The sequence below is a fragment of the Salmo salar genome, chromosome ssa06, assembly GCF_905237065.1.
Source record: "Salmo salar chromosome ssa06, Ssal_v3.1, whole genome shotgun sequence".
Lineage (NCBI taxonomy): Eukaryota > Metazoa > Chordata > Actinopteri > Salmoniformes > Salmonidae > Salmo > Salmo salar.
Window position 1 is genome coordinate 17,032,969 of NC_059447.1, and position 72,089 is coordinate 17,105,057.

The window sequence follows — 72,089 nt, forward strand, 5'->3', positions numbered from 1 at the left end:
TTGACACCCCTGCTGTAAAGGTAATAACTAAATAAAGAATACTTTAAAGGGCCTTAGCTAAGAGCAACAGCACGTGATGGTTAATATCTAACTCTACTTTACAGTGGAAGAGATTAGAATAGCCCTCCACCTCCAGCACCCGGTCCAACACCACTTTATTCTAGGCAGTCATTTTACCTCTGCACATTTCATGGTGTAGCAAACTGACGAAGGTGACATAACAGAATGATGACAGGACATGTCTTGGTGGAGCACACTGAGGTAGGTGACATAACAGAATGATGACAGGACACGTCTTTGTGGAGCACACTGAGGTAGGTGACATAACAGAATGATGACAGGACATGTCTTTGTGGAGCACACTGAGGTAGGTAACATAACAGAATGATGACAGGACACGTCTTTGTGGAGCACACTGAGGTAGGTGACATAACAGAATGATGACAGGACATGTCTTGGTGCAGCACACTGAGGTAGGTAACATAACAGAATGATGACAGGACATGTCATAGTGCAGTACACTGAGGTAGGTGACATAACAGAATGATGACAGGACATGTCTTGGTGCAGCACACTGAGGTAGGTGACATAACAGAATGATGACAGGACATGTCTTGGTGCAGCACACTGAGGTAGGTGACATAACAGAATGATGACAGGACATGTGATAGTGCAGTACACTGAGGTAGGTGACATAACAGAATGATGACAGGACATGTCTTGGTGGAGCACACTGAGGTAGGTGACATAACAGAATGATGACAGGACATGTCATAGTGCAGTACACTGAGGTAGGTGACATAACAGAATGATGACAGGACATGTCAGCAGTCACTCTGGACGTGTGCTGCCGTCTCACTCTCTCTATTCCATCTGTATTATCCTTCCTGAAAAAGCTAAACCAATTCCATATCTTCCCCGGGCCCCTTTCTGTTCCAAAAGTGGTTGAGTGGGGATGAGTTTAACTCCACCATACAGTAGCCTTGAGCATCAGTGAGTAAGTATGAGTGGAAATAATGATAATACTGTTTGATGAAGTCCCATCTGGAGAAGAAGGTACGTAAAAGTATAAAAGGAATCCATGAATGAATGCTGTGGATGACTAAGGCTAGCGTGTTATTGTGGCCACACATGATTACACTGTACAAAGATGGTTAATGGGATCTGGTTAATGGGATCTGGTTAATGAGATATGGTTAATGGGATCTGGTTAATTGGATCTGGTTAATGTGATCGGATTAATGTGATCTGGTTAATGTGATCTGGTTAATGTGATCTGGTTAATGTGATCTGATTAACGTGATCTGATTAACGTGATCTGATTAATGTGATCTGGTTAATGTGATCTGGTTAATGTGATATGGTTAATGGTGTATGGCTAATGTGATCTGGTTAATGAGATCTGGTTAATCTAATCTGGTTACGGTGATCTGATTAATGTGATGTGGTTAATGTGATCTGGTTAATGGGATCTGATTAATGTGATCTGAGCAGCACTTCTCTCCTTTGTCCTGTCTTTTCATCTTCGTGGTTCCTACTCTCACAGATATAAAGAATCAGGAGAGTTATTGTTATTCACTGTCATTATGGGGATTTATGTCACTAGTCTTCAACAAGCCTCCTAAAACTAAATGAGGCCCGTAGAGACGTGTGCATGCATGTGAGCATGTGAGAGATTGTTTGTGAGTCTGTGTATGAAAAGGACAAGGCCTCTCAAGGCTAATGAGTGCGATTTGACTGTTAAACTCATGGGTGCACTTGCAATGGATGCCAGTCCTGACTTGAATGGGAACTGCCATCTAAGGTTTATATTTCTATGGTTGGTTCTGGCTGTCGGTTTGCCTTTTGCAGATTTCAAAATACAATCGTGGAAAAAATTTACATTTTGGAAAAGAAAATACGAATCTGTCTGTAGAACCAATGGAAGAAAAAAATGGAATCTCACCATCTCCCAATTTGTAGCTAACAGCAGCACAGTTATTCAAAGTAGCTCATCTTGAGATATGCTATTGCCACGACATAGATTCATCATCATCATTAAGTGAGTCAGAGTTCCACTGGAAATGTTATTTAGTAGCCTACAGTACTGTGGCCAATGATATACTATATACAGTATATACAGTACCACTAGCGGTTCTGGGGGGGGGGGGGGGACAGAGGGGGCCAGTGCCCTTGTGACAACAATTTTGGGGGACACCCTTGTGGCCCCCCTAAATGTGGAGTATGAAATAATTTTTACATAACACATTTTTGCTATCGTTCTTTTTTTACATCCGTTATTAGACAGTGGCAACGCGGAACATGGTCTTTTGCCTGCTAATGCCTGCAATGCAGTGAAGAAAACAATATGACAACAATAACGTCTAATGTAACTGGCCCCTCTAACAGTACAACTGGCCCCAGTTTGGCCCCCCCAGTTGAAATGGTCTAGAACCGCCAAAGTTTGGACACACCTACTCATTCCAGGGTTTTTCTTTATTTTTAGTATTTTCTACATTGTAGAATAATAGTGAAGACATCACACATTTGAAATAACACATATGGAATCGTGTAGTAACCCAAAAAGTGTCAAACAAATCGAAATATGTGACCCGATTCAGGAAACTAGGCGTATGTTGCAAGTCACGACTTCACAGGAGAGCCGTTTGAACGTTAAAAAAAATTGGGATCAAAATGCATTTTTTGGCAGAAATGCCTTCTCGAACATGTGAACTTTCATGTGCCTTAATAACAAACTTGTATGCCATCTGTAAATACTAATACAATTGTTAAATTACGAGCCTTGTAGGTTAAGCCACAGAAAAAGGAAGCAACCTTCCCATTAGCCATGATTGGCTTAGATGATGATTAGGCTGGTCATGCCGAGACAGGAGTTCAGATTGGTTTGCCATATAGAAGGCTTCTGTCTATGTGAGCTTGTCAATCTGAATTGGTAATCCTGTCGAACGTGGCTTTAAAAAAAAATGATTGTGTAGTGAAGCTGCATAAGTGTTGCTTATGTTTTGAAATCAGTGGAATTAGAGTGTGATAGCGAACGAGATGGAGAAAACACCTGTCTCCGGATTACATCTTCAAACTAAGGGCAACCGTGGTATGGCATTCCTGACAGGGAGACGTGTCCATTATGCATGATGATGTATACAGGTAAGGTAGTCTAGCTTTAGCTAGCTACATTTTCAGATATTACACGTTTCTTTTGACAGAACGTGGTTTCATTTTAAGCTAAAGTGTACTGTTAGCTAGCTAGCTAACATTAGCTGGCTGGCTCCCTAGCTGATGTTATTATTCATTTCCCAGAGCCTTTTGCTTTTCTAGTTAGAGCCTAATGTTAGCTAGCTAACATTGAACCTGGTTGGTTAACTCCTAGCACTATGGAATTGTTGGCACTTTGTTAATTGTTGTTTAACTAGCTAACATTAGCTGGCTGGTGCATTAGCTAATGTTACGTGATGTGTGTGAACTTACACTTTGTTTACCTAGCTAGGTTAATTGTTTACCTAGCTAGCTAGCTATATGTCTGAAGCTAAAGTGCACTGGTAGCTAGCTAGCTAATGGCTGGCTACCTAGCTGACATTATTATTCGTTTCCCAGAGCCATTTGCTTTTCTAGTTAGAGCTTATGTTAGCTAGCTAACATTGAACCTGGTTGGTTAGCTCCCAGCACTGTGGCATTGTTGGCACTGTTCATTGTTGTAGAACTAGCTAACATTAGTTGGCTGGTGTCAGTAAACGTCTGCAGAAAAGCGTAACGAAATTGTTGTCAGCGGGCTGTTTTCATGTTATCCAGAGGTAAACAAATCATAGGCCAGAGAGTCAAGTGGTGCACTCTGAGAGCGAAACGAGATGGGTGGGGCTAAAGCTTAAGAGGGTGTGAACGATGCTGAATGCGTGTAGACAAAGATGGGCTCTTCACTAGATACCAAAATATTCAAAGGTCATTTTCTCAAAAGTGAGTTTACAAGTTGATCAACTTTCAAAGCAGAATTACTTTCCCATTGTTCCTCAAATGCAGTGTATGATATACCATTTTGTAGCTCTGAGTCTCTACTTTTATCCAATGTAAAAAACACGATTTAAAATGTTGTTACATAAGACCGAATCCAGGTGGTGAGCCACATATATTTATAGAAAATATGTAAACTAGCCACCCTTTGACTTGATGACAGCTTTGCACACTCTGGCATTCTCTCAACCAGCTTCATTAAGGTACGTATCTGGAATGCATTTCAATTAACAGGTGTGCCTTGTTAAAAGTTAATTTGTGGAATTTCTTTCCTTCTTAATGCGTTTGAGCAAATCAGTTGTGTTGTGACAAGGTAGGGGTGGTATACAGAAGATAGCCCTATTTGGTAAAATACCAAGTCCATATTATGGCAAGAACAGCTCAAGTAAGCAAAGAAAAATGACAGTCCATCATTACTTTAATACATGATGAGTCCAAATGTGAGATTTTTGGTTCCAAAAGCCGTGTCTTTGTGAGACGCAGAGTAGGTGAACGGACAATCTCCGCATGTGTAGTTACCACCGTGAAGCATGGAGGAGGAGGTGTGATGGTGTGGAAGTGCTTTGCTTGTGATACTGTCTGTTATTTAGAATTCAAGGCACTCTTAACCAGCATGGCTACCACAGCATTCTGCAGCGATACGCCATCCCATCTGGTTTGCGCTTTGTGGGACTATCATTTGTTTTTCAACAGGACCCAATCCGCCTTCAGGCTGTTTAAGGGCTATTTGACCAAGAAGGAGAATGATGGAGTGCTTTATCAGATGACCTGGCCTCCACAATCCCCCAATCACCATTGAGATGGTTTGGGATGATTGGACCTCAGATTGAAGTAACAACAGCAAACAAGTGCTCAGCATACAGGGCGGCAGCGTAACCTAGTGGTTCGAGCATTGGACTAGTAACCGAAAGTGTTGCAAGTTCGAATCCCCCAGCTGACAAGTTACAAATCTGTTGTTCTGCCCCTGAACAAGGCAGTTAACCCACTGTTCCTAGGCTGTTAACTTGCCTAGTTAAATATGTGGGAACTCCTTTAAGACTGTTAGAAAAGCATTCCAGGTGAAGCTGGTTGAGAGAATGCCAAGAGTTTTCAAGGCAAAGGGTGGCTGCTTTGAAGAATCTAAAATATATTTTGATTTGCTGTCACGTCCTGACCAGTATAAGGGGTTATTTGTTATTGTAGTTTGGTCAGGACGTGGCAGGGGGTGTTTGTTTTATGTGGTTCGGGGTTTGTTGGGATATGTATTTATGTAAGAGGGGTGTTTGTTTTATGTGTTCTGGGGTTTTGGGGTATTGTTCTATGTTTTGTATTTCTATGGGTTTTCTATGTTGTGTATTTCTTTGTTGGCCTGGTATGGCTCTCAATCAGGAACAGCTGTACATCGTTGTTGCTGATTGGGAGTCATACATAGGTAGCCCTGTTTTCACCTGTCTTTTTTGGGAAGTTGTTTTTGCACTGCTAGGGTTAGCCTGCAAAACTGTTTAGCTGTCGTTCGTTTTGTTATTTTTGTTAAGTGTTCAAATTTATTAAAATAAAACGCTAAAATGAGCACTCAACCCGCTGCACCTTGGTCTACTTCATACGACGGCGTTACATTTGCTTATCATTTTTTGGTTACTACATGATTCTATATGTGTTATTTCATAGTTTTGATGTATTCACTATTATTCTACAACTTATAAAATAGTAAAAATAAAGAAAAACCCTTGAATGAGCAGGTGTGTCCAAACTTTTGACTGGTACTGTATATTTTCTCCTAATATTGTACAATCTGTGTGTCACTTCATTGAACTGGGCTATTGTTTGTTTGAATTTAAGACTAGATTGAATTTAAGACTAGATTGAATTTAAGACTAGACTCAGTTTGTCAGTCAGAGTAGCCACTCATTTCGGTAATTTGTGCGGTATTAAAAAATATTCAGCTTATGTGTTCTGTCATGTAAATGATGTAGAATTTTTACAGGAAGTAAATTTACTATGCATCAAATTGCATCTTGGTACACCTGTCACGACTTCCCCCGAAGTTGGTCCCTCTCCTTGTTCGGGCGGCGTTCGGCGGTCGACATCACCGACCTTCTAGCCATCGCCAATCCACTTTTCATTTTTCATTGGTTTTGTCTTGTCTTCCATCACACCTGGTTCCAATTCCATCAATTACATGTTGTGTATTTAACCCTCTGTTCCCCCCATGTCCTTGTCCGTAATTGTTTGTTGTAGTGCTAGTGCACGGTATGCTGGTTATTACCGGGTTTTGTTTGACCCATTTCATGTATTGTTCTGTTGACGGTGGTTTTGTGTTTATTAAAACGACACCGTTGTAAATCAGTTTTCGCTCTCCTGCGCCTGACTTCTCTGGCGCCAGTACGCACCTCATTACAACACTGATTTGTTTTAAAGGGGGTGGGCTACAAAAACAACAAAGCCCCAGTGCCTATGATTTCTTAATCCGGCCCTGCTAATGACACTGATAGTTAGGAAGTTGACCTTACAACTATTTTCTCAGAACTGACACCACTGAGGAGGTTGACCTGATTATTAATTCCTCAGATTATGACACCACTAAGGAGGTTGACCCAATTTTTCATTCCTCATAACATGAATCCACTGAGGAGGTTGACCTGATTACTCATTCCTCAGAACATGACACCACTAAGGGTTCCCATGGTGATTGATGGCATATCCTGTTGTATGCTGAAAGGTGTGTGACTGTAATGTCCAGACACCTGACAAAAATACATCTGCAGGGATATATCAATAGCATTGTCCTCATAATTGGTATCTATGCATGTTTTGTAGCAATGTTAGGGTTGATTTTGCATTTATTCCACATGGGTCTGACGTGAAGAGCTGGTGTGGCCGCTGCCTGGCACACTTTCCATTGCTATGCTACTCCGGCCCCGACATTGTGTCTCACTCCCTCTCTCTCTCACACACACACACAGACACGCACACACACACACACACCCCGTATCGTGCTGGCTCACCAAGGTGATTGTATAAGCCCTAAAGTGGTGACCAATGACTGCTTTATTGAGCTGGCACTTACGTTGCCATGTGCAATTCACTGGTCTCCGGCTGTGGAGAGAGGGAGTGAGGGAAGAGGAGGTGACTTGTTAGAAGAGTAGAGTCCAGTAAGGGAGACTAATTAAGGTGTGTTTGTCCCCTTGCACACGAAAGCACACACACACACACACACACACACACACACACACACACACACACACACACACACACACACACACACACACACACACACACACACACACACAGGTGCACACATACATGGGCCAACACACACATACTTGCACACACCAGCTACTCATCTCCCTCAGTGTTTCAGGTCTAATGAGCTCAGTGAATCACCAGGCTGCTGGATCTCTTCCTCATGTTCTTCAGTGTGTCAGGTCTAATGAGCTCAGTGAATCACCAGGGTCCTAGATCACACAGCAGCAGGCCAGCCTCTGACAGAGCTGGACCTCACTGGAAACCAGAGCTGGTCTATTCTCCCTTATTTCGTTCTGTGCATCGGCCCTATGGGCAGGACTGGACATCAGCAGGTCAGATTATGTGGAAGAGAGAGACAGGGCTCTCAGGAAAGATGCAATGACCTGTTATAGCTCCCTCTCATTTTGCATGGAAAGTGGATTACTTCACAATCTGTAAAATGTGAACACAACTGGACACACCTTCTCATTTTCAAAGCATGTGTTCGACACAATAGGGTTACTAGCAAGCTTAGTCATTGGTAGCTAGCTAGTTAAGATGGCTAACACAAATCACTAGCTAGCTAGCTGTAGCATGAGTGGAGAGCTGAAGTCATCTGGAGAACCATGTTCCACCTGTCACTTGCCAGTCACTGTCTATTTCTGCTTCATGTTGCAAATTACTGATGACCGACTGGACGTAGCTAGCAACTCCTTGTGCATTAGCTAGACCATCAACGTTTGTTAGCAAACTCTTTGTGTATTAGCTAGACCACTAGGTAGCTAGATACAGTAGCAAATAACATTAGCCATGAGCTGGCTGCTAATCACTTAGCTTGCTAGTGTCACACCCTGGCCGAGAGGGGCTGTGACTGAATTAACATAGATAGGACTACACCACCCTAGGTTTTCACAAAGAGCATAGGTGTGACGTTCGTCATAGAGAGGAGACCAAGGTGCAGCGTGGTAAGTGCTCATGATTAATATTTATTATAACTCAGAACACTAAATCAAAACAACAAACAAAGGAAAACGAACGTCATGTTCTGCAGGCTTTACTGAGCTGTACAAAAACAAGATCCCACAACTGAAAGTGGGAAAAAGGGCTGCCTAAGTATGATTCCCAATCAGAGACAACGATAGACAGCTGCCTCTGATTAGGAACCATACTCGGCTAAACACAAAGAAATAGAAAACATAGAATGCCCACCCCATGTCACACCCTGACCTAACCAAACAGAGAAAAACGGCTCTCTCAGGTCAGGGCGTGACAATAGGGAGCTGTGAATAATACTCCTGACATAGGCTACACAGGTTCTCTTAGTTTCGGGTTGAGTGGAAGAACATGGATGGTGAAAGGCAGGTCACAGTTCAGTTTATTTTATTTATCCCATTTATTTCAGTTTCTATAAACCAAGTTATCATTTAGCCATTTGCTTTATCTCAAAAGGAGTGCGCATATAACAAAACAATTAGCACAATCAAACAACAATTAAATCGAACAAAGACAGCATTCAGTGTAGGTGGAGGGAAAGCATACTAACTTTAATTATAAGGGGCGGCAGGTAGCCTAGTGGTTAGAGCGTTGGGCCAGTAACCAAAAGATCGAATCCCCGAGCTGACAAGGTAAAAATCTGTCATGCTACCCCTGAACAAGGCAGTTAACCCCTTGTTCCTAGGCCGTCTTTGTTCATAACTGACTTGCCTAGTTGAATAAATAAAAAAATAAAAAATAATAAACTGGGTGGTTCGAGCCCTGAATGCTGATTGGCTGACAGCCGGGATATATCAGACCATATACCACAGGTATGACAAAACAGTTATTTTTACTGCTCTAATTACTTTGGTATCCAGTTTCTAATATCATTAAGGCAGCTCGGGGGTTTGTGGTATATGGCCAATATACCACGACTAAGGGCTGTATACCCCACCCTCTCGGGCTTTATTGCTTAACTATAACTCAGGCCATCATTTAATCAAAGTCCTTCTCTTAGCAAAACCAAGGCTTCTAAGGGAGCTCTGCTACAGCAGAATCCAATCAAAAATCTCTGATTCCATCGCTATAAGCCAGAACAGAGACAAATCCTCATGACAACACATCTGCACTTCCCTCAATTACCCCTCAGGTACACTGTCACTTTCAAAGAGAATGCCACTAAACTCTTAAATGCCTGTTCCTCTGATTAACGTCAATGGGTTGTTTAAAGCCTTTTTATCTGAACAAGTATTACCTAAATAGGCATTCACATTTCCTACTCATATTCTTTCTGTTCATATCTTTCAGCTGTAATTATTACTTATCTTCAACTAATGACATGTTTCCTGTTGTAATCTGTCCTCTTTTTGTTAGACCTCTTGTTCCTTTCCTACAGACCACCGCGAACTGGATGGAGCCTGCTGGCAGAGACCTTTAAGGGATCAAACAGCTGAAGGGCAATTGGTGTCATAGGACAGATACCACCTTCCCCTTTAACTAACAGTAACACCTCAGCTCATTAGATGGCTTTCATTCTATTTTTACTTCATTTTCTGCCAGCATGGTTTTTTCATAGAGAACCAACATGTAGGGCCTCCACCAATAACTGTACAATGTACTTCTGTAGAGCCTAAACCTTTATTTTAGGAATGTTCAGGTTCAATATGTTTGTCTGTTACTCAATAAAGTGACATATTATACATACAGTAAGTATCATATCGTAATATAAACTGTGGAGACAAGCAGTTGCAGATACACTTCCTATAGAATCTGGATATGTATGACATCACTTCCTTTCTGTTCCTTGTCGTGTGACCCCAGGTGGGCGAGGACAGCTCCAACAGAAAGTTCCTGGTGTAGACATGCTAGATATAGACATTAGAAAATGAACAGGATAATTAGTTGGTCTTAGAACATAAAGATCATTTTCACCAGAAAAATAAGGAAATGCGTTGTCAGTTGTCTTTGTCAGTTGTCTTTGAATTCAAATTATGCTGTCCTTATGTCAATCTGACATATTGTTTATCCGGTGAATAAAAATCAGAAGATTTTGTTTTGGTGGCCCCATGCCTCATGCTTGTGACAGCAGGAGGCTTTGAGTTGTTTACAACAGTTTCATCTGCCAGATAGCTTTTTGAGGGATTATTTTTTTTTTAAATGTACAGAAACCAAATAGGTTGCCATTTTCAAGATTTATAATAAGCCCAAGGATTGGAAGGTGAAGTTAAATGAAACACTCTGTTGCCTGGCAACAGTAGCTTAGTGCTGGTCCTGCCTTACATAAGAGCAAAAAGTATGATGGGGAATTACAGATGAAGAGCTTTAATAGCTTTCCATTATTTTATCAGTCCCTTTGGCTGTAAGTGCTGAGGTGTCGAGGGTAGGACAGATGATGAATCAAACAGTGCTATGTCTGTTACTGACATCTCTTCAGCTTGGTAAAGCACATCATTTGCTGGAAAATGTTCTATGAACAAGTTGGGTACAACACTTTTGTCACATTAGAAAACATAACTGTATAACTGGTTATAACATGATTACAGCTATTAGGGTATAAGACTATTGATAAAGTTCTATTTAACAAAGAGAAAAAAATTACAAATGTTCTACTTTTCTTATGTCTTCTTTTCAATATTGCACCCACAGTAGTCAGAGACCAAACCAAAAACACCAATGGACTGTGTGGAAGTAAGGTGTGTGTGTGTGTGTGTGTGTGTGTGTGTGTGTGTGTGTGTGTGTGTGTGTGTGTGTGTGTGTGTGTGTGTGTGTGTGTGTGTGTGTGTGTGTGGTTGTGTGTGTGTGTGTTTGAGAGGATGCAACCAGGGTGGTCTACTACGAATCTAGCTACATCTATTCAGGATTTCAGTTACTGTAGCTTCATATTCCAGGTCAGGCTTCATCCATGTTACAAAGGTGGATATAGATTGAGTCTGCTCGAGCCGGGCCTGAAACTGCACGTTCATGTGGCATGTGACTAGTCGAACTCCAAACTCTTCATTGAGACAATGCTGAAACATCCATCCGTGGGTGAGTCAGTGCACATTACATTTTTTGCCAAAAAATAAATAAATAAATTTACTGTGAAATGACGTTTCAAATGCACACTGTCATTACTAAATGTCAGGTGTTATATGTATTTGAATATGACAATTTTTAACACACATGAACATTTTATTAAAACATTTAATCAGTAGTCTTCCTTAAAAATATGATCTGGAGAACAACACACTCTTAGCAAGAGGGTGGGAATTGTGATGACCCTCTCACTCTGTCTGCCGTATTCTCTCTCTTTGCTCTTGTTTCCTTATTAGGATGCCGGTGGGCGGAGTTGGGAGGGTCGTCAGCTACATGGGAAACACCTGGGCCCGGCTGTGTCCCTGGATAAATAGACCTCTTCCACAGTCATTGAGGAGACTCTCTCCATGCAGACACACTATGGTATATTTGTATATAGGTTACTTTAGTTAATAAATATATATTTTGTTATTCCTTGTCTCCACGTTGTCTCCCTTTTGTTACGAGCTTTGAGCCGGTTCGTGACAAATGGGAGCTCATCCGGGATTTTGAGCGTATTGTGTTTGGGAGAGAACGTGGAGTTAATGTTAAATTCTGTACGTGCTCTGTTTGTGTATTTTGTTTGTTTGAGTTTGATAGGCCCAGTATTGGTTGCCTTTGTTTGTTTGGTTTGTGTACTGCGTTGGAGAGAGTACATTGTTCTAGTCGCTGGTGGGACATCGGTCTGAGGAGGTGAGTACAATCGGCTGTGTACCTCGGTGGGAGATTTGGGTAGGGTAGTGAAACTTACTACCCAGAGCTATAGCCTTTCTTTTTCCCCTGTTAGGTTTAGTGACGTGTTTCATTTTGGAATATGTTGGACATGGTTAATGTTTGTTATTTTTGTGTGGTGTCTGTGGACTGAGCAGTTGTCTCGGGGGCACATCCGTGGCTTGGTGGAATCTGCCAGCGTGCTGGGGGGTTACTTCCTTGCCAGTGGGCTACAGTGCATAATTACCCACCACGAATCCGCACGAAGACTAGGGTTGAGTTATTGTAGGTTTTGGGGAAGCTCCATATCTCATCTCTTTTCTGTGGTGCCCAGTGTGATTGTAATTTCTCTTGTTGTGGTCTGGTGTGCTCAGCAGAGGGGTTGAGCGAGATTATGTTTTAGTATTTACTTCTGACTATGAGTCGTTGGGAAGTGACTATGAGTCGTTGGGAGATGTTGTTAAAATTAGGAAGGACCCTGAGATGTTCTTTTCGTTGGAGCTTGTAGTTGACGGTCTCTTGTGTGCCCTGTTCCTGAATGTTTACGTGACTGACCATTGTTTAGTATTGTCAGGTTCTATCTCTCCTGTCTGTTCCCTCCTGGTCTCGTTTTCTTCTTTCCTCTTAAACATTGCTTCCTGTGCGCAAATGTTGCTGAGGTCTGGGGAGGAGGTTGGCTGGGGCAAGTGGAAGTGTGAACATGTAACCACTCATCAATTTGGGACGCAGAGGCTGTGTCAATTTGGGATGCAGAGGCTGTGTCAATTTGGGATGCAGAGGCTGTGTCAATTTGGGATGCAGAGGCTGTGTCAATTTGGGACGTAGAGGCTGTGTCAATTTGGGACGTAGAGGCTGTGTCAATTTGGGACGCAGAGGCTGTGTCAATTTGGGACGCAGAGGCTGGTACGTTGTTCCGGGGTCCTTGTTGGTCCCCGGTTTTATGGGGGGTGTGACGGCCCTCCCACTCTGTCTGCCGTATTCTCTCTCTTTGCTCTTGTTTCCTTATTAGGATGCTGGTGGGCGGAGTTGGGAGGGTCGTCAGCTACATGGGAAACACCTGGGCCCGCGTGTGTCCCAGGATAAAGGCACATCTTCCACATTCATTGAGGAGACTCTCTCCAGGCAGACACACTATGGTTTATTTCATAGGTTCACAACTCGCAGCTCAAACACTTAATTCAGGATAAGCGACGTTATCCAAGAGTTAGTCTGGTTAATTCTGAAGGATTGGTTGCCATAGAAATGTCCCTGACTAAAAGATGAGCTACTTTCGTGTCACCGGTTATCCCGAGTTGAACTCTGAGTTGACCAAAGTTAGCTTGCTAACTTCCTGATGTACATTCGTTGTACACCCCTCAGCACACACTGAAACAAAGACTTTGGGATTGGCAGCTAAGTATGGCAGTCATAAAGAGCTAGAAATTAGACACACACACACACGCATACAATCACAAAGCCAACGAACACACTGTACTTGCTGACTTTATGTAGGTAGAAATGAGATTTAATGATGGGTACTTTCAGTCTCAGGTTAATGGACAGACAGCAGAATACGACACAGAGAAAGAAGTCAAAGGTTACTGTCTAGAAAAGGGTATATTCAGAGAGGAGAAGTACACGTGCCTGATCAGAAAGAACATTGCTGATGTTTCTCACAAACAGACAGACAGAAATACACTCACACACACAATTGAATGATATCTGCACAACATCAGATACTTGGGCAGCAACCCTAGTCAACACTAGTCATAAGAGTGATGTCATAATGTCAGCTGTTCAGACAGACTGACCACAGCAGCAGGAGTAGTGGGACTCCTGTATCTGCCCATCCCTCTGACCAATCAGAGAGGATACAAAGGACATGGTTCACAGGGGTCCTCTCCCTTCCACCCACCATCTCTGTACCGCCATCTGCCCACTGCTGCACCATCGCAGGGGCCTGACTGGTACCAGTTCCCTGGTCCTCTCTAACCTCCACTAGCAGACAGAAATTGGTGCGGCCCCAAACAGATGATACGATAGGAGTTAAGTTATTCTCTGTGACTCAGACTGGGACGACATAGAGGCCATTGGCCGCACGATCTGGCCACACTGAGAACATGTGAGAACTCCTACACATTTCAGACATGTGAGGGTTGGTTGACCCATTAAAAAAAACACATTGAGGCAATTGAGATATCAAGAGTAGAAAAAAACTGCTGAGATTAGATGATGTTGGCCTCCCTAATCAGCCCGACCCTAAAGGACAACTATCTAAGGCATGTATAGGGAAGGGCACAACAACAGGAACAATAGGGATCCCTAATCTAAGTGCAAATGAACGATCAATAAAGTTCCCAGCTGCGCCTGAATCTACTAGCGCCTTATGCTGGGAATGAGGGGAAAACTCAGGAAATTCTATACATACACATGTGCGCAACAGGGAGCTCTGGTGTGAGTCGGGTGCCTACTCACCTGGGATGATCCACCAGTGCCCTGCCTGCTGCCTCAACTCCCTGGGGAACCTCCCCAGCACCGACCAGCAGTGTGCCCGCTGCGGCCACATGTGGTGCAGGAAACGGCCCCCCCTCCGGTCACCCTCAGAGCAGCACCTCCGAGCTCCATAGGTGTAGGGTCGGAGGTGCTGGGGGATGGAATGGACGGGCCCCGATCCGGACGTCCGCGAGTGGCCAACAGGTTATCCAGGATGGATAAATCCACCAGCTGGTCAAGGGTAAGGGTGGTGTCCCTGCATGCCTGCTCCCGACGAACGTCCTCATGTAGACTGCACCGGTAATGGTCGATCAGGGCCCCTTCATTCCATCCCGCGCTGGCTGCCAGGGTCCTGAAGTCCAATGCAAAGTCCTGTGCGCTCCTCATCCCCTGTCAAAGATGGAACAAGCGTTCCCCCGCCGCTCTCCCCTCAGGTGGATGATCGAAGACCACCCGGAAGCGGTGGGTGAAATCCTCATAGTGGAACAACGCTGCGCCTTCTCTCCCCCATACGGCGTTGGCCCACTCAAGTGCTCTCCCCGACAAACGCGAGATGAGGGCGTACCAGCTCTCGTGTCCCGAGGGAGCCGGGTGGACGGTCACCAGGTAGAACTCCAACTGGAGCAGGAACCCCTGGCACCCGGCAGCCGTCCCATCATATGCCCTCGGGAGCGAGAGCCGAATCCGGAGGGGTGGACAGTGGTGTGGGTTGGGGTGAAGTGGATGGGGGTGTGGGAAAACCCCCTCTCTCCCATCACTCCATGGTGTGCAGCACACGATCCATGGCTGTGTCAAGATTTTGGAGCATCGTCGCGTGCTGCTGGACGCGCTCCTCCACCGGTAACGGAGGACTGGGTGCACCTGCTGACTCCATATTTTAGGTGCGTGATTCTGTCAACTGTTAATGGGTAGGACGGAGTCAGGCGGGTAGGACGGAGTAGGACGGAGCGGGTAGGACGGAGTCAGGCGCAGCGGGTAGGACGGAGTCAGGCGCAGGACACAGAACTGAGTAAAAAAACGTACTTTACTCAAAATAACCACAAAAATAATTCCACACAGGGAAAATACTCCAGCTCACAGAAATAGCGAACACTTAACAACGAACAAACACGCACAAAACCATGTGGGAACCAGAGGGTTAAATAGGGAATAAATAATAACGTAATGGAAACCAGGTGTGTACAATAAAGGCAAAACAAATGGACAATGAAACGTAGATCGGTGGCGGCTAGAAAACCGGTGATGTTGACCGCCGAACGTCACCCGAACAAGGAGAGGCACCAACTTCGGTGGAAATCATGACACACAATTCACCCAACTTATTGTGGGAAGCTTGTGGAAAGCTACCTGAAATGTTTGACCGAAGTTAAACAATTTAAATGCAACGCTACCAAATACTAATTGAAACTTCTGACCCACTGGGAATGTGATAAAAGAAATAAAAGCTGAAATATATCATTCTCTCTACTATTATTCTGACATTTCACATTCTTAAAATAAAGTGGTGATCCTAACTGACCTAAGACAGGGAATTTTTATTATGATTAAATGTCAGGAATTGTTAAGAACTGAGTTTAAATATATTTGGCTAAGGTGTATGTAAACTTCTGACTTCAACTGTGCATTGTAAACTTTCATTTATAGGCTACGTTGTAGCAACCTCATGATGGGTGTTTGAGCCTATTGATGTTACACTGAGCTGGGTGAATGGAAAATGAATGACAGTCATCGAATATGCTGTAATATGCTCATATAATAAAAATGATAATCCTCCCTCATCTATAATGGCACCGACCGCTGCCGACACACACACACACACACACACACACACACACACACACACACACACACACACACACACACACACACACACACACACACCTCTCTCTCAGTTCAGACTGATTCTGAGAAGGAAAGCCGCTGTCATTAACCCTACATTTTGTGTACAAAAAAGCACACACAACTACACACATACACCCCCCCCCCCCCACTGGCACAAACACACAAAAGTAAGTTCAGTAATGAGAGTTCTGTCTGTCTCTATGTCTCTCTCTGTGTTTCTCTCTCTCTCTCTCTGCCACTCTCTGTCTATCTCTCTGTGTCTATCTCTCTCTGTGTCTATCTCTATATGTGTCTATCTCTCAGAGGTGGGACCAAGTCATTGTTTTACAAGACACAAGTATGTCTCAAGTCTTAGCACTCAAGTCCCAAGTCAAGTCCCAAGTCAAGACAGGCAAGCCCGAGTCAAGTCTCAAGTCAAGACCGACAAGTATCAAGTCAAGTCTCAAGTCCTAAACATTGAGTTTCGAGTACTAAACAAGTCATAATGCGCACTTCACCAAACGTAATACCATTTCATATTTTTAACAAGAGTATAGTTAGTATAATACATTTACGCAAATCATGAATGCTTTTAATAATATCTATATATTTATTACTTTCCAAATAAACGTTACATTTCCATGGAAATACATGGGTAGCCATGTATTTTTTAAATTTGGGCTTGGGAAGGGTATCAAGTCAGGTCGAGTCGAAAGCCTCAAGTCCAAGTTAAGTCACGAGTTATTGGTGTTAAAGTCAAAGTCGAGTGGCAAGTCATCATATTTGTGACTCAAGTCTGACTCGAGTCCAAGTCATGTGACTCAAGTCCACACCTATGCTATCTCTCTTTCTCTCTCTCTGTCTCTGTCTATGTCTCTGTCACTCTGTCTCTCTCAATTCAATTAAATACAATTAAAAGGGCTTTATTGGCATGGGAAACATATTGCCTTGTCTCTCTGATTGTTCACAGTTTTGTGGAAGTTGCCAGTGGCGTTGATGTTTAGGCCGAGGTATGTCAGTTTTTTGTGTGCTCTAATGCAACAGTGTGTCATGACGTGGCCCTCTTTGGGTATAGCAAGTAGCTTCACCCTCTCTCCCTCCAACACCCAGGTTCTGTTATCTCAGGTCGTAAATTCCTGGAGGAGACTCTCCCTCCTGGCCATGCAGAAAGAGACACATAGAGAGAACAAATAAACGTCTTCTACATCACAGAACTTGAGAACTGAACAATATCCATGTTTTGGAGAATGTGTAAACGGTCGGAGGAGAAGCCAGCTACGTCCCGGTCCGTTTTGTTTCATGTTTGTGACCTCATGAAAGACAATACAGCCACATTACCATAACTCTGTTTATACAGGATCCTCCGTTATGAGGTTTGTGTCTAATTATTGTATAAAATGAATGAGTGTAGATGAAACTATTTGTTTAATTGTGTAATGTGATTTTAAACTGTTAATGTGAGCGAATTGTATTCCCTTTAAAGTTTAACTAAGTCATGGTTGTTGAATTCCTAACCATACCACGTGGAGCATTGGCTACACAGCTGGAAATGGTTAAACTCTGAGACTATTGATCCCGACAGAATAAGAGCAAATTTTCGATACTAATTACTTGTCTGCAGCAAGAAATTATGTCGATCTGGAATGCGAAGACCGACAACCGCCGAAACATATATTCTATAAGAACATTTCTGAATGGTACTCTGAAGTATCCATTCTAACCACAAAAGACTCCAGGGAAGCAGAGAGACGCTTGGATGAACTTTCCAACAGAAAGACGGACGATTCCAACAGAGATCACAACAACACACTGAGCATAAATATATATTGATTGTAATTATTCTCGAATGAGTGAGCGTTCATGTGCAAAGAATTAGCATTTCAATTAATATAATTATCAACTGTGTAGTGACTCTTTTGTCTTTCGCACCCTTCTCAGTCCACACCCACTTCCCTTTGTCCACCAAGCCGTCATATCGGCTTAGCCCACTAGGGAACCTCTCTTATCATTTCCTTGTAACCATATCTACGGTGTTGTTTGTTTATGCATTTCTGTGATTATTTAGTTAGTTAGCAAATAAATGATTAAGACAATTGATGTATGGATGATTCATAGTAAAGGCTGGGTTCATGCAGATAACCAACAATTTACGACGTTTGGAATGAGACTAATGTGAGGTAAAGAATAATTCATTAATTAGAAGACTAATTGATCAGATATTAAAATATCTGAAGAGTTATATTAGGAAAATTATAACTTTGTAATCTGAAGATTTTCCTTGGTGCCCAGACTTCCTAGTTAAATACATTTACATGATTAGTTTAATCAAGTAATAATAATTACAGAGAATTGATTTGATAAAATAACAGTCTTCACTTTAATGATGCCAAAGATTGAACCATACCTTTATTTAACCAGGTAGGCTAGTTGAGAACAAGTTCTCATTTACAACTGCGACCTGGCCAAGATAAAGCAAAGCAGTGCGACACAAACAACAACACAGAGTTACACGTGGAATAAACAAGCGTACAGTCAATAACACAATAGAAAAAAGAAAGTCTATATACAGTGTTTGCAAATGGCGTGAGGAGGTAGGCAACAAATAGGCCATAGTAGCTAAATAATTACAATTTAGCAGATTAACACTGGAGTGATAAATGAGCAGATGATGATGTGCAAGTGGAGATACTGGTGTGCAAAAGAGCAGCAAAGTAAATAAAAACAATATGGGGATGAGGTAGGTAGATTGGGTGGGCTATTTACAGATGGACTAAGTACAGCTGCAGCGATCGTTTAGCTGCTCAGATAGCTGATGTCTAAAGTTTGTGAGGGAAATATATGTCTCCAGCTTCAGCAATATTTGCAATTCGTTCCAGTCACTGGCAGCAGAGAACTGGAAGGAAAGGCGGCCAAAGGAGGTGTTGGCTTTGGGGAGTACCAGTGAGATATACATGCTGGAGCGCGTGCTATGGGTGGGTGTTGTTATCGTGACCAGTGAGCTGAGATAAGGCGGAGCTTTACCTAGCATAAACTTATAGATGACCTGGAGTCAGTGGGTCTGGCGACGAATATGTAGCGAGGGCCAGCCGACTACAGCATACAGGTTGCAGTGGTGGGTGCTATAAGGGATTTGGTAACAAAACGGACGGCACTGTGATAGACTGCATCCAGTTTACTGAGTAGAGTATTGGAAGCTAAGTCGAGGATCAGTAGGATAGTCAGTTTTACTAGGGTAAGTTTGGCGGCATGAGTGAAGGAGGCTTTGTTGCGAAATAGAAAGCCGATTCTAGATTTGATTTTGGATAGGAGATATTTAATATGAGTCTGGAAGGAGAGTTTACAGTCTAGCCAGACACCTAGGTATTTGTAGTTGTCCTAGGTATTTGTAATTGTCCACCTAGGTATTTGTAGCCAGACACCTAGGTATTTGTAGCTTGTAGGACTGCTGGAGTTTCAAGCATATCCCAGTTTAGGTCCCCTATCAGAACGAACTCTGAAGATAGATGGGGGGCAATCAATTCACATATGGTGTCCAGGGCACAGCTGGGAGCTGAGGGGGGGTCTATAACCATACTCTATGTGTGTGAGATGTGAAGTCATTACTCTTACCATTCTAAACAGCTTCCACATCACAAACATCACAAAGAAGGTGGGTATGAAACTCCACAATAACATAACCAAGTTGATATACATTAATTAATATACAGAGAAAATTCATTATCATGACAATACCATCTATTTGAACCAGCATCATTGTGGATGGTAGATATGTATATTTAGGATCCTTTTCAGAATTAAGATAAGTGCAGGAAACTTTATTTTGACCCAAAAATCTTTAATTGATGTTAATAATGGGAGACTTGTGTGAAAGTACTGCCCATATAACAGTCTCTCGATCTCTCTCTCTCTCTCTCTCTCTCTCTCTCTCTCTCTCTCTCTCTCTCTCAATGTGAAACTGAATAAGCTGATCTAACAAACTGTTCCAGGCAGGTTTCCTGAGGTAAGGGACAGAGAAGGCCCATGGTTCTTCACTAGCCTCCAGCAGCCTGTATTATACAGGAAGGGATGCCCTATGATAGATCCTGTTCATCAATAACCATGTTGGGCAAAATGAGGATAGAGGGATTGGAAAACCCTGCCTAGAAAACAGACACACACACACAGGTGACTGTGTGTGTGTGTCTGTACAGCAGTGTGTGTTCACAGTACGTATAGGCTTCTACCTTTCTAATCTGCACCTGTTCCTCTTAGCCGGGTGGGTTCCAGACACTACTGCACAGAGGGCAGCTAGGACCTATTATGTTAAATTAGCCTGGTGCGTTGGGAAGGTCACAGGCAGACTCTGTTGACCCAGACGTCATTTAGCAGGGCTAGCAGGACACACAGTGTGCAGCACCAGTTGGTAATGGCTGTTCCAGGTCCTTGTGTTCCAGGTCAGCAGGCAGACGAGAGAGATTAAGGCCCTGACCTTGTGTTCCTGTGTTCTGCTATTGGCTGAGCGGAGTGTGAGGTTCCAAGGTCCCAGATACAGAGAATAGCCGACTCCATGCCAACAGGGAGAAAGCTGGAGAGGACATATCATCATCACAGTGCAGGAACACACAACACTCGTCACTTCCTGTTGTACGCGGAACGAGGAAGAGCAGCCTGCTGCAAGCAGCTGTGTTGTTGCCAAGCATTCGACCTGGTGTTAGAACTGTGAGCTTCGGCTGAAACGGATGTTAGCATTGCCAGAAATGCTACAAAAAGGAAGCACATCATTGGTTCTCAATGGACAGACATTTTCAACTGAGAGTATTCAGTCTGAAAGGTAACTTTATGGGAGCTGTAGTCTCTATCTTATCTGACACCTAGATATTGAGCTAGGTCTGACAACTCTAATGCTAATGACCCTGTTAAAAACTTCCCCTCTTCATCATACACCTCTACCTCATCCACTCTCTCTACCTCATCCCCCTTCCTCATGCCCCCCTTTAATTCTCCCTCTTGCTACCTCTCCCCCTCGCTACCTTATCACCCCTCTCTATCTCATCCCCCCGCTACCTCATCCCCCCTCTACCTCCTCCCCCTCTTCCTAATCCCCTTTCCTAATCCCCCTCTTCCTAATCCCCATATACCTCACTCCCACTCTCTACCTCATCCCCCCCTTCCTCATGCCCCCCCTCTAGCTCTCTCCCTCGCTACCTCTCCCTCTCTCTACATCACCCCCGTCTCTACCTCATCACCCCCCTGTCTACCTCATCCCCCCTCTACATCACCCCCCCACCTCACCCCCTCTTCCTAATCCCCCCTCTACCTCTCCCCCTCGCTACCTCTCCCCCTCACTACCCCTCCCCCTCTCTACCTCATCCCCCCCTCTACCTCATCCCCTCTTCCTAATCCCCCCTCTTCCTCATCCCCCCTACCTCGTCCCCCCTACCTCGTCCCCTCTACCTCACCTCCCCTCGCTTCCTCATCCCCCCTCTCTACCTCATACCCCCCTTTTCCTCATCCCCCTCTACCTCATCCCCCTACCTAGTCCCCCCCACTTCATCTACCCCTTTTCCTCACCCCCCCTCTCTACCTCATCCCCCCCTCTACCTCATTCCCCCTCTGCTCTCTCTTTGGGTTTGTTTCAATTGGCTTGGCAGTGGGCTTGCTGGAGGCTTCTCTCTCTCTCTCTCTCTCTCTCTCTCTCTCTCTCTCTCTCTCTCTCTGCCTGTCTATCTCTTTTACCCTTGTCTCTACTATCAGACTGTTGGCTGTAGATGACAAACAGCAGACAGACAGATCTGTCACCACTGACGCTTGGCAGCCTTCTTATCTTCCGTATCTAGAGTATCACCTTGACTTCCCCACACTATCACACTCACCAGTCACATCCATTATGTAACTACTGCATACACATACACCAAAGGCCCTGCTTTGATGGATGAGTCCCACTATTTTTAGCATAGCTAATCAGGCAGTTGTAGGGATGTGGCCTTCACGATAGCTCTGTATTCCATTAATGTTGTTGCTGTTGTTGTTGTTGTTTTTGGTGTTGATTGGGGCGGGGTTCATTGTTGAAATGTCAGCCCAAAAATCCCTCACATTTACTCACACTCACTAGTATAACATTGCCTTCCGTCTTTACCACCGATACAAGATTTTACTGCTAACCTACAAAGCATTACATGGACTTGCTCCTACCTATCTCTCCGATTTGGTCCTGCCGTACATACCTACACGTACGCTACGGTCACAAAACGCAGGCCTCCTTATTGTCTAAGCAAACAACTGGAGGCAGGGCTTTCTCCTACAGAGCTCCATTTTTATGGAATGGTCTGCCTATCCATGTGAGAGACGAAAGCTCGGTCTCAACCTTTAAGTCTTTATTGAAGACTCATCTCTTCAGTAGGTTCTATGATTAAGTGTAGTCTGGCCCAGGGGTGCGAAGGTGAAATGCAAGGCACTGGAGTGACGAACCGCCCTTGCTGTCTCTGCCTGGCCGGCTCCCCTCTCTCCACTGGGATTCTCTGGCTCTGACCCGATTATGGGGGCTGAGTCAGTGGCTTACTAGTGCTCTCCCATGCTGTCCCTAGGAAGGGTGCATCACATCGTGCCAGGCTTTTTTTGCTGTACTCGACTTGAGTGGGTTGAGTCACTGACGTGATCTTGCTGTCCAGTTTTGCACCCCCTCGTGCTCGTGCGGTGTGCTAGCCTTGTCTCAGGGTAGTAAATTGGTGGTCTGTTGATATCCCTCTAGTGGTGTGGGGACTGTGCTTTGGCAAAGTGGGTGGGTGTATATCCTGCCTGTTTGACCCTTTCTGAGGGGTAACGTCAGACAGGGCCACAGTGTTCCTCAATTCCCGTCTCAGCCTCCAGTTTCTATGTGCCGGGGGGCTAGGGTCAGTCTGTTCTATCTGGTGAAATTCTTCTGACTTATCTGGTATCAAGTTTCAACAGTTGTGCCTGCGGCTAAGGAACCCTGACCTGTTCACTGAACGTGCTACCTTGCCCCAGACCTGCTGTTTTATGACCCTCTCTCCCCCTCTCCCTTTATCCCTCTCTCTCTCTCCCTCCTCTTTCTTTCCCTCTCTACCGCACCTGCTGTCTCAACCTCTGAAGACTCGGCTATGAAAACAACTGACTGTTGCACCCTCTACAACCACTGTTATTATTATTTGACCCTGCTGGTCATCAATGAACTTTTGTACATCTTGCCCTATTAGCCATGTACTCGTATAATCTCCACCCGGCACAGCCAGAAGAGGACTGGCCAGCCCTCAGAGTCTGGTTCATCTCTATGATTTCTTCCTAGGTTCCTGCCTTTCTAGAGAGTTTTTCATAGCCACCGTGCTTCTACATCTGCATAGCTTGCTGTTTGGGGTTTTCGGCTGGGTTTCTGTAAAACAAAATTCAAAAGGCACTCGTACATCTGAGCTATCTTTTTTGCAGGCGCATGGTAACTGTTGGATAAGACTGGGTTTCTGTAAAAGCACTTTGTGACATCTGCTGATGTAAAAAGGCCTTTAGAAATTGATTTGATTGATACTAACAATCACCAGTCTCCCTGGCCTCTTCGAGTGAATTTACAGTCTGTTATCATAGAGTCAACAGACATAAATACAACCATGATCACCAGTCTACCTGTCCTCTTCTAGTGTATTTACAGTCTGTTATCATAGGGTCAACAGACATAAATACCACCATGATCAACAGTCTACCTGTCCTCTTCTAGTGTATTTACAGTCTGTTATCATAGGGTCAACAGACATAAATACCACCATGATCACCAGTCTCCCTGTCCTCTTCTAGTGTATTTACAGTCTGTTATCATAGGGTCAACAAACAAATACTTACTACAGACAGACACTAATAACCTGTCTACAGTGGGGGAAAAAAGTATTTGATCCCCTGCTGATTTTGTACGTTTGCCCACTGACAAAGAAATGATCAGTCTATAATTTTAATGGTAGGTTTATTTGAACAGTGAGAGACAGAATAACAACAAAATAATCCAGAAAAAAGCATGTCAGAAATGTTATAAATAGATTTCCATTTTAATGAGGGAAATAAGTATTTGACCCCTCTGCAAAACATGACTTAGTACTTGGTGGCAAAACCCTTGTTGGCAATCACAGAGGTCAGACGTTTCTTGTAGTTGGCCACGAGGTTTGCACACATCTCAGGAGGGATTTTGTCCCACTCCTCTTTGCAGATCTTCTCCAAGTCATTAAGGTTTCGAGGCTGACGTTTGGCAACTCGAACCTTCAGCTCCCTCCACAGATTTTCTATGGGATTAAGGTCTGGAGACTGGCTAGGCCACTCCAGGACCTTAATGTGCTTCTTCTTGAGCCACTCCTTTGTTGCCTTGGCCATGTGTTTTGGGTCATTGTCATGCTGCAATACCCATCCACGACCCATTTTCAATGCCCTGGCTGAGGGAAGGAGGTTCTCACCCAAGATTTGACGGTACATGGCCCCGTCCATCGTTCCTTTGATGCGGTGAAGTTGTCCTGTCCCCTTAATAGAAAAACACCCCCAAAGCATAATGTTTCCACCTCCATGTTTGACGGTGGGGATGGTGTTCTTGGGGTCATAGGCAGCATTCCTCGTCCTCCAAACACGGCGAGTTGAGTTGATGCCAAAGAGCTCCATTTTGGTCTCATCTGACCACAACACTTTCACCCAGTTGTCCTCTGAATCATTCAGATGTTCATTGACAAACTTCAGACGGGCATATATATGTGCTTTCTTGAGCAGGGGGACCTTGCGGGTGCTGCAGGATTTCAGTCCTTCACGGCGTAGTGTGTTACCAATTGTTTTCTTGGTGACTATAGTCCTAGTTGCCTTGAGATCATTGTCAAGATCCTCCCGTGTAGTTCTGGGCTGATTCCTCACCGTTCTCATGATCATTGCAACTCCACGAGGTGAAATCTTGCATGGAGCCCCAGGCCGAGGGAGATTGCCAGTTCTTTTGTGTTTCTTCCATTTGTGAATAATCGCACCAACTGTTGTCACCTTCTCACCAAGCTGCTTGGCGATGGTCTTTTAGCCCATTCCAGCCTTGTGTAGGTCTACAATCTTGTCCATGACATCCTTGGAGAGCTCTTTGGTCTTGGCCATGGTGGAGAGTTTGGAATCTGATTGATTGATTGATTGCTTCTGTGGACAGGTGTCTTTTATTCAGGTGACAAACTGAGATTAGGAGCACTCCCTTTAAGAGTGTGCTCCTAATCTCAGCTCGTTACCTGTATAAAAGACACCTGGGAGCCAGAAATCTTTCTGAATGAGAGGGGGTCAAATACTTATTGCACGAACCGGCTCAAAGCTCGTAGCATAAGGGAGATAATGTGGAGACAAGGAATAACAAAATATATATTTATTAACTAAAGTAACCTATATACAAATAAATCATAGTGTCTGCATGGAGAGAGTCCCCTCAATGAATGTGGCAGAGATCTATTTATCCTGGGACACACCCGGGCCCAGGTGTTTCCCATGTAGCTGACGACCCTCCCAACTCCGCCCACCGGCATCCTAATAAGGAAACAAGAGCAAAGACAGAGAATACAGCAGACAGAGTGGGAGGGTCGTCACACCCCCCATAAAACCGGGGACCAACAAGGACCCCGGAACAACGTACCAGCCTCTGCGTCCCAAATTGGCACAGCCTCTGCGTCCCAAATTGACACAGCCCCTGCATCCCAAATTGACACAGCCGCTGCGTCCCAAATTGATGAGGGGTACATGTTCACCTTCCACTTGCCCCAGCCAACCTCCTCCCCAGACCTCAGCAACCTTTGCGCAGAGGAAGCAACGTTAAGAGGAAAGAAGAAAACGAGACCAGGAGGGAACAGACAGGAGAGAGAACATGACAAAACCAAACAATGGTCAGTCACGTAAACATTCAGGAACAGGGCACACAAGAGACCGTCAACTACAAGCTCCAACGAAAAGAACATCTCAGGGTCCTTCCTAATTTTTACAACATCTCCAATTGACAGTCACTTCTCAACGGTTCGTTGTCACTTCTCAACGGTTCGTAGTCACTTCTCAACGGTTCGTAGTCACTTCTCAACGGTTCGTAGTCACTTCTCAACGGTTCGTTGTCACTTCTCAACGGTTCGTAGTCACTTCTCAACAATTCATAGTCACTTCTCAACGATTCATAGTCACTTCTCAACGATTCATAGTCACTTCTCAACAATTCATAGTCACTTCTCAATGATTCATAGTCACTAACGTAACAGAATTTCAATCATAATGTTCCACGATCAACAGCTGTTCTTCAGTACATAATTCTTACAGTTCATCTGGAAAGCGTACGAGCTCATCTACATTAGACGCCATAGTCAGAAGTAAATACTAAAACATAATCTCGCTCAACCCCTCTGCTGAGCACACCAGACCACAACAAGAGAAATGACAATCACACTGGGCACCACAGAAAAGAGATGAGATATGGAGCTTCCCCAAAACCTACAATAACTCAACCCTAGTCTTCGTGCGGATTCGTGGTGGGTAATTATGCACTGTAGCCCGCTGGCAAGGAAATAAACCCCCCAGCACGCTGGCAGATTCCACCAAGCCACGGACAACTGCTCAGTCCACAGACACCACACAAAAATAACAAACATTAACCATGCCCAACGTATTCCAAAAATAAACATGTCGCTAAGCCTATCAGGGGAAAAAGAAAGGCTATAGCTCTGGGTAGTAAGTTTCACTACCCTACCCAAATCTCCCACCGAGGTACACAGCTGATTGTACTCACCTCCTCAGACCGATGTCCCACCAGCGAGTAGAACAAGAGTTTCCAGGCTGGGCAGGGGCCTGGAAACTAACCAATGTACTCTCTCCAACGCAGTACACAAACCAAACAAAGGCAACCAATACTGGGCCTATCAAACTCAAACAAACTAACAAAATATGCAAACAGAGCACCTACAGAATTTAACATTAACTCCACGTTCTCTCCCAAACACAATACGTTCAAATATCCCAGATGAGCTCCCATTTGTCACGAACCGGCTCAAAGCTCGTAACAAAAGGGAGACAACGTGGAGACAAGGAATAACAAAATATACTGCTCAAAAAAATAAAGGGAACACTTAAACAACACATTCTAGATCTGAATGAAAGAAATAATCTTATTAAATACTTTTTTCTTTACATAGTTGAATGTGCTGACAACAAAATCACACAAAAATAATCAATGGAAATGCAATTTATCAACCCATGGAGGTCTGGATTTGGAGTCACACTCAAAATTAAAGTGGAAAACCACACTACAGGCTGATCCAACTTTGATGTAATGTCCTTAAAACAAGTCAAAATGAGGCTCAGTAGTGTGTGTGGCCTCCACGTGCCTGTATGACCTCCCTACAACGCCTGGGCATGCTCCTGATGAGGTGGCGGATGGTCTCCTGAGGGATCTCCTCCCAGACCTGGACTAAAGCATCCGCCAACTTCCGGACAGTCTGTGGTGCAACGTGGCGTTGGTGGATGGAGCGAGACATGATGTCCCAGATGTGCTCAATTGGATTCAGGTCTGGGGAACGGGCGGGCCAGTCCATAGCATCAATGCCTTCCTCTTGCAGGAACTGCTGACCACACTCCAGCCACATGAGGTCTAGCATTGTCTTGCATTAGGAGGAACCCAGGGCCAACCGCACCAGCATATGGTCTCACAAGGGGTCTGAGGATATCATCTCGGTACCTAATGGCAGTCAGGCTACCTCTGGTGAGAACATGGAGGGCTGTGCGGCCCCCCAAAGAAATGCCACCCCACACCATGACTGACCCACCGCCAAACCGGTCATGCTGGAGGATGTTGCAGGCAGCAGAACGTTCTCCACGGTGTCTCCAGACTCTTTCACGTCTGTCACGTGCTCAGTGTGAACCTGCTTTCATCTGTGAAGAGCACAGGGCGCCAGTGGCGAATTTGCCAATCTTGGTGTTCTCTGGCAAATGCCAAACGTCCTGCACGGTGTTGGGCTGTAAGCACAACCCCCACCTGTGGACGTCGGGCCCTCATACCACCCTCATGGCGTCTGTTTCTGACCGTTTGAGCAGACACATGCACATTTGTGGCCTGCTGGAGGTCATTTTGCAGGGCTCTGGCAGTGCTTCTCCTGCTCCTCCTTGCACAAAGGCGGAGGTAGCGGTCCTGCTGCTGGGTTGTTGCCCTCCTACGGCCTCCTCCACGTCTCCTGATGTACTGGCCTGTCTCCTGGTAGCGCCTCCATGCTCTGGACACTATGCTGACAGACACAGCAAACCTTCTTGCCACAGCTCGCATTGATGTGCCATCCTGGATGAGCTGCACTACCTGAGCCACTTGTGTGGGTTGTAGACTCCGTCTCATGCTATCACTAGAGTGAAAGCACCACCAGCATTCAAAAGTGACCAAAACATCAGCCAGGAAGCATAGGAACTGAGAAGTGGTCTGTGGTCCCCACCTGCAGAACCACTCCTTTATTGGGGGTGTCTTGCTAATTGCCTATAATTTCCACCTGTTGTCTATTCCATTTGCACAACAGCATGTGAAATTTATTGTCAATCAGTGTTGCTTCCTAAGTGGACAGTTTGATTTCACAGAAGTGTGATTGACTTGGAGTTACATTGTGTTGTTTAAGTGTTCCCTTTATTTTTTTGTGCAGTGTATATATTTATTACCTAAAGTAACCTATATACAAATAAACCATAGTGTCTGCATGGAGAGAGTCCCCTCAATGAATGTGGCAGAGATCTATTTATCCTGGGACACACCCGGGCCCAGGTGTTTCCCATGTAGCTAACTACCCTCCCAACTCCGCCCACCGGCATCCTAATAAGGAAACAAGAGCAAAGAGAGAGAATACGGCAGACAGAGTGGGAGGGTCGTCACATTATTTCCCTCATGCGTTTTTCTGGATTTTTTGTTGTTGTTATTCTGTCTCTCACTGTTCAAATAAACCTACCATTAAAATTATAGACTGATCATTTCTTTGTCAGCGGGCAAACGTACAAAATCAGCAGGGGATCAAAGACTTTTTTCCCTCACTGTACCTTTCCTTCAATCTCCGTACATAATCATTCAATCTCCAACATGAATACTTCCTCTTTCTAACCCTCTACTCATCACAGAACATCTATCGTTCTGAAAAAAAACTACTCGTTATCAATTTCCTCTTTTTTCTTGTCTCTCCTTCTCTTTGTATTTCCGTCTGATTATCTTTCCATTATCTCTCTCTTCCTCTTCTCTGTCCTTGTGGAGTGTGATTTGTGTGTGTGTGTGCTTGTTTTACTATCCTAGTGGGTACCAAAAAATCCCTACAAGGATAGTAAAACAAGGACAATTCTCCCTCCTGTGGACATTTCCCATATCCCCTGCTATAGCAGGTTGCTATAGGAGCCCACTAAACTATAGTTACCTGGGTTCTGATTACTGCATGTTCTGTGTCTTCACTTAAAAATGTGTGCTAAGTTGTACTAAGAGATGCACTGTCCTGTGTGTGTGTTCATGTGTGTGCGCATACGTGTGTGAGAAGGCACTATGCCTGGACAGTTGTTGGGTGTAAAGTCCTGATCCAGACATGTCTCTGGAGTTATGAGAGCTGGTCATGTTCACAAAGTGTGTCTTTGGTGTACAGAACACCTTATCCTATTGGTGGGCTCAACAGAATGATGAAAGAACATGTCTTTAATGTAAAGACACAGCACCACAGTATTAGCAGTCAATGAGAAGAGGCTATCTCTGGCTCAGGGACAGAGAGGGGGAAGGACTCGAACATAGAATCCTCTGAGTGTTCTACAGTAGCTCATAGGGATGATGGGAATACATAAGAATGTATATGTAATTCAACTTTACATGCGATATAGTGCTCACATGGACTGAACGTATGTATACACACATACGCACGCACACACACACACCGTGTCCTTGGTGCTGTACCTGTTACACCTCTGCTCTGCACTCCAACCTCAGTGACCCTGTGTCCTGGCATAGTTAGTTATGTGTGTGTGTGTGTGTGTGTGTGTGTGTGTGTGTGTGTGTGTGTGTGTGTGTGTGTGTGTGTGTGTGTGTGTGTGTGTGTGTGTGTGTGTGTGTGTGTGTGGCCTAAACGGTGACGAGGGAGACATTACCCAGGTGTAACTCAGTCTCACATCCATTAGTCAGACAGACACGGCTTTACTGGAAATATTCATCTGCATTCATGGATGAACCCCTTAATCAAGCTGGAAGAACAGGAAGGTTACAGACAGACACACACAGACAAAGACACACACAAACACAAACACACACACACTTGTTTGAAATGCTTCACAATGGAAGTAGCTTATCTTTACCAAGGCAACCTTGACTTTTGCTGACGGATGGAAAGAACAGCTGAGAAAATGATAGTGTGACTCAAAGGCCGACTGACTCTCACAGTCGTGGCCTTCTTTGTATAGCAGATGAACCTCTCTCTCTTTACCTGACCTTTACCACGGACAGGGGACGAACTGGGACCAGAAATCGGCACTGGCATTTCCAACACACCGGCCCTTTTCTTTTCCTCAAGGCCCACACACTGGCCTATTTTGTTCCTAGATGTCTCCATTATAAGCCAAATTATTATTATTCTGCTCAAAACCTCCAATTTAGACTGGTCCACTGGGCTAAAGATGGACCAGCCCATCTGGCATTTGCCAGAACAGGCCTCTGGACGGTCCGTCTCTGCCATGGACACAAAGCTCCAATTCATTTTCCTGGCTTTCTTTCTCAGAATTTATTCTACTGACCAATTTGCACGAATGATCAACATGCTTCAAAGAAAAGCTATTTATTTTAGTGTCGTGGGAAATGGGTTTTTACAATTCCAAGAAGTAGAGAGATTATTAATGGAATATTGCTTTGATAACGTAAAACATTTCACATTATCATACGTCATACTGTACTTTACTGATTGGTATCCAGCCAGGTCTACATGTCAAAACAACAATCAAAACGAACCACACACACACACACACACACACACACACACACACACACACACACACACACACTCACACACACACACACACACACACACACACACACACACACACCCATCACACCCCCCCATCACACAGCCCCATCACATACACACACACACCCCATCACACAGCCCCCATCACACAGCCCCCATCACACACACACCATCACACACACACACACACACACACACACACACACACACACACACACACACACACACACACACACACACACATACACACACACCCCATCACACAGCCCCCATCACACACACACACACACACACACACACACACACACACCCCATCACACACACACACAATTACAATGAAGCACATAAGAGTAAATATATTTTTGGTATTAATTGGTATTTTTTGATCAATCACATCAGGTATTTTCGCATCAGATCTTTATCAGAGCTGATTTGATACATTTGTACATTTCATTTAGCAGATGCTCCTATCCAGAACCACTTAAAATAGTGAGTGCATACATTTTTCATACTGGTCCCCCGTGTCAACTTCCGGTGAAACTGGAGGGTGCGCAATTCAAAAAAATAATCATAAAAATGATGGATATTAAACATTTAGGAACATACAAGTGTCTGATATCGGTTGAAAGCTTAAATTATTGTTAATCTAACTGCACTGTCCGATTTACAGTAGGCTTTACAGCGAAAGCATGTGCCATGTGATTGTTTGAGGACGGCACTCCACATCAAAATATTTTTCCACCGGCACAGGTTTCATTTGTCATCCAAAGGGTCCCAGCTATAACATGTAGTGTTGTCTTGTAAGATAAAATCCTTCTTTATATCCCTAAAAGTCTGTTTAGTTGGCGCCATCGATTTGAGTAATTCACTCGATCAACATGCCAAGATCGGAATCCGAAAATCTAAAAGTCAAAATCCGTTTCTATTTAAGCCTCAGATACCCTAAAATGTAATAAAACTATAATATTTCATACGAAGGAAGTATGTTCAATAGGAAACCATTATTAGCAGGTGCGCTTTCACTTCATGGCGTGCACACACACGAATTTCCAAGACTGTGTCCCTGTAGTAAAACTCATTATTCTTACTCGTTTTGGAAGAAACAAGCCTGAAACCTTGAACATTGAGTGCTGACACCCAGTGTAAGCCATAGGAGTTGCATATGGGGAGCTAGATGTAATTATTTCCCTATACTTTCCATTGTAAGAGCATGGGCTCTCATAAAATGTATATTTTTCTTTGGATTTTCTCCTTCCATATCTATTGTGTTATAGTCTCCTACATTATTTTAACATTTCTACAAACTTCAAAGTGTAGTCTTTCCAATGGTACCAATTATATGCATATCCTGGCTTCAGGGCCTGAGCAACAGGCAGTTTACTTTGGGCACGTCAGTCAGGTGGAAATTGAGAAAAAAGGACCCTAGCCTGAAGAAATTAAAATAGTGAGTGCAAACATTTTTCATACTGGTCCCCCGTGGGAATCAAGCACCGTGCCCTACCAACTGAGCCACACAAGACTATATTAGACCAACTAGTGAAAAAAAGATCAGAATTGGGCTGCCTATCTAAATGCAGCCATATGTCACAACTGTCCAATAGATATTGTATGTTGAGAGTTACGTAAAGCAGTCTATCACAAGCTGGCTCTCTATTACCATGTTATTAGTCCTATTACCTGTTTGTCAGGTTACTCCATGGCTCTGAGGCCAGGTCTCATGTCTACCCTAATCAGCTGTTCTGACTGGAAAATAACTCAGCTCTATTGATCCAGCCAGATGCGAGAACACCCCTGCCTAAAGCAACCCACTCAGGAGGCGTGTTTGGCGGGTAAGAACCTGTTGAACCCTGGCCCCTCGGTTGCTGGGTAGAACAGTATCGACCAGGATGACACCAGCCGGAAGATGACCTATGTTTGCTGGTAACCGACAGAGAAAACTGTGTGAAAGAAGCCAGTGGACGGTTTAAACGCACTCTGTTCTGTTAGTGTTCCCAGAAGAGGCCAACTAAAACCACAGGTGATTTCTGGCTATATAAATAGAGATTATTGACAAAAGCATATTACTTTGAAATGTTTCCACAATCTACATCTATCATATCTTAGAACTATACACGGTTTTGTAAAATACAGTCGTGGCCAAACGTTTTGAGAATGACACGAATATAAATTTTCACAAAGTCTGCTGCCTCAGTTTGTATGATGGCAATTTGCATATACTCCAGAATGGTATGAAGGGTGATCAGATGAATTGCAATTAATTGGAAAGTCCCTCTTTGCCATGCAAATGAACTGAATCCCCCAAAAACATTTCCACTGCATTTCAGCCCTGCCACAAAAGGACCAGCTGATATCATGTCAGTGATTCTCTATTAACCAGTGTGAGTGTTTTTTTTACATTTTTTTGATGAGGACAAGGCTGGAGATCACTCTGTCATGCTGATTGAGTTTGAATAACAGACTGGAAGCTTCAAAAGGAGGGTGGTGCTTGGAATCATTGTTCTTCCTCTGTCAAGCATGGTTACCTGCAAGGAAACACGTGCCGTCATCACTGATTTGCACAAAAAGGGCTTCACAGGCAAGGATATTGTAAGGGGTGCACTGGTGGCAGAGAAGTCAGACGCAGGAGAGCAAAAACTGTGTTTCCAAACGGCGCAGTTTAATAACAAAAAAACCCCACCGTAAACCAGAACAATCAAATAATGGGTACGTAACCCGACGCACACCAGGACAGACGTGCACAAGCACTTACATTAAACAATCACCGACAAGGACATGAGGGGGAACAGAGGGTTAAATACACAACATGTAATTGATGGGATTGGAACCAGGTGTGATGGAAGACAATACAAAACCAAAGGAAAATGAAAAGAGGATCAGCGATGGCTAGAAGGTCGGTGACTTCAACTGCCGAACGTCACCGGAACAAGGAGAGGGACCAACTTTGGCGGAAGTCGTGACAGATATTGCTGCCAGTAAGATTGCACCTAAATCAACCATTTATCGGATCATCAAGAACTTCAAGGAGAGCGGTTCAATTGTTGTGAAGAAGGCTTCAAGGCGCCCAAGAAAGTCCAGCAAGCGCCAGGACCGTCTCCTAAAGTTGATTCAGCTGCGGGATCGGGGCACCACCAGTACAGAGCTTGCTCAGGAATGGCAGCAGGAAGGTGTGAGTGCATCTGCACGCACAGTGAGGCGAAGACTTTTGGAGGATGGCCTGGTGTCAAGAAGGGCAGCAAAGAAGCCACTTCTCTCCAGGAAAAACATCGGGGACAGACTGATATTCCGCAAAAGGTACAGGGATTAGACTGCTGAGGACTGGGGTAAAGTTATTTTCTCTGATGAATCCCCTTTCCGATTGTTTGGGGCATCCGGAAAAAAGCTTGTCCGGAGAAGACAAGGTGAGCGCTACCATCAGTCCTGTGTCATGCCAACAGTAAAGCATCCTGAGACCATTCATGTGTGGGGTTGTTTCTCAGCCAAGAGAGTGGGCTCACTCACAATTTTGCATAAGAACACAGCCATGAATAAAGAATGGTACCAATACATCCTCCGAGAGCAATTTCTCCCAACCATCCAGGAACAGTTTGGTGACGAACAATGCCTTTTCCAGCATGATGGAGCACCTTGCCATAAGGCAAAAGTGATAACTAAGTGGCTCGGGGAACAAAACATTGACATTTTGGGTCCATGGCCAGGAAACTCCCCAGACCTTAATCCCATTGAGAACTTGTGATCAAACCTCAAGAGGCGAGTGGACAAACAAAAACCCACAAATTCTGACAAACTCCAAGCATTGATTATGCAAGAATGGGCTGCCATCAGTCAGGATGTGGCCCAGAAGTTAATTGACAGCATGCCAGGGTGGATTGCAGAGGTCTTGAAAAAGAAGGGTCAAATATTGACTCTTTGCATCAACTTCATGTAATTGTCAATAAAAGCCTTTGACACTTATGAAATGCTTGTAATTATACTTCAGTATTCCATAGTAACATCTGACAAAAATATCTAAAGACACTGAAGCAGCAAACTTTGTGGAAATTAATATTTGTGTCATTCTCAAAACCTTTGGCCATGACTGTACATAGTCCATGCAGTTTTCTGACAGACATGAGTGTTTAGTTTTTAGACCCGCAGACAGCATTCCTCCTCCTAAACTTGATTTAAAACATGACAAAAACAAAGAAACATTATTTTGGTTGGTGCTTAATATACAATCGATATCATGGAGCTAATCAACAGGTGGCTTGACTTCACAGACTGTAATAGTTGTCGACATGTATTGATTAGTCAAAACACCCAGCTGGCTAGTCAAAACACCCAGCTGGCTAGTCAAAACAGCCAGCTGGTTAGTCAAAACATTGGTTAGTGAAAACCTCCAGCTGCAGCCTGACTGAACACTGAACAGTCAGCACCCCAGCCTCAGCATCACTCTGATTGTCTGTGAAACCTGACACCTGTGTAGCGACTCTGAGGTGCATAATGACTCATTCAGTAGTTCACCTGCCTCCTGGTCCCTCTCACACGCAACAGTCCCAGCTCTCACGTCATCCACACCCCCAGCCTGACTGAGACTGGGATTCAAATGACACCCTGTTCTCTATGTCAGGGGTGACCAACCTTAGCCTGGTCCTGGATCTGTTTGTGCTGTCTTCCAACTCCTGTGGTCATGACAGGGTTGGTTCCACAGCTCCAACACATCTAGGACCAGACTAGGTCAACACTCCTTCTGGAAAGCAACTAATGATGCACTCATAACAAAGTGGGAAGGTGTAAATTACCAGTTGTGTAGTCATAAATACCAGTTGGCTGCATTCATGTGCTTGGAACTCGTTGAGAAACGCTCATAAACAAATTAGTGTGCAAAAAACATTAGATTGCTTTTTTTTATCAATAATATTTATAAATGTTATGAAGGTAATTTCCTTAATAGAAGTCAGAAGTCGGGGCTCAGGGATGAAGGATGAGTTTCCACTAGTAATTACCAGTTGGAGAGGTGTTCAAGTGGAATTTTCCCAGTCGTATATGGTAAATATCGCCTTCCTACTTGGTTATGAATGCAGCGTGCAGGCTTCTGCTCCAACCTCATTGTAAAACAGCTGATTCATCTACTAGTAATCAAGGTCTTGGTCAGAAGCTAATTAGTAGAATCACGTGCGCTAGATTAGGGTCAGAGGGGGGTAGGTTTTAATTTTTATTAACTGGTCTAGGATTAACATAAATTCCCATTCAAACCTCTTCAGAAATGATGTGTCACACTAAGTGTAACTTGGATCCCGTATGTCACGGTTGTTGTAGGAAGGAGCGGACCAAAGTGCAGCGTGTGTGTCGTTCCACATTTTATTTTCACTGTGAAACTACAGTGGGGGAAAAAAGTATTTGATCCCCTGCTGATTTTGTACGTTTGCCCACTGACAAAGAAAGGATCAGTCTATAATTTTAATGGTAGGTTGATTTGAACAGTGAGAGACAGAATAACAACAAAAATATCCAGAAAAACGCATGTCAGAAATGTTATAAATTGATTTGCATTTTATTGAGGGAAATAAGTATTTGACCCCCTCTCAATCAGAAAGATTTCTGGCTCCCAGGTGTCTTTTATACAGGTAACGAGCTGAGATTAGGAGCACACACTTAAAGGGAGTGCTCCTAACCACAGCTTGACACCTGTCCACAGAAGCAATCAATCAATCAGATTACAAACTCTCCACCATGGCCAAGACCAAAGAGCTCTCCAAGGATGTCAGGGACAAGATTGTAGACCTACACAAGGCTGTAATGGGCTACAAGATCATCGCCAAGCAGCTTGGTGAGAAGGTGACAACATTTGGTGCAATTATTCGCAAATGGAAGAAACACAAAAGAACTGTGAATATCCCTCGGCCTGGGGCTCCATGCAAGATCTCACCTCGTGGAGTTGCAATGATCATGAGAACGGTGAGGAATCAGCCCAGAACTACACGGGAGGATCTTGTCAATGATCTCAAGGTAGCTGGGACCATAGTCCCCAAGAAAACAATTGGTAACACACTACACCATGAAGGACTGAAATCCCGCAGCACCCGCAAGGTCCCCTGCTCAAGAATACATATACATGCCCGTCTGAAGTTTGCCAATGAACATCTGAATGACTCAGAGGACAACTGGTGAATGTGTTGTGGTCAGATGAGACCAAAATGGAGCTCTTTGGCATCAACTCAACTCGCCGTGTTTGGAGGAGGAGGAATGCTGCCTATGACCCCAAGAACACCATCTCCACCGTCAAACATGGAGGTGGAAACATTATGCTTTGGGAGTGTTTTTCTGCTAAGGGGACAGGACAACTTCACCGCATCAAAGGGATGATGGACGGGGCCATGTACCGTCAAATCTTGGGTGAGAAGCTCCTTCCCTCAGCCAGGGCATTGAAAATGGGTCGTGGATGGGTATTCCAGCATGACAATGACCCAAAACACACGGCTAAGGCAACAAAGGAGTGGCTCAAGAAGAAGCACATTAAGGTCCTGGAGTGGCCTAGCCAGTCTCCAGACCTTAATCGCATAGAAAATTTGTGGAGGGAGCTGAAGGTTCGAGTTGCCAAACGTCAGCCTCGAAACCTTAATGACTTGGAGAAGATCTGCAAAGTGGGACAAAATCCCTCCTGAGATGTGTGCAAACCTGGTGGCCAACTACAAGAAACGTCTGACCTCTGTGATTGCCAACAAGGGTTTTGCCACCAAGTACTAAGTCATGTTTTGCAGAGGGGTCAAATACTTATTTTCCTCATTAAAATGCAAATAATTTTATAACATTTTTGACATGCGTTTTTCTGGATTTTTTTGTTGTTATTCTGTCTCTCACTGTTCAAATAAACCTACTATTAAAATTATAGACTGATCATTTCTTTGTAAGTGGGAAAACGTACAAAATCAGCAGGGGATCAAATACTTTTTTCCCCCACTGTATGCAATACATACACATAAACTAAACGAACAAAAACAACAATCCGTAACCCAGAGTTGAGACATACACTAACTCAAAACCAATCTCCCACAAACCCAGGTGGGAAAAACACTTACTTAAGTATGATCTCCAATTAGAGACAACGATGACCAGCTGCCTCTAATTGGAGATCCCAAACAAAAACCCAACATAGAAATACAAAACTAGAACATAACAACATAGAAAATCTAAACTAGAAAACCCCTCCTGTCATGCCCTGTCCTACTCTACCATACAAAATAACCCCCAAGGTGCGGACTCCGGACGCACCTAAGCAAACACAAAAAAAAATTAAAAAAAGGGGAGGGTTAGGGAGGGTGACAAATGTCTAAGGCTGCTCTGGTGCAGTAAGCAGAACCTTCTCATCCCGCGGATCCTCCAGCAGAGAAGGTGGCTCCGGTTCGAGGCGTAACCCCCGCTCCGGCCGCTGATCCCTCTAATTTTGTGCCACCGGACCGTGGATCGGAGGAGGAGGAACCAGACCGTAGACCATCGCCGAAGGCTCTGTACTGCAGAACATCGCCGAAGACTCCGGACTGCGGGCCGTCTCAGGAGGTTCCGGACTGCAAAACGTCGCCGGAAGCTCTGGACTGGGAACTGTCGCCGGAAGCTGCGGACTGGGAACTGTCGCCGGAAGCTCCGGACTGGGAACTGTCACCGGAAGCTCCGGACTTGGAACTGTCGCCGGAAGCTCTGGACTGGGAATGCGCACTGGAGGCCTGATGCGTGGGGCAGGCACAGGTGGCGCCAGACTGGTAACACGCACCTCAGGGCGAGTGCGGGGAGCAGGAACAGGGAGTACCAGGCTGGGTAGACTCACTGGAGGCCGGGTACGTGGGGCAGGTACAGGATATACTGGGCCGTGGAGGCGCACTGGAGGTCTCGAGCGTAGAGCTGGCACAACCCGTCCTGCCTGGATGCTTACTTTCGCCCGGCAAACGCGGGGCGCTGGCACAGGACTCACTGGGCTGTGAATACACACTGGCGACACAGTGCGCAGAGCCGGCGCAGGATATCCTGGACCGAGAAGACGAACTGGAGACCAGGAGCACTGAGCTGGCACCACCCTTCCTGGCTGCATGCTCAACCTAGCTCGACAAATGGGGGGCGCGGGCACAGATCGCACCGGGCTGTGAATGCACACTGGCGACACAGTGCTCATCACCTCATAACACGGTGCTTGCTTCGTCACTCGCTCCCCACGGTAAGCACGGGGATTTTGCTCTGGTCTCCAACCTGACTCTGCCAATCTTCCCGTGTGCCCCCCAATTTTTTTGGGGGGGGGCTGCCTCTCGCACTTGCCTCGTGGTTGGTATAGTGCCTCGTAATATTGCTGCTCCGCTTTCGCTGCCTCAATCTCCTCTTTAGGACGGCAATACTCCCCAGCCTGCTTCCAGGGTCCTTTCCCGTCCAATATCTCTTGCCAAGTCCACTGGTCCATTCCACGCTGCTTGGTCCTTTGGTGGTGGGAGATTCTGTCACAGTTGTCGTAGGATGAAGCCGACCAAAGTGCAGCGTGATTATCGTTCCACATTTTTATTGAACTGTGAAACTATGCAATACATATAAATAAACTGAATAACAAAACAACAAACCGTGACGCAGAGGTGAAACATACACTAACTCAAAGACAATCTCCCACAAAACCCAGGTGGGAAAAACACCTACTTAAGTATGATCTCCAATTATAGAAACAATGACCAGCTACCTCTAATTGGAGATCATCCCAAACAAATACCCAACATAGAAATACAAAACTAGAACATAACAACATAGAAAATCTAAACTAGAAAAAAAAACCTGTCACGCCCTGACAGAAAATAACAGCTTTCTATGGTCAGGACGTGACGCCGTGTGGCTCAGTCGGTAGAGCATGGTGTCTCCAGGGTTGGGGATTCGATTCCCATGGGGAACCAGTACGAAAAACCAAAAGTATGAAAATGTATCCGCTCCTCTGGATAAAATTGACTTCTAAATGGCTGTAATGAAAAATGCTAGGGTCTATATTGGTATATTGTTGTTGTGTTGCTCTGGTCAAAAGTAATACGTTGTATAAGGAATTGGATGTCTATTTGGGTACTTTGTGCGCCACACGTGTTGACCCACATCACTCCTTCTTTTGTTGCTCTGATGAACTGTCCATCAGTGAGTCAGTCATTATGTGTGTCAGTCAACCAGCTTCAGCCCTCGCTGTATTGAGCTGTTTTCTCCCCACTCTTTCATTCAGGGGGTCAGAATTGCCAATCTTTTTAATCAATACACAGTAATTGACAGGCAGCCTTTCATGTTACAATCACATGTCTTACCAGAGGGTCCACGTGAGGTCCTGAACCGGTGGTGTCCGAGACTCCATCATGTTTTAAATCACGTTTTGGTCCAAACCGCTCCACATGATGGGAATCATGAAGTACAGGTGAGTGTCAGTGGTAAGTGACTTCCTTGTCTCAGCCTGGAGGAAGTTATTTAGTAGTCACACCACTGAGGAGGCCCATAACTCACATTTGCGTTGCAAAGCAAACGTGTGATCTGTGTAATTGTATGTGAGGTGATTACAGTGATGAGTCATGATGTCACTCTTCTACTCCCTTCCCTTTTGCATGTGTTTCACTCCAAGATAATTGGTGAGGATGACGTGTGAAGATGAGTCCTTTGTGACTATTACCATATTCCTTGCATCATCCAGGTGTGTGTCAACTGCGCTGAATCAGAGACGAGGTAAAATGGCATAATAATTGACCTCTTCTCTTTTTCATGGCTCTCCATCGTATTAACTGGTGAGGGTGGGGTGGGACTATTTCTGTATTTATCACATCATCCAGGTATGTGTCAAGTGCATTGAATAAGTGATGTGGTAAAATTACACCTTTAAAGGCTCACTGATTAATTTGGATATCAACAACATGGCAGCCAGTTGTTGATAACCTCATGGTATTTATAAGTGACATTCTCCAAGGATCAATGGGTGTCATTATATCAAATGATCAAAAGTGGCTATAAATATCACAGAGTGGGTCTTTAAATTAGAGATGAGCTCAAATTGTGTAACACCATTAAAATTCCAGCAGCCTGTCTATCTGTCCCAGAAGCTGCTGTTTTAATAGGGCACATCTCCCCGCTGCTCTGCCTCAGCCTTTGGCTGTTGCGTCATCAACCTTGATGATATTTTTTATTAACAGGCTTATGATTAAGATAAATTCACCTTCAAACCACTTCAGAAAGGATGTGTCACACTTTGTGTAACATGGCAAGTCATAAACAAGGTTGGTAACTGTGTCTAGTTAACTAAAGTTTAAATAAAAAAATAAAAAATATATATAAGAAACCTGTTTCATAAAATTCTAAAGGATGTAGTATTGATTCCATACCGGTGTGTTAAGACCCCATACCGGTGTGTTAAGACCCCATACCGGTGTGTTAAGACCCCATACCGGTGTGTTAAGACCCCATACCGGTGTGTTAAGACCCCATACTGGTGTGAACTGGCCTAATTCAAACACTGGCTAGAGTAGAGGGGTATACCACGAAGCAGGTTTGAGGAGTTAGCGAAGGTAACTTTGTTCAACTCTGTGTTTAACTAGGTATAACCAGTAATAGGAATGTGGCTCACCTTTTAGCCAGGTACATTTCTATGGCAAGAAAATCGCCAGAACTAACCTGCTTCATGGCAGGCTGACCGACGGCCAACTCCACTTACCCTGAATGAAATGACTGAGCCCCGAGATGAGGACCAACGAAATCAGATTCCTTCCCTCTGGCAAAGATTGCGTCATCATCCCTTTCATTTGAGGAAGACGACTGATTAAATATTTTATTAATCAAATGTTTTTTGTCTGTTAAAAAATTGTAATGTTAATATATTTCACGTTACATATTTAGTAATAACATAATGCATTTTAAACTTCACGCAATGTAACGCTTTTGTATGACTTAATAAAAAAATTATAACATCAATCTATTCCTGAAGTGTTAATCTTCCTGCTCTTTGACATGTGCTTTGGAGGTAACAAACAGCACATGACAACAAAATCATACCATATCCACTGAGGTCCTGATTGTGTTATTGTACAGTATATATACGTCTCTTCTCCACCACAGTATCTATACCATCTCTACTCCACCATAGTATCTATACCATCACTGCTACACCACAGAATCTATACCATCTCTCTTCCACCACAGTATCTATATCATCTTTGCTCCACCACAGTATCTATACCATCTCTGCTCCACCACAGAACTTTAACATCTCTGCACCACCATAGTATCTATACCATCTTTGCTCCATCACAGTATATGTACCATTTCTGCTCCACCATAGTATCTATACCATCTCTGCTCCACCACAGTATCTAGACCATCTCTGCTCCTCCACTGTATCTACACCATCTCTGCTCCAACACAGCATCTATACCATCTCTGCTCCACCACATTTCTGCTCCACCACAGTATCTATACGATCTCTACTACACCACAGTATCTATACCATCTGTAACACAGCACAGTATCTATACCATCTCTGAAGCAACACAGTATCTAGACCATCTCTGCTCCACCACAGTATCTACACCATCTCTGCTCCACCACAGTATCTATACCATCTCTGCTCCACCACAGTATCTATAACTTCTCTGCTACAACACAGCATCTATACCATCTCTGCTCCACCACAGTATATAAACCATCTCTGCTACACCACAGTATCTGTACCATCTCTGCTACAACACAACATCTGTACAATCTCTACTCCACCACAGTATCTATACCATCTTTGCTACAACACAGTATCTACGCTATCTCTACTACAACACAGTATCTATTTCATCTCTGCTAAAACACAGTATCTATACCATCTCTGCTCCACCACAGTATCTATACCATCTCTGCTACAACACAGTATCTACGCTATCTCTACTACAACACAGTACCTATTTCATCTCTTCTAAAACACAGTATCTAGACCATCTCTGCTCCACCACAGTATCTATACCCTCTCTGTCACACCACAGTATATAGACCATCTCTGCTTCATCACTGTATCTATACTATCTCTGCTCCACCACAGTATCTATACCATCTCTGCTACAACACAGTATCTATACTATCTGTGCTCCACCACAGTATCTATACCATCTCTGCTCCACTACAGTATCTATACCATCTCTACTCCACCACAGTATCTATACCATCTCTGCTACAAAACAGCACCTAATACATCTGTGCTACAACACAGTATCTAAACCATCTCTGCTACACCACAGTATCTGTACCATCTCTGCTCCACCACAGTATCTATACCATCTCTGCTACACCACAGTATCTGTACCATCTCTACTCCACCACAGTATCTATACCATCTCTGCTACAAAACAGCACCTAATACATCTGTGCTACAACACAGTATCTAAACCATCTCTGCTACACCACAGTATCTGTACCATCTCTGCTCCACCACAGTATCTATACCATCTCTGCTACAAAACAGCACCTAATACATCTCTGCTACAACACAGTATCTGTACCATCTCTGCTACAACACAGTATCTGTACCATCTCTGCTCCACTACAGTATATAAACCATCTCTGCAACAAAACAGCACCTAATACATCTGTGCTACAACACAGTATCTGTACCATCTCTGCTACAACACAGTATCTGTACCATCTCTGCTACAACTCAGCATCTATGCCATCTCTGCTCCACCACATCTCTGCTCCACCATAGTATCTGTGCAATCTCTACTACACCGCAGTATCTATACCATCTCTAATACAATACAGAATATTGTCACGTCCTGACCATAGAAAGATGTTATTTTCTATCGTAGAGTAGGTCAGGGCATGACAGTTTTTTTCTCTCTATGTTTTATATTTCTATGTTCAGGTTCTAGTTTTGTATTTCTATGTTGGGGTTTTGTTTTGGATGTTTTCCAATTAGAGCCAGCTCGTCCTTGTTGTCTCTAATTGGAGATCATACTTAAGTAGGGGTTTTTTCCACTTGGGTTTGTGGGAGATTATCTTTGAGTAAGTGTATGTTTCACCTCTGCGTCACGGTTTGTTGTTTTTGTCATTCAGTTTATTTATGTATTGCATAGTTTCACAGTGTAAATAAAATGTGGAACGACACACATGCTGCATAGTGGTCCGCTCCTCCTTTCGAAAGCCGTGACAAATATATACCATCTCTGCTCCCCCACAGTATCTATACAATCTCTGCTACAAAATAGTATCAATACCATCTCTGCTACAACACAGTATCTATTTCATCTCTGCTAAAACACAGTATTTATACCATCTCTATTCCACCACAGTATCTATACCATCTCTACTATAACACAGTATCTGTACCATCTCTGTTCCACCACAGTATCTATACCATCTCTGCTACAACACAGAATCTATACCATCTTTACTACACTACAGTATCTATACCATCTCTACTACAACACAGTATCTATTTCATCTCTGCTAAAACACAGAATTTATACCATCTCTACTCCACCACAGTATCTATGCCATCTCTGCTACATCTCAGTATCTATACCATCTCTACTAAACACAGTATCTGTACCTTTTCTGCTACATCACAGTATCTGTATCATCTCTGCTCCATCACAGTATCTGTATCATCTCTGCTCCATCACAGTATCTGTTCCATCTCTGCTCCATCACAGTATCTGTACCATCTCTGCTACAACACAGTATCTGTATCATCTCTGCTCCATCACAGTATCTGTACCATCTCTGCTACAACACAGTATCTGGACCATCTCTGCTTCAATACAGGATCTTTACCATCTCTGCTCCACTAAAGTATATAAACTATCTCTGCTACAAAACAGCACCTAACATATCTGTGCTCCACCACAGTATCTATACCATCTTGCTACAACTCAGTATCTGTACCATCTCCGCTCCAACACAGCATCTATGCCATCTCTGCTACAACACATTTCTGCTCCACCACAGTATCTATGCCATCTCTGCTCCACCATAGTATCTGTGCAATCTCTACTACACCGCAGTATCTATACCATCTCTAATACAATACAGAATATTGTCACGTCCTGACCATAGAAAGATGTTATTTTCTATGGTAGAGTCGGTCAGGGCATGACAGTTTTCTCTCTATGTTTTCTATTTCTATGTTCAGATTCTAGTTTTGTATTTCTATGTTGGGTTTTGTTTTGGATGTTCTCCAATTAGAGCCAGCTCGTCCTCATTGTCTCTAATTGGAGATCATACTTAAGTAGGGTTTTTTTCCACCTGGGTTTGTGGGAGATTATCTTCGAGTCAGTTTATGTTTCACCTCTGCGTCATGGTTTGTTGTTTTTGTCATTCAGTTTATTTATGTATTGCATAGTTTCACAGTGTAAATAAAATGTGGAACGACACACATGCTGCATTTTGGTCCGCTCCTCCCTTCGACAGCCGTGACAAATATATACCATCTCTGCTCCACCACAGTATCTATACAATCTTTGCTACAACACAATATCTGTACCATCTCTGCTCCATTAGTGTCTATACTATCTCTGCTACAACACAGTATACCATCTCTGCTACAACTCAGTATCCATACCATCTCTGCTCCATCACAGTATCTATACCATCTCTGCTCCATCACAGTATCTGTACCATCTCTGCTCCATCACAGTATCTGTACCATCTCTGCTACAACTCAGTATCTGGACCATCTCTGCTACAACTCAGTATCTGCACCATCTCTACTACAACACAGTATCTATACCATCTCTGCTCCACCACATTTCTGCTCCACCACAGTATCTATGCCATCTCTGCTCCACGATAGTATCTGTTGTAACGGTCATCGTATGAAGTGGACCAAGGCGCAGCGGGTTGAGTGCTCATATTAAACTTTTATTGAACACTTAAATAACAAAACAAGAAAATGAACGACAGCTTGACAGTCTTGCAGGCTAAACACAGCAGTGCAAAAACAATTTCCCACAAACCACAGGTGAAAAAAGGCTACCTAAGTATGACTCCCAATCAGCAACAACGATGTACAGCTGTTCCTGATTGAGAGCCATACCAGGCCAACAAAGAAATACACATCCTAGAAAATCATAGAAATACAAAACCAGAACAATACCCCAAAACCCCGGAACACATAAAACAAACACCTCCCTTACATAATTACATATCCCAACAAAACCAGAACCACATAAAACAAACACCCCCTGCCACGTCCTGACCAAACTACAATAACAAATAACCCCTTTACTGGTCAGGACGTGACATCTGTACCCTCTCAACTCCACCACAGTCTCTATACCATCTCTGCTACATCACAGTATCTGTCCCATCTCTGCTACAACACAGTATCTATACCATCTCGGCTACAACACAGTATCTATACCATCTCTGCTACAACACAGTATCTATACCATCTCTGCTACAACACAGTATCTATACCATCTCTGCTACAACACAGTATCTATACAATCTCTACTAAAACACAGTATCTGTACCATCTCTGCTCCACCACAGTATCTATACCATCTCTACTACAATACAGCATTCATACCATCTCTGCTAAAACACAGTATCTGTATCATCTCTGCTCCACCCGGTTACCTACCATCTCTGCTTCAACAGACAATATGTTCCATCTCTGCTACATCACAGTATCTATACCATCACTACTACAACACGATATCTGTACCATCTCTGCTCCATCACAGTTTCTACACCATCTCTGCTCCACCACAGTATCTATACCATCTCTACTACAATACAGCATTCATACCATCTCTGCTAAAACACAGTATCTGTATCATCTCTGCTCCACCCGGTTACCTACCATCTCTGCTTCAACAGACAATATGTTCCATCTCTGCTACATCACAGTATCTATACCATCACTACTACAACACGATATCTGTACCATCTCTGCTCCATCACAGTTTCTACGCCATCTCTGCTACAACACAGTATCTATACCATCGCTGCTACAACAAAGTATCCATACCATCTCTGCTCTACCACAGTATCTATACCATCTCTGCTACAACACGGAATCTATACCATCTCTGTTCCACCACAGTATCTGTAGAATCTCTGCTCCATTACAGATCGTTACCATCTCTGCTACAACACAGTATCTGTAACATCTCCGCTCCACCACAGTATCTAAACCATCTCTGCCACAACTCAATATCTGTATCATCTCTGCTACAACACAGTATCTATACCATCTCTACCAAAACACAGTATCTGTACAACTGTGCTATTAAAACATAACAATAGTCATCACTGTGCTATTGAAACATAACTACAGTCATCACTGTGCTATAGTAACATAACTAAGTCATCACTGTGCTATAGTAACATAACTACAGTCATCACTGTGCTATAGTAACATAACTACAGTCATCACTGTGCTATAGTAACATAACTGCAGTAATCAATGTGCTATTAAAACATAACTACAGTCATCACTGTGCTATAGTAACATAAATACAGTCATCACTGTGCTATAGTAACATAACTACAGTCATCACTGTGCTATAGTAACATAACTAAGTCATCACTGTGCTATAGTAGCATAACTACAGTCATCACTGTGCTATATTAACATAACTGCAATCATCACTGTGCTATAATGACTTAACTACAGTCATCACTGTGCTATAGTCACATAACTGCAGTCATCACTGTGCTATAGCAACATAACTACAGTCATCACTGTGCTATAGTAACATAACTAAAGTCATCACTGTGCTATAGTAACATAACTACAGTCATCACTGTGCTATAGTAACATAACTACAGTCATCACTGTGCTATAGTAACATAACTACAGTCATCACTGTGCTATAGTAACATAACTACAGTCATCACTGTGCTATAGTAACATAACTACAGTCATCACTGTGCTATAGTAACATAACTACAGTCATCACTGTGCTATTAAAACATAACTACAGTCATCACTGTGCTATAGTAACATAACTACAGTCATCACTGTGCTATTAAAACATAACTACAGTCATCACTGTGCTATTAAAACATAACTACAGTCATCACTGTGCTATTGAAACATAACAACAGTCATCACTGTGCTATAGTAAGATAACTACAGTCATCACTGTGCTATAGTAACTTAACTACAGTCATCACTGTGCTATAGTAACATAACTGCAGTCATCACTGTGCTATTAAGCAACATAACTACAGTCATCACTGTGCTATAGTAACATAACTACAGTCATCACTGTGCTATAGTAACATAACTACAGTCATCACTGTGCTATAGTAACATAGCTGCAGTCATCACTGTGCTATTAAAACATAACTACAGTCATCACTGTGCTATAGTAACATACAGTCATCACTGTGCTATTAAAACATAACTACAGTCATCACTGTGCTATTAAAACATAACTACAGTCATCGCTGTGCTATAGTAACATAACTACAGTCATCACTGTGCTATTAAAACATAACTACAGTCATCACTGTGCTATAAAACATAACTACAGTCATCACTGTGCTATAGTAACATAACTACAGTCATCACTGTGCTATCACAACATAACTACAGTCATCACTGTGCTATAGTAACATAACTGCAGTCATCACTGTGCTATTGAAACATAACTACAGTCATCACTGTGCTATAGTAACATAACTACAATCATCACTGTGCTATAATAACTTAACTACAGTCATCACTGTGCTATAGTAACATAACTACAGTCATCACTGTGCTATTAAAACATAACTACAGTCATCACTGTGCTATAGTAACATAACTACAGTCATCACTGTGCTATTAAAACATAACTACAGTCATCACTGTGCTATAGTAACATAACTACAGTCATCACTGTGCTATTAAAACATAACTACAGTCATCACTGTGCTATAGTAACATAACTACAGTCATCACTGTGCTATAGTAATATTACTACAGTCATCACTGTGCTATAGTAACATAGCTACAGTCATCACTGTGCTATTAAAACATAACTACAGTCATCACTGTGCTATTGTAACTAACTACAGTCATCACTGTGCTATAGTAACATAACTACAGTCATCACTGTGCTATTAAAACATAACTACAGTCATCACTGTGCTATAGTAACTTAACTACAGTCATCACTGTGCTATTAAAACATAACTACAGTCATCACTGTGCTATTAAAACATAACTACAGTCATCACTGTGCTATAGTAACATAACTACAGTCATCACTGTGCTAACACAACATTACTACAGTCATCACTGTGCTATAGTAACATAACTGCAGTCATCACTGTGCTATTGAAACATAACAACAGTCATCACTGTGCTATATTAACATAACTGCAATAATCACTGTGCTATAATAACTTAACTACAGTCATCACTGTGCTATAGTAACATAACTGCAGTCATCACTGTGCTATAGTAACATAACTACAGTCATCACTGTGCTAACACAACATTACTACAGTCATCACTGTGCTATAGTAACATAACTGCAGTCATCACTGTGCTATTGAAACATAACAACAGTCATCACTGTGCTATAGTAACATAACTGCAATCATCACTGTGCTATAATAACTTAACTACAGTCATCACTGTGCTATAGTAACATAACTGCAGTCATCACTGTGCTATAGCAACATAACTACAGTCATCACTGTGCTATAGTAACATAACTACAGTCATCACTGTGCTATAGTAACATAACTACAGTCATCACTGTGCTATAGTAACATAACTGCAGTCATCACTGTGCTATTAAAACATAACTACAGTCATCGCTGTGCTATAGTAACATAACTACAGTCATCACTGTGCTATTAAAACATAACTACAGTCATCACTGTGCTATTAAAACATAACTACAGTCATCACTGTGCTATTGAAACATAACAACAGTCATCACTGTGCTATAGTAACATAACTGCAATCATCACTGTGCTATAATAACTTAACTACAGTCATCACTGTGCTATAGTAACATAACTACAGTCATCACTGTGCTATTAGCAACATAACTACAGTCATCACTGTGCTATAGTAAACATAACTACAGTCATCACTGTGCTATAGTAACATAACTACAGTCATCACTGTGCTATAGTAACATAACTACAGTAATCACTGTTCTATTAAAACATAACTACAGTCATCACTGTGCTATAGTAACATACAGTCATCACTGTGCTATTAAAACATAACTACAGTCATCACTGTGCTATTAAAACATAACTACAGTCATCACTGTGCTATAGTAACTTAACTACAGTCATCACTGTGCTATTAAAACATAACTACAGTCATCACTGTGCTATTAAAACATAATTACAGTCATCACTGTGCTATAGTAACATAACTACAGTCATCACTGTGCTAACACAACATAACTACAGTCATCACTGTGCTATAGTAACATAACTACAGTCATCACTGTGCTATTTAAACATAACTACAGTCATCACTGTGCTATAGTAACATAACTCCACTCATCACTGTGCTATAATAACTTAACTACAGTCATCACTGTGCTATAGTAACATAACTGCAGTCATCACTGTGCTATAGTAACATAACTACAGTCATCACTGTGCTAACACAACATTACTACAGTCATCACTGTGCTATAGTAACATAACTGCAGTCATCACTGTGCTATTGAAACATAACAACAGTCATCACTGTGCTATAGTAACATAACTACAATCATCACTGTGCTATAATAACTTAACTACAGTCATCACTGTGCTATAGTAACATAACTGCAGTCATCACTGTGCTATTAAGCAACATAACTACAGTCATCACTGTGCTATAGTAACATAACTACAGTCATCACTGTGCTATAGTAATATTACTACAGTCATCACTGTGCTATAGTAACATAGCTGCAGTCATCACTGTGCTATTAAAACATAACTACAGTCATCACTGTGCTATAGTAACATAACTACAGTCATCACTGTGCTATTAAAACATAACTACAGTCATCACTGTGCTATTAAAACATAACTACAGTCATCACTGTGCTATTGAAACATAACTACAGTCATCACTGTGCTATAGTAACATAACTGCAATAATCACTGTGCTATAATAACTTAACTACAGTCATCACTGTGCTATAGTAACATAACTGCAGTCATCACTGTGCTATAGCAACATAACTACAGTCATCACTGTGCTATAGTAACATAACTACAGTCATCACTGTGCTATAGTAACATAACTACAGTCATCACTGTGCTATAGTAACATAACTACAGTAATCACTGTTCTATTAAAACATAACTACAGTCATCACTGTGCTATAGTAACATACAGTCATCACTGTGCTATTAAAACATAACTACAGTCATCACTGTGCTATTAAAACATAACTACAGTCATCACTGTGCTATAGTAACTTAACTACAGTCATCACTGTGCTATTAAAACATAACTACAGTCATCACTGTGCTATTAAAACATAATTACAGTCATCACTGTGCTATAGTAACATAACTACAGTCATCACTGTGCTAACACAACATTACTACAGTCATCACTGTGCTATAGTAACATAACTGCAGTCATCACTGTGCTATTGAAACATAACAACAGTCATCACTGTGCTATAGTAACATAACTACAGTCATCACTGTGCTATAACAACATAACTACAGTCATCACTGTGCTATAGTAAACATAACTGCAGTCATCACTGTGCTATAGTAACATAACTACAGTCATCACTGTGCTAACACAACATTACTACAGTCATCACTGTGCTATAGTAACATAACTGCAGTCATCACTGTGCTATTGAAACATAACAACAGTCATCACTGTGCTATAGTAACACAACTGCAATAATCACTGTGCTATAATAACTTAACTACAGTCATCACTGTGCTATAGTAACATAACTGCAGTCATCACTGTGCTATAGCAACATAACTACAGTCATCACTGTGCTATAGTAACATAACTACAGTCATCACTGTGCTATAGTAACATAACTACAGTCATCACTGTGCTATAGTAACATAACAACAGTAATCACTGTTCTATTAAAACATAACTACAGTCATCGCTGTGCTATAGTAACATACAGTCATCACTGTGCTATTAAAACATAACTACAGTCATCACTGTGCTATAGTAACATAACTGCAGTCATCACTGTGCTATTGAAACATAACAACAGTCATCACTGTGCTATAGTAACATAACTGCAATAATCACTGTGCTATAATAACTTAACTACAGTCATCACTGTGCTATAGTAACATAACTGCAGTCATCACTGTGCTATAGTAACATAACTACAGTCATCACTGTGCTAACACAACATTACTACAGTCATCACTGTGCTATAGTAACATAACTACAGTCATCACTGTGCTATTGAAACATAACTACAGTCATCACTGTGCTATAGTAACATAACTGCAATAATCACTGTGCTATAATAACATAACTACAGTCATCACTGTGCTATAGTAACATAACTACAGTCATCACTGTGCTATAGCAACATAACTACAGTCATCACTGTGCTATAGTAACATAACTACAGTCATCACTGTGCTATAGTAACATAACTACAGTCATCACTGTGCTATAGTAACATAACTGCAGTCATCACTGTTCTATTAAAACATAACTACAGTAATCACTGTGCTATAGTAACATACAGTCATCACTGTGCTATTAAAACATAACTACAGTCATCACTGTGCTATTAAAACATAACTACAGTCATCACTGTGCTATTGAAACATAACTACAGTCATCACTGTGCTATAGTAACATAACTGCAATCATCACTGTGCTATAATAACTTAACTACAGTCATCACTGTGCTATAGTAACATAACTGCAGTCATCACTGTGCTATAGCAACATAACTACAGTCATCACTGTTCTATAGTAACATAACTACAGTCATCACTGTGCTATAGTAACATAACTACAGTCATCACTGTGCTATAGTAACATAACAGCCGTAATCACTGTTCTATTAAAACATAACTACAGTAATCACTGTGCTATAGTAACATACAGTCATCACTGTGCTATTAAAACATAACTACAGTCATCACTGTGCTATTAAAACATAACTACAGTCATCACTGTGCTATAGTAACTTAACTACAGTCATCACTGTGCTATTAAAACATAACTACAGTCATCACTGTGCTATTAAAACATAATTACAGTCATCACTGTGCTATAGTAACATAACTACAGTCATCACTGTGCTAACACAACATTACTACAGTCATCACTGTGCTATAGTAACATAACTGCAGTCATCACTGTGCTATTAAAACATAACTACAGTCATCACTGTGCTATAGTAACATAACTGCAATAATCACTGTGCTATAATAACTTAACTACAGTCATCACTGTGCTATAGTAACATAACTGCAGTCATCACTGTGCTATAGTAACATAACTACAGTCATCACTGTGCTAACACAACATTACTACAGTCATCACTGTGCTATAGTAACATAACTGCAGTCATCACTGTGCTATTGAAACATAACTGCAGTCATCACTGTGCTATAGTAACACAACTGCAATAATCACTGTGCTATAATAACTTAACTACAGTCATCACTGTGCTATAGTAACATAACTGCAGTCATCACTGTGCTATAGCAACATAACTACAGTCATCACTGTGCTATAGTAACATAACTACAGTCATCACTGTGCTATAGTAACATAACTACAGTCATCACTGTGCTATAGTAACATAACTACAGTCATCACTGTGCTATAGTAACATAACTGCAGTCATCACTGTGCTATTGAAACATAACAACAGTCATCACTGTGCTATAGTAAAACATAACTGCAATCATCACTGTGCTATAATAACTTAACTACAGTCATCACTGTGCTATAGTAACATAACTGCAGTCATCACTGTGCTATAGCAACATAACTACAGTCATCACTGTGCTATAGTAACATAACTACAGTCATCACTGTGCTATAGTAACATAACTACAGTCATCACTGTGCTATAGTAACATAACTACAGTCATCACTGTGCTATTAAAACATAACTACAGTCATCACTGTGCTATAGTAACATAACTACAGTCATCACTGTGCTATTAAAACATAACTACAGTCATCACTGTGCTATTAAAACATAACTACAGTCATCACTGTGCTATTGAAACATAACTACAGTCATCACTGTGCTATAGTAACATAACTGCAATAATCACTGTGCTATAATAACTTAACTACAGTCATCACTGTGCTATAGTAACATAACTGCAGTCATCACTGTGCTATAGTAACATAACTACAGTCATCACTGTGCTAACACAACATTACTACAGTCATCACTGTGCTATAGTAACATAACTGCAGTCATCACTGTGCTATTGAAACATAACAACAGTCATCACTGTGCTATAGTAACACAACTGCAATAATCACTGTGCTATAATAACTTAACTACAGTCATCACTGTGCTATAGTAACATAACTGCAGTCATCACTGTGCTATTAAGCAACATAACTACAGTCATCACTGTGCTATAGTAACATAACTACAGTCATCACTGTGCTATAGTAACATAACTACAGTCATCACTGTGCTATAGTAACATAACTGCAGTCATCACTGTTCTATTAAAACATAACTACAGTAATCACTGTGCTATAGTAACATACAGTCATCACTGTGCTATTAAAACATAACTACAGTCATCACTGTGCTATTAAAACATAACTACAGTCATCACTGTGCTATAGTAACTTAACTACAGTCATCACTGTGCTATTAAAACATAACTACAGTCATCACTGTGCTATTAAAACATAACTACAGTCATCACTGTGCTATAGTAACATAACTGCAATAATCACTGTGCTATAATAACTTAACTACAGTCATCACTGTGCTATAGTAACATAACTGTTGTCATCACTGTGCTATAGTAACATAACTACAGTCATCACCATGCTAACACAACATTACTACAGTCATCACTGTGCTATAGTAACATAACTGCAGTCATCACTGTGCTATTGAAACATAACAACAGTCATCACTGTGCTATAGTAACATAACTGCAATAATCACTGTGCTATAATAACTTAACTACAGTCATCACTGTGCTATAGTAACATAACTGCAGTCATCACTGTGCTATAGCAACATAACTACAGTCATCACTGTGCTATAGTAACATAACTACAGTCATCACTGTGCTATAGTAACATAACTACAGTCATCACTGTGCTATAGTAACATAACAGCAGTAATCACTGTTCTATTAAAACATAACTACAGTAATCGCTGTGCTATAGTAACATACAGTCATCACTGTGCTATTAAAACATAACTACAGTCATCACTGTGCTATTAAAACATAACTACAGTCATCACTGTGCTATAGTAACTTAACTACAGTCATCACTGTGCTATTAAAACATAACTACAGTCATCACTGTGCTATTAAAACATAATTACAGTCATCACTGTGCTATAGTAACATAACTACAGTCATCACTGTGCTAACACAACATTACTACAGTCATCACTGTGCTATTGAAACATAACAACAGTCATCACTGTGCTATAGTAACATAACTGCAATAATCACTGTGCTATAATAACTTAACTACAGTCATCACTGTGCTATAGTAACATAACTGCAGTCATCACTGTGCTATAGTAACATAACTACAGTCATCACTGTGCTAACACAACATTACTACAGTCATCACTGTGCTATAGTAACATAACTGCAGTCATCACTGTGCTATTGAAACATAACAACAGTCATCACTGTGCTATAGTAACATAACTGCAATAATCACTGTGCTATAATAACTTAACTACAGTCATCACTGTGCTATAGTAACATAACTGCAGTCATCACTGTGCTATAGCAACATAACTACAGTCATCACTGTGCTATAGTAACATAACTACAGTCATCACTGTGCTATAGTAACATAACTACAGTCATCACTGTGCTATAGTAACATAACTGCAGTAATCACTGTTCTATTAAAACATAACTACAGTAATCGCTGTGCTATAGTAACATACACAGTCATCACTGTGCTATTAAAACATAACTACAGTCATCACTGTGCTATTAAAACATAACTACAGTCATCACTGTGCTATTGAAACATAACAACAGTCATCACTGTGCTATAGTAACATAACTGCAATCATCACTGTGCTATAATAACTTAACTACAGTCATCACTGTGCTATAGTAACATAACTGCAGTCATCACTGTGCTATAGCAACATAACTACAGTCATCACTGTGCTATAGTAACATAACTACAGTCATCACTGTGCTATAGTAACATAACTACAGTCATCACTGTGCTATAGTAACATAACAGCCGTAATCACTGTTCTATTAAAACATAACTACAGTAATCGCTGTGCTATAGTAACATAACTCAGTCATCACTGTGCTATTAAAACATAACTACAGTCATCACTGTGCTATTAAAACATAACTACAGTCATCACTGTGCTATAGTAACTTAACTACAGTCATCACTGTGCTATTAAAACATAACTACAGTCATCACTGTGCTATTAAAACATAACTACAGTCATCACTGTGCTATAGTAACATAACTGCAATAATCACTGTGCTATAATAACTTAACTACAGTCATCACTGTGCTATAGTAACATAACTGCAGTCATCACTGTGCTATAGTAACATAACTACAGTCATCACTGTGCTAACACAACATTACTACAGTCATCACTGTGCTATAGTAACATAACTGCAGTCATCACTGTGCTATTGAAACATAACTACAGTCATCACTGTGCTATAGTAACATAACTGCAATCATCACTGTGCTATAATAACATAACTACAGTCATCACTGTGCTATAGTAACATAACTGCAGTCATCACTGTGCTATAGCAACATAACTACAGTCATCACTGTGCTATAGTAACATAACTACAGTCATCACTGTGCTATAGTAACATAACTACAGTCATCACTGTGCTATAGTAACATAACAGCAGTAATCACTGTTCTATTAAAACATAACTACAGTCATCGCTGTGCTATAGTAACATAACCAGTCATCACTGTGCTATTAAAACATAACTACAGTCATCACTGTGCTATTAAAACATAACTACAGTCATCACTGTGCTATAGTAACTTAACTACAGTCATCACTGTGCTATTAAAACATAACTACAGTCATCACTGTGCTATTAAAACATAACTACAGTCATCACTGTGCTATAGTAACATAACTGCAATCATCACTGTGCTATAATAACTTAACTACAGTCATCACTGTGCTATAGTAACATAACTGCAGTCATCACTGTGCTATAGTAACATAACTACAGTCATCACTGTGCTAACACAACATTACTACAGTCATCACTGTGCTATAGTAACATAACTGCAGTCATCACTGTGCTATTGAAACATAACAACAGTCATCACTGTGCTATAGTAACATAACTGCAATCATCACTGTGCTATAATAACTTAACTACAGTCATCACTGTGCTATAGTAACATAACTGCAGTCATCACTGTGCTATAGCAACATAACTACAGTCATCACTGTGCTATAGTAACATAACTACAGTCATCACTGTGCTATAGTAACATAACTACAGTCATCACTGTGCTATAGTAACATAACAGCAGTAATCACTGTTCTATTAAAACATAACTACAGTAATCGCTGTGCTATAGTAACATACAGTCATCACTGTGCTATTAAAACATAACTACAGTCATCACTGTGCTATTAAAACATAACTACAGTCATCACTGTGCTATAGTAACTTAACTACAGTCATCACTGTGCTATTAAAACATAACTACAGTCATCACTGTGCTATTAAAACATAACTACAGTCATCACTGTGCTATTAAAACATAACTACAGTCATCACTGTGCTATAGTAACATAACTACAGTCATCACTGTGCTATAGTAACATAACTACAGTCATCACTGTGCTAACAAAACATAACTACAGTCATCACTGTGCTATAGTAACATAACTGCAGTCATCACTGTGCTATTGAAACATAACTACAGTCATCACTGTGCTATAGTAACATAACTGCAATAATCACTGTGCTATAATAACTTAACTACAGTCATCACTGTGCTATAGTAACATAACTGCAGTCATCACTGTGCTATAGTAACATAACTACAGTCATCACTGTGCTAACACAACATTACTACAGTCATCACTGTGCTATAGTAACATAACTGCAGTCATCACTGTGCTATTGAAACATAACAACAGTCATCACTGTGCTATAGTAACATAACTGCAATCATCACTGTGCTATAATAACTTAACTACAGTCATCACTGTGCTATAGTAACATAACTGCAGTCATCACTGTGCTATAGCAACATAACTACAGTCATCACTGTGCTATAGTAACATAACTACAGTCATCACTGTGCTATAGTAACATAACTACAGTCATCACTGTGCTATAGTAACATAACAGCAGTAATCACTGTTCTATTAAAACATAACTACAGTAATCACTGTGCTATAGTAACATACCAGTCATCACTGTGCTATTAAAACATAACTACAGTCATCACTGTGCTATTAAAACATAACTACAGTCATCACTGTGCTATAGTAACTTAACTACAGTCATCACTGTGCTATTAAAACATAACTACAGTCATCACTGTGCTATTAAAACATAACTACAGTCATCACTGTGCTATAGTAACATAACTGCAATAATCACTGTGCTATAATAACTTAACTACAGTCATCACTGTGCTATAGTAACATAACTGCAGTCATCACTGTGCTATAGTAACATAACTACAGTCATCACTGTGCTAACACAACATTACTACAGTCATCACTGTGCTATAGTAACATAACTGCAGTCATCACTGTGCTATTGAAACATAACAACAGTCATCACTGTGCTATAGTAACACAACTGCAATAATCACTGTGCTATAATAACTTAACTACAGTCATCACTGTGCTATAGTAACATAACTGCAGTCATCACTGTGCTATAGCAACATAACTACAGTCATCACTGTGCTATAGTAACATAACTACAGTCATCACTGTGCTATAGTAACATAACTACAGTCATCACTGTGCTATAGTAACATAACAGCAGTAATCACTGTTCTATTAAAACATAACTACAGTAATCGCTGTGCTATAGTAACATACAGTCATCACTGTGCTATTAAAACATAACTACAGTCATCACTGTGCTATTAAAACATAACTACAGTCATCACTGTGCTATAGTAACTTAACTACAGTCATCACTGTGCTATTAAAACATAACTACAGTCATCACTGTGCTATTAAAACATAACTACAGTCATCACTGTGCTATTAAAACATAATTACAGTCATCACTGTGCTATAGTAACATAACTACAGTCATCACTGTGCTAACACAACATTACTACAGTCATCACTGTGCTATAGTAACATAACTGCAGTCATCACTGTGCTATTGAAACATAACTACAGTCATCACTGTGCTATAGTAACATAACTGCAATAATCACTGTGCTATAATAACTTAACTACAGTCATCACTGTGCTATAGTAACATAACTGCAGTCATCACTGTGCTATAGTAACATAACTACAGTCATCACTGTGCTAACACAACATTACTACAGTCATCACTGTGCTATAGTAACATAACTGCAGTCATCACTGTGCTATTGAAACATAACAACAGTCATCACTGTGCTATAGTAACATAACTGCAATAATCACTGTGCTATAATAACTTAACTACAGTCATCACTGTGCTATAGTAACATAACTGCAGTCATCACTGTGCTATAGCAACATAACTACAGTCATCACTGTGCTATAGTAACATAACTACAGTCATCACTGTGCTATAGTAACATAACTACAGTCATCACTGTGCTATAGTAACATAACAGCAGTCATCACTGTTCTATTAAAACATAACTACAGTAATCGCTGTGCTATAGTAACATACAGTCATCACTGTGCTATTAAAACATAACTACAGTCATCACTGTGCTATTAAAACATAACTACAGTCATCACTGTGCTATTGTAACATAACAACAGTCATCACTGTGCTATAGTAACATAACTGCAATAATCACTGTGCTATAATAACTTAACTACAGTCATCACTGTGCTATAGTAACATAACTGCAGTCATCACTGTGCTATAGCAACATAACTACAGTCATCACTGTGCTATAGTAACATAACTACAGTCATCACTGTGCTATAGTAACATAACTACAGTCATCACTGTGCTATAGTAACATAACTGCAGTCATCACTGTGCTATTAAAACATAACTACAGTCATCACTGTGCTATAGTAACATAACTGCCTATCACTGTGCTATTAAAACATAACTACAGTCATCACTGTGCTATTAAAACATAACTACAGTCATCACTGTGCTATAGTAACTTAACTACAGTCATCACTGTGCTATTAAAACATAACTACAGTCATCACTGTGCTATTAAAACATAACTACAGTCATCACTGTGCTATAGTAACATAATTGCAGTCATCACTGTGCTATTGAAACATAACAACAGTCATCACTGTGCTATAGTAACATAACTGCAATAATCACTGTGCTATAATAACATAACTACAGTCATCACTGTGCTATAGTAACATAACTGCAGTCATCACTGTGCTATAGCAACATAACTACAGTCATCACTGTGCTATAGTAACATAACTACAGTCATCACTGTGCTATAGTAACATAACTACAGTCATCACTGTGCTATAGTAACATAACTGCAGTAATCACTGTTCTATTAAAACATAACTACAGTCATCACTGTGCTATAGTAACATACAGTCATCACTGTGCTATTAAAACATAACTACAGTCATCACTGTGCTATTAAAACATAACTACAGTCATCACTGTGCTATAGTAACTTAACTACAGTCATCACTGTGCTATTAAAACATAACTACAGTCATCACTGTGCTATTAAAACATAACTACAGTCATCACTGTGCTATAGTAACATAACTACAATAATCACTGTGCTATAATAACTTAACTACAGTCATCACTGTGCTATAGTAACATAACTGCAGTCATCACTGTGCTATAGTAACATAACTACAGTCATCACTGTGCTAACACAACATTACTACAGTCATCACTGTGCTATAGTAACATAACTGCAGTCATCACTGTGCTATTGAAACATAACAACAGTCATCACTGTGCTATAGTAACATAACTGCAATAATCACTGTGCTATAATAACTTAACTACAGTCATCACTGTGCTATAGTAACATAACTGCAGTCATCACTGTGCTATAGCAACATAACTACAGTCATCACTGTGCTATAGTAACATAACTACAGTCATCACTGTGCTATAGTAACATAACTACAGTCATCACTGTGCTATAGTAACATAACAGCAGTAATCACTGTTCTATTAAAACATAACTACAGTAATCGCTGTGCTATAGTAACATACAGTCATCACTGTGCTATTAAAACATAACTACAGTCATCACTGTGCTATTAAAACATAACTACAGTCATCACTGTGCTATAGTAACTTAACTACAGTCATCACTGTGCTATTAAAACATAACTACAGTCATCACTGTGCTATTAAAACATAACTACAGTCATCACTGTGCTATTAAAACATAATTACAGTCATCACTGTGCTATAGTAACATAACTACAGTCATCACTGTGCTAACACAACATTACTACAGTCATCACTGTGCTATAGTAACATAACTACAGTCATCACTGTGCTATTGAAACATAACAACAGTCATCACTGTGCTATAGTAACATAACTGCAATAATCACTGTGCTATAATAACTTAACTACAGTCATCACTGTGCTATAGTAACATAACTGCAGTCATCACTGTGCTATAGTAACATAACTACAGTCATCACTGTGCTAACACAACATTACTACAGTCATCACTGTGCTATAGTAACATAACTGCAGTCATCACTGTGCTATTGAAACATAACAACAGTCATCACTGTGCTATAGTAACATAACTGCAATAATCACTGTGCTATAATAACTTAACTACAGTCATCACTGTGCTATAGTAACATAACTGCAGTCATCACTGTGCTATAGCAACATAACTACAGTCATCACTGTGCTATAGTAACATAACTACAGTCATCACTGTGCTATAGTAACATAACTACAGTCATCACTGTGCTATAGTAACATAACAGCAGTAATCACTGTTCTATTAAAACATAACTACAGTAATCGCTGTGCTATAGTAACATAACTCAGTCATCACTGTGCTATTAAAACATAACTACAGTCATCACTGTGCTATTAAAACATAACTACAGTCATCACTGTGCTATTGAAACATAACTACAGTCATCACTGTGCTATAGTAACATAACTACAATCATCACTGTGCTATAATAACTTAACTACAGTCATCACTGTGCTATAGTAACATAACTACAGTCATCACTGTGCTATTGCAACATAACTACAGTCATCACTGTGCTATAGTAACATAACTACAGTCATCACTGTGCTATAGTAACATAACTACAGTCATCACTGTGCTATAGTAACATAACTGCAGTAATCACTGTTCTATTAAAACATAACTACAGTAATCACTGTGCTATAGTAACATAACTCAGTCATCACTGTGCTATTAAAACATAACTACAGTCATCACTGTGCTATTAAAACATAACTACAGTCATCACTGTGCTATAGTAACTTAACTACAGTCATCACTGTGCTATTAAAACATAACTACAGTCATCACTGTGCTATTAAAACATAACTACAGTCATCACTGTGCTATAGTAACATAATTGCAGTCATCACTGTGCTATTGAAACATAACAACAGTCATCACTGTGCTATAGTAACATAACTGCAATAATCACTGTGCTATAATAACTTAACTACAGTCATCACTGTGCTATAGTAACATAACTGCAGTCATCACTGTGCTATAGCAACATAACTACAGTCATCACTGTGCTATAGTAACATAACTACAGTCATCACTGTGCTATAGTAACATAACTACAGTCATCACTGTGCTATAGTAACATAACAGCAGTAATCACTGTTCTATTAAAACATAACTACAGTAATCGCTGTGCTATAGTAACATACAGTCATCACTGTGCTATTAAAACATAACTACAGTCATCACTGTGCTATTAAAACATAACTACAGTCATCACTGTGCTATAGTAACTTAACTACAGTCATCACTGTGCTATTAAAACATAACTACAGTCATCACTGTGCTATTAAAACATAACTACAGTCATCACTGTGCTATAGTAACATAACTGCAATAATCACTGTGCTATAATAACTTAACTACAGTCATCACTGTGCTATAGTAACATAACTGCAGTCATCACTGTGCTATAGTAACATAACTACAGTCATCACTGTGCTAACACAACATTACTACAGTCATCACTGTGCTATAGTAACATAACTGCAGTCATCACTGTGCTATTGAAACATAACAACAGTCATCACTGTGCTATAGTAACACAACTGCAATAATCACTGTGCTATAATAACTTAACTACAGTCATCACTGTGCTATAGTAACATAACTGCAGTCATCACTGTGCTATAGCAACATAACTACAGTCATCACTGTGCTATAGTAACATAACTACAGTCATCACTGTGCTATAGTAACATAACTACAGTCATCACTGTGCTATAGTAACATAACAGCAGTAATCACTGTTCTATTAAAACATAACTACAGTAATCGCTGTGCTATAGTAACATACAGTCATCACTGTGCTATTAAAACATAACTACAGTCATCACTGTGCTATTAAAACATAACTACAGTCATCACTATGCTATAGTAACTTAACTACAGTCATCACTGTGCTATTAAAACATAACTACAGTCATCACTGTGCTATTAAAACATAACTACAGTCATCACTGTGCTATAGTAACATAACTGCAGTCATCACTGTGCTATTGAAACATAACAACAGTCATCACTGTGCTATAGTAACATAACTGCAATAATCACTGTGCTATAATAACTTAACTACATTCATCACTATGCTATAGTAACTTAACTACAGTCATCACTGTGCTATTAAAACATAACTACAGTCATCACTGTGCTATTAAAACATAACTACAGTCATCACTGTGCTATAGTAACATAACTGCAATAATCACTGTGCTATAATAACTTAACTACAGTCATCACTGTGCTATAGTAACATAACTGCAGTCATCACTGTGCTATAGTAACATAACTACAGTCATCACTGTGCTAACACAACATTACTACAGTCATCACTGTGCTATAGTAACATAACTGCAGTCATCACTGTGCTATTGAAACATAACAACAGTCATCACTGTGCTATAGTAACATAACTGCAATAATCACTGTGCTATAATAACTTAACTACAGTCATCACTGTGCTATAGTAACATAACTGCAGTCATCACTGTGCTATAGCAACATAACTACAGTCATCACTGTGCTATAGTAACATAACTACAGTCATCACTGTGCTATAGTAACATAACTACAGTCATCACTGTGCTATAGTAACATAACAGCAGTAATCACTGTTCTATTAAAACATAACTACAGTAATCGCTGTGCTATAGTAACATACAGTCATCACTGTGCTATTAAAACATAACTACAGTCATCACTGTGCTATTGAAACATAACTACAGTCATCACTGTGCTATTAAAACATAACTACAGTCATCACTGTGCTATAGTAACATAACTACAGTAATCACTGTGCTATTATAATATAACTACAGTCATCACTGTGCTATTGAAACATAACTACAGTCATCACTGTGCTATTGAAACATCACTACAGTCATCACTGTGCTATTATAACATAACTACAGTCATCACTGTGCTATAGTAACATAACTACAGTCATCACTGTGCTATAGTAACATAACAGCAGTAATCACTGTTCTATTAAAACATAACTACAGTCATCACTGTGCTATAGTAACATATCAGTCATCACTGTGCTATTAAAACATAACTACAGTCATCACTGTGCTATTAAAACATAACTACAGTCATCACTGTGCTATAGTAACTTAACTACAGTCATCACTGTGCTATTAAAACATAACTACAGTCATCACTGTGCTATTAAAACATAACTACAGTCATCACTGTGCTATAGTAACATAACTGCAGTCATCACTGTGCTATTGAAACATAACAACAGTCATCACTGTGCTATAGTAACATAACTGCAATAATCACTGTGCTATAATAACTTAACTACAGTCATCACTGTGCTATAGTAACATAACTGCAGTCATCACTGTGCTATAGCAACATAACTACAGTCATCACTGTGCTATAGTAACATAACTACAGTCATCACTGTGCTATAGTAACATAACTACAGTCATCACTGTGCTATAGTAACATAACTGCAGTCATCACTGTTCTATTAAAACATAACTACAGTAATCACTGTGCTATAGTAACATAACAGTCGTAATCACTGTTCTATTAAAACATAACTACAGTCATCACTGTGCTATTAAAACATAACTACAGTCATCACTGTGCTATAGTAACTTAACTACAGTCATCACTGTGCTATTAAAACATAACTACAGTCATCACTGTGCTATTAAAACATAACTACAGTCATCACTGTGCTATAGTAACATAACTGCAATAATCACTGTGCTATAATAACTTAACTACAGTCATCACTGTGCTATAGTAACATAACTGCAGTCATCACTGTGCTATAGTAACATAACTACAGTCATCACTGTGCTAACACAACATTACTACAGTCATCACTGTGCTATAGTAACATAACTGCAGTCATCACTGTGCTATTGAAACATAACAACAGTCATCACTGTGCTATAGTAACACAACTGCAATAATCACTGTGCTATAATAACTTAACTACAGTCATCACTGTGCTATAGTAACATAACTGCAGTCATCACTGTGCTATAGCAACATAACTACAGTCATCACTGTGCTATAGTAACATAACTACAGTCATCACTGTGCTATAGTAACATAACTACAGTCATCACTGTGCTATAGTAACATAACAGCAGTAATCACTGTTCTATTAAAACATAACTACAGTAATCGCTGTGCTATAGTAACATACAGTCATCACTGTGCTATTAAAACATAACTACAGTCATCACTGTGCTATTAAAACATAACTACAGTCATCACTGTGCTATAGTAACTTAACTACAGTCATCACTGTGCTATTAAAACATAACTACAGTCATCACTGTGCTATTAAAACATAACTACAGTCATCACTGTGCTATAGTAACATAACTACAGTCATCACTGTGCTATTAAAACATAACTACAGTCATCACTGTGCTATAGTAACATAACTACAGTCATCACTGTGCTATTAAACATTAAGCTATTAAACTACAGTCATCACTGTGCTATTAAACATAACTACAGTCATCACTGTGCTATTAAAACATAACTACAGTCATCACTGTGCTATAGTAACATAACTGCAATAATCACTGTGCTATAATAACTTAACTACAGTCATCACTGTGCTATAGTAACATAACTGCAGTCATCACTGTGCTATAGTAACATAACTACAGTCATCACTGTGCTAACACAACATTACTACAGTCATCACTGTGCTATAGTAACATAACTGCAGTCATCACTGTGCTATTGAAACATAACAACAGTCATCACTGTGCTATAGTAACATAACTGCAATAATCACTGTGCTATAATAACTTAACTACAGTCATCACTGTGCTATAGTAACATAACTGCAGTCATCACTGTGCTATAGCAACATAACTACAGTCATCACTGTGCTATAGTAACATAACTACAGTCATCACTGTGCTATAGTAACATAACTACAGTCATCACTGTGCTATAGTAACATAACAGCAGTCATCACTGTTCTATTAAAACATAACTACAGTAATCGCTGTGCTATAGTAACATACCAGTCATCACTGTGCTATTAAAACATAACTACAGTCATCACTGTGCTATTAAAACATAACTACAGTCATCACTGTGCTATTGAAACATAACTACAGTCATCACTGTGCTATAGTAACATAACTGCAATAATCACTGTGCTATAATAACTTAACTACAGTCATCACTGTGCTATAGTAACATAACTGCAGTCATCACTGTGCTATAGCAACATAACTACAGTCATCACTGTGCTATAGTAACATAACTACAGTCATCACTGTGCTATAGTAACATAACTACAGTCATCACTGTGCTATAGTAACATAACAGCCGTAATCACTGTTCTATTAAAACATAACTACAGTAATCGCTGTGCTATAGTAACATAACTACAGTCATCACTGTGCTATTAAAACATAACTACAGTCATCACTGTGCTATTAAAACATAACTACAGTCATCACTGTGCTATAGTAACTTAACTACAGTCATCACTGTGCTATTAAAACATAACTACAGTCATCACTGTGCTATTAAAACATAACTACAGTCATCACTGTGCTATAGTAACATAACTACAGTCATCACTGTGCTATTGAAACATAACTACAGTCATCACTGTGCTATAGTAACATAACTGCAATAATCACTGTGCTATAATAACTTAACTACAGTCATCACTGTGCTATAGTAACATAACTGCAGTCATCACTGTGCTATAGCAACATAACTACAGTCATCACTGTGCTATAGTAACATAACTACAGTCATCACTGTGCTATAGTAACATAACTACAGTCATCACTGTGCTATAGTAACATAACAACAGTCATCACTGTTCTATTAAAACATAACTACAGTCATCACTGTGCTATAGTAACATAACTACAGTCATCACTGTGCTATTAAAACATAACTACAGTCATCACTGTGCTATTAAAACATAACTACAGTCATCACTGTGCTATAGTAACTTAACTACAGTCATCACTGTGCTATTAAGAACATAACTACAGTCATCACTGTGCTATTAAAACATAACTACAGTCATCACTGTGCTATAGTAACATAACTGCAATAATCACTGTGCTATAATAACTTAACTACAGTCATCACTGTGATACAGTAACATAACTACAGTCATCACTGTGCTATAGTAACATAACTACAGTCATCACTGTGCTAACACAACATTACTACAGTCATCACTGTGCTATAGTAACATAACTGCAGTCATCACTGTGCTATTGAAACATAACAACAGTCATCACTGTGCTATAGTAACACAACTGCAATAATCACTGTGCTATAATAACTTAACTACAGTCATCACTGTGCTATAGTAACATAACTGCAGTCATCACTGTGCTATAGCAACATAACTACAGTCATCACTGTGCTATAGTAACATAACTACAGTCATCACTGTGCTATAGTAACATAACTACAGTCATCACTGTGCTATAGTAACATAACAGCAGTCATCACTGTTCTATTAAAACATAACTACAGTAATCACTGTGCTATAGTAACATACAGTCATCACTGTGCTATTAAAACATAACTACAGTCATCACTGTGCTATTAAAACATAACTACAGTCATCACTGTGCTATAGTAACATAACTACAGTCATCACTGTGCTATTAAAACATAACTACAGTCATCACTGTGCTATTAAAACATAACTACAGTCATCACTGTGCTATAGTAACATAACTGCAATAATCACTGTGCTATAATAACTTAACTACAGTCATCACTGTGCTATAGTAACATAACTACAGTCATCACTGTGCTATAATAACTTAACTACAGTCATCACTGTGCTATAGTAACATAACTGCAGTCATCACTGTGCTATTGAAACATAACTACAGTCATCACTGTGCTATAGTAACATAACTGCAATAATCACTGTGCTATAATAACTTAACTACAGTCATCACTGTGCTATAGTAACATAACTGCAGCCATCACTGTGCTATAGCAACATAACTACAGTCATCACTGTGCTATAGTAACATAACTACAGTCATCACTGTGCTATAGTAACATAACTACAGTCATCACTGTGCTATAGTAACATAACAGCAGTAATCACTGTTCTATTAAAACATAACTACAGTAATCGCTGTGCTATAGTAACATACAGTCATCACTGTGCTATTAAAACATAACTACAGTCATCACTGTGCTATTAAAACATAACTACAGTCATCACTGTGCTATAGTAACTTAACTACAGTCATCACTGTGCTATTAAAACATAACTACAGTCATCACTGTGCTATTAAAACATAACTACAGTCATCACTGTGCTATAGTAACATAACTACAGTCATCACTGTGCTATAGTAACATAACTACAGTCATCACTGTGCTATAGTAACATAACTACAGTCATCACTGTGCTAACACAACATTACTACAGTCATCACTGTGCTATAGTAACATAACTGCAGTCATCACTGTGCTATTGAAACATAACAACAGTCATCACTGTGCTATAGTAACATAACTGCAATAATCACTGTGCTATAATAACTTAACTACAGTCATCACTGTGCTATAGTAACATAACTACAGTCATCACTGTGCTATAGTAACATAACTACAGTCATCACTGTGCTATAGTAACATAACAGCAGTAATCACTGTTCTATTAAAACATAACTACAGTCATCACTGTGCTATAGTAACATAACCAGTCATCACTGTGCTATTAAAACATAACTACAGTCATCACTGTGCTATTAAAACATAACTACAGTCATCACTGTGCTATTGAAACATAACTACAGTCATCACTGTGCTATAGTAACATAACTACAATAATCACTGTGCTATAATAACTTAACTACAGTCATCACTGTGCTATAGTAACATAACTGCAGTCATCACTGTGCTATAGCAACATAACTACAGTCATCACTGTGCTATAGTAACATAACTACAGTCATCACTGTGCTATAGTAACATAACTACAGTCATCACTGTGCTATAGTAACATAACTACAGTAATCACTGTTCTATTAAAACATAACTACAGTAATCGCTGTGCTATAGTAACATACAGTCATCACTGTGCTATTAAAACATAACTACAGTCATCACTGTGCTATTAAAACATAACTACAGTCATCACTATGCTATAGTAACTTAACTACAGTCATCACTGTGCTATTAAAACATAACTACAGTCATCACTGTGCTATTAAAACATAACTGCAGTCATCACTGTGCTATAGTAACATAACTACAGTCATCACTGTGCTAACACAACATTACTACAGTCATCACTGTGCTATAGTAACATAACTGCAGTCATCACTGTGCTATTGAAACATAACAACAGTCATCACTGTGCTATAGTAACATAACTGCAATAATCACTGTGCTATAATAACTTAACTACAGTCATCACTGTGCTATAGTAACATAACTGCAGTCATCACTGTGCTATAGCAACATAACTACAGTCATCACTGTGCTATAGTAACATAACTACAGTCATCACTGTGCTATAGTAACATAACTACAGTCATCACTGTGCTATAGTAACATAACTACAGTAATCACTGTTCTATTAAAACATAACTACAGCAATCGCTGTGCTATAGTAACATAAGTACAGTCATCACTGTGCTATTAAAACATAACTACAGTCATCACTGTGCTATTAAAACATAACTACAGTCATCACTGTGCTATAGTAACTTAACTACAGTCATCACTGTGCTATTAAAACATAACTACAGTCATCACTGTGCTATTAAAACATAACTACAGTCATCACTGTGCTATAGTAACATAACTGCAATCATCACTGTGCTATAATAACTTAACTACAGTCATCACTGTGCTATAGTAACATAACTGCAGTCATCACTGTGCTATAGTAACATAACTACAGTCATCACTGTGCTAACACAACATTACTACAGTCATCACTGTGCTATAGTAACATAACTGCAGTCATCACTGTGCTATTGAAACATAACAACAGTCATCACTGTGCTATAGTAACATAACTGCAATAATCACTGTGCTATAATAACTTAACTACAGTCATCACTGTGCTATAGTAACATAACTGCAGTCATCACTGTGCTATAGCAACATAACTACAGTCATCACTGTGCTATAGTAACATAACTACAGTCATCACTGTGCTATAGTAACATAACTACAGTCATCACTGTGCTATAGTAACATAACAGCAGTAATCACTGTTCTATTAAAACATAACTACAGTAATCGCTGTGCTATAGTAACATACAGTCATCACTGTGCTATTAAAACATAACTACAGTCATCACTGTGCTATTAAAACATAACTACAGTCATCACTGTGCTATAGTAACTTAACTACAGTCATCACTGTGCTATTAAAACATAACTACAGTCATCACTGTGCTATTAAAACATAATTACAGTCATCACTGTGCTATAGTAACATAACTACAGTCATCACTGTGCTAACACAACATTACTACAGTCATCACTGTGCTATAGTAACATAACTGCAGTCATCACTGTGCTATTGAAACATAACAACAGTCATCACTGTGCTATAGTAACATAACTGCAATAATCACTGTGCTATAATAACTTAACTACAGTCATCACTGTGCTATAGTAACATAACTGCAGTCATCACTGTGCTATAGTAACATAACTACAGTCATCACTGTGCTAACACAACATTACTACAGTCATCACTGTGCTATAGTAACATAACTGCAGTCATCACTGTGCTATTGAAACATAACAACAGTCATCACTGTGCTATAGTAACATAACTGCAATAATCACTGTGCTATAATAACTTAACTACAGTCATCACTGTGCTATAGTAACAT